The sequence below is a fragment of the Cornus florida genome, unplaced genomic scaffold (assembly GCF_030987335.1).
Source record: "Cornus florida cultivar Cherokee Brave unplaced genomic scaffold, ASM3098733v1 CherokeeBrave_3.0.0_Hap2_Chr02, whole genome shotgun sequence".
NCBI classification, from domain to species: Eukaryota; Viridiplantae; Streptophyta; class Magnoliopsida; order Cornales; family Cornaceae; genus Cornus; species Cornus florida.
In genome coordinates, this window is record NW_026775572.1 from 111,649,108 (window position 1) to 111,721,196 (window position 72,089).

General features: G+C 36.8%; 1 protein-coding gene and 1 long non-coding RNA gene across 2 annotated transcripts; one reads left to right on the top strand and one right to left on the bottom strand.

The window, feature by feature from the left end:
• Positions 1-20,712: 20,712 nt before the first annotated feature.
• Positions 20,713-37,507, top strand: LOC132295560 (tobamovirus multiplication protein 3). The gene is made up of 11 exons (XM_059793854.1): positions 20,713-21,196; positions 22,884-22,974; positions 23,078-23,130; positions 23,231-23,323; positions 23,410-23,481; positions 32,609-32,681; positions 32,794-32,839; positions 35,339-35,402; positions 35,492-35,545; positions 35,849-35,926; positions 36,889-37,507. The coding sequence occupies exons 1-11, from the start codon at positions 21,038-21,040 to the stop codon at positions 36,979-36,981; spliced, it is 876 nt and encodes a 291-aa protein (XP_059649837.1). The 5' UTR covers positions 20,713-21,037; the 3' UTR covers positions 36,982-37,507.
• Positions 34,683-38,076, bottom strand: LOC132295561 (uncharacterized). The gene is made up of 2 exons (XR_009478541.1): positions 37,790-38,076; positions 34,683-35,364 (listed from the first exon to the last, which is right to left on the bottom strand). It is a non-coding gene; the product is annotated as an uncharacterized LOC132295561 (long non-coding RNA).
• Positions 38,077-72,089: the final 34,013 nt, after the last annotated feature.

The following is a 72,089-nucleotide window of genomic DNA, read 5'->3' on the forward strand; positions in this document are numbered from 1 at the left end:
AAATTATAGATGCTATAAATACTAATATACCTTGATTGACTCTTGGAGATTTTAATACCATACTTACATCCTTGGACTCACCCGTTGAGCCATCAAAACCCGATGGACTAGGGTTTGGGCGGGCCTAGACTCCTAATTGAAGGTTTGGGCCAGTCCATTGTGCATACTAAGTGAAATTAAGGCTAAAATCCACTCCATTAAAAGAAACAAGGATATTGAATTTCAAATATATATATATTTTTTTCAGAAGGTTATTGAATTTCAAATTTCAACCCCACTACTTATGAAGCTTCCTGTTTACAGAATCACTATACATAGAATGTTGGTGGTTTGTTGTAATGACTCGGTCATTTTACTTTCTTTCTTTTTTTTCGATAATTTCTTTTTTCGTCTTTTTCCCTATTTTGTCTTTTTCTCGATTACCATTTTTCTTTGCATAACCTCACTTTTTGTGCTCGGATTTGATTCTGACTTTGCATACATCCATGATATTTAATTTTCATAATATATACATTTTTACTTTTGTAGAAAAGCATGGTAAGCGTTTACTTTTCTTGTAAATGGTATGGATATATAACTTTTTGGTAATATTCTTAACTTGTGGGGTTTTAGTGTAATTAAATAAAGTAATTATTTTCATCTTAAGTACCATTTTGCAATTTAATTTGGAAGATATTTTGAAAAATGACCTTTTTGTAATTTTTGAAAAGTATGACAAGTGTCACACTCCTATGGAACCACTTGTTGACATTTTGATGGAACCACTTGGAAGCTTAATTTCTTGACACATGGAGGGTAGAGATTCACCCATTTATTGGCCTAGGATTGGAGCACTTGTTGGCTTAGATAGTTAACAAGTGTAGGCTAGGGATTTAGTGTAGGAAGGAGCCTTAAATTAATGACAAGTGTAAGGTTCATTTTAGGTCTTGCACTATAAGTATGTGAAGACTATGGTGTAGACTCACATAGTGAGTAGAGGAATGTTAAATCCTTCACTCACCACATTTTTAATTCATCTTCCTCACCACTTTGTTCTCAAATCCTAACCTAGCCTCCATGGAAGGAAAAGCTTGACTCAAGGCTTTGACTTCATTTTTAGCCTCCTTCCACTCACCTAAGACCAGAATACTTTTGCTTCCTCTCACTCTCCTCTACAAAACCCTAGTTTGGTTTTCCTTTTAAAGCTTAGTTACTTTGGTTTATAGAGATTCAATTCTCTATTGAGGTAGGGGGTGTTCTAAGTTACGTTTTTTATGCTTTATATGCTTTATATCTTAATACAAATGGAATACATGTCTGTAATCTAAATTTTAAGTGAATAGTTAATAGTACCTTGCATAAAATTAAGCTAAGATATGATTTTTGTAAAGGCCATGACTTGATTCATAACATATATTAGTTTGAAGTAATTTAGGGTTATTTTGAGAACTAGAGAAATTAATTAATTGTCATTTATATGTTCCCATGATTTAAATCAAGTTTTGAGGTTATATTTGTAATGATCATGATAAGTTCTTAAACATATATTAAATTGAGCATGTTTAGATGAGAAATGAAAATCTAGAGGAATTAAGTATTGTATTTAATTAGTTTCCATCCTTGTTGTATTAGTGATTTGAGTATGTATTTTGTGGATTGCCTAGTTAAACCATGATTTTAGACTTGTATCACAATTGTGGGATTATGTTCTTAATGTGGACCAACATTGTTCTAGAATGTAACAACTTATATAATAATGATTCAACATTCTTCATGCCATAGTAGTTGTGAACATAGGGCATGTCTTGTGTTTCCAAAATTGGTTTGTGCATGGTAGATGGTTTTACATTGTGTATATATGTTTATGCTAATATATATACGTTGTTACACAAATTGTTGATTTTGGAAACTTGGAATGTCGTTGTTATGACTAAGGCTAGGGCATGGTTCTAGTACAGAAGATTGTCCCTCTACAAGTCTAGTGCGCATATAGGGAGGTTACCCGTGGGCTAGTAACCCTAAAGTAACTATGCTAAAGTAACTATGGTGTCGGTTTGATCCGGCGTGATATCCAAGTATCCACTTTAGTTTGATTTCACATTTAAATTCCAAGTTGATAACTTTGTAAGTTTGCATCTTATGGCGTTGTGTTGGAAGTTCCAATGTCGGATAAGCATTTTGGGTTAAATGGTAATTAATTGTAAAGTTGTAAAAAGTTAGGTTTTGTATGCTCATTCCCTACGAGTAAACTTGTTTACTCACCCCAAAGTTATCGGGTATTTTTCAGGTAAAGAAACGTTCTTGTAGGATGCACAACACCCTTAGGCTTGCTTGACTACTTGGAGCATTTTGTTATACTAGAATATGCACTTGTTAGCATATCATGCTCCACTTTGGTTTAATGTATCAAACTTGTATTTATTGTTTAAACTATGTAACGTGCACTTAAGTGCACATTTTGATACTCTTAGAAGATATATGTAATGAGGCTAAGGGCCAAGAACAATTATGTGATATGTATGCTAATTTTTAACTTCATTGTTGCTTATGGAAGTTGGGAGATTTCATGCGTTGAATGATCATATTTTGCATATGACATGACATGAGGCCGTAGGCCATTGTAGCGCGTCTACTTCGTCATTTTACACATGTGTCCATGTTCATATTTCATAAAACTCTTAAGTTCCAACTTTTAAACAATTTTGGGTGATTTTTATGAATTTTTATGAAAAATTCATGCATTGGGGGAATCCTTTCAATTTAGCATGTTATAGGGGTTTGCATGAGGCTTGAAAACGTTTTTAAACTTGTTTGGATCAAATGGAATGCATATGGAACCTTAGGATTGGACCGAGTACCCTTCCCATGTTTTGCAGCAGCTTTTTCTGCTGCAGCAGGGTGCATCGGCCGGCTGATAATAGACATCAACCGGCTGACACATATCGAGTTTGCATTCCAGTAGCCTTTTTGGGAAAAATAGCGTTTCGGCCAGCTGACGATTGAGGTTCGACTGGCTGGTCCTTGTCGTCGGTCGCTGATCCTCCCTGGAACCCTTCCCTTTTTGTTTTTGTTGGACAACATTCATTTACCAACTTTAGAGGGTCATATCTCACTCGTTTTAAATCCAAATCAAGTCGTTCTTGAGTCTAAATTCAAGAGCTTGAAGTTAGCTTTCTAATGGTACTAACCACATACCAAAACTCCAACTGTAATGAGAGTTATTGCAGTTTTAGTAAGATAGGGCGGGAGTATCTCTTAAACAAAGAAGGCCATTTGTTTTAAATTCATATCTTTTCCGTTCGGACTCCAAATCAGGCAATTCTTGAGTCTAACTTCATTTATTTTTCGTTGTCTTTCTAATGGTATACTTGGCAGCATCCATTTTCCCTGTGAAATAACCATTTTACCCCTAGGCTCATACTTGTTCATTTTCAAATTTTCATTTCCGCATTTGTTTTCTTTGGGTTCTGTGGCCTCATTAAAGGTCACATTGGTGTCTTGGAGATGTGTAGTATCTCTAGAGACCGTTGTTTCACCTTTTATTTTCGCATTCAGGATTCATTGTTGGATCTACGTTCGGTTTATCATAGGACGCACTGGCCTAAAACTAGGGCCGTCACATTTGTAACTACATACCGTATATATACAATAGATACAAATTTAAGTTAGTAATATAAATATATATCTATATCTATATCTATACTATTATTAAATGTGCAAAGTATTTCAGTGTTTCAGATATTTCAGTATTTATTTATTTATATAAAAAAAAATTATTAATTGATATAAAAATAATTTTTGTAAAAATAGTTTCTGTAAAAATCTAAAAATTACCTAATAAAATCAATCACATTCTACATAAGACTCTTATTTTTAGCTCAATATAAAAAGAATAGTTATTTTTTAAGGATAATTATCACAACATAACTGACCCGGCCCAGTTATGATTATGTAATTATCAGAAGAAGACACATATCATCATTCTATTAATCCAAGAAGCGGCATAGAGGAAGGAGGAAGGGGTACATAAATTGAGAATTCTAAAAATTCATAATTCCAGAGTAAAATACAGAAACTCTGCTAAAGAATTTCAGTATTTCACTATTTATTTATATAAAAAAAATATTTATTAATTGATATAAAAAGAGTTTTTATCTATACTATTATTAGATATGCAAAGAGTTTCAGTATTTATTTATTTATATAAAAAAATATTTAAAACACTAAAATCTACATAATAAAATTTAAATTAACCTATTTATCTATTTATTATTATGAACTTTTTAATAAAAGAAAATCTAATTGGACAAGAATTATTAATATAAAAAATATTTATTAATTGATATATAAAACAAAATAATTTTTCTAAAATTCTACCACAAATTAGCTTTTATTATGAGTTTCTTATAAAAAAATATTTATTAATTGATATAAAAAGAGTTTTTATCAATACTATTATTAGATGTGCCAAGAGTTTCATTATTTAAGTATTTATTTATTTATATAAAAAAATATTTAAAACACTAAAATCTACATAATAAAATTTAAATTCACCTATTTATCTATTTATTATTATGAATTTTTTAATAAAAAAAAATCTAATTAAACAAGAATTATTAATATAAAAAATATTTATTAATTGATATATAAAACAAAATAATTTTTCTAAAATTCTTCCACAAATTAGCTTTTATTATGAGTTTCTTAATAAAATTAAATCTAATTAGACAAGGATATATTTAAATAAAATAAAATAATTTTTATAAAACTTTATCACAAATAACCTATTTTATTTTCAATAAAACTCTATCACACTGACAATGATATATTTAAAGATTTTCTATAAAACTCTAACACAAATTACCTATTTATCTATTTATTATGAATTTTTTTAATAAAAGGAATCTAATTAGACAAGTATTATTAATATAAAAAATTATTTACTAATTCACATAAAAAGAGGTTTTAAAAGAGTTTTTATAAAATCTAACACAAATTACCTATTTATCTATTTATTATGAGTTTTTTTAATAAAAGTAAATCTAATTAGACAAGAATTATTAAAATAAAAAATATTTATTAGTTAAAAAATTACCTAATAATATCAATCTCATTCTATATAAAACTCTTATTTTTAGTTCAATATAAAAAGAATAGTTATTTTTTATGGTTAATTATCACAATATAACCGACCCGACCCAGTTATAGTTATGTTATTATCAGAAAAGGACACATGTCATAATTTTATTAGTCTAAAAAGCCTATAAATAGAGACACGGAGGAAGGAGGAAGAGGTACAGAAATTGAGAATTCTAGAAATTCAGCATTCTAGAGTAAAATTCAGAAACTCTACCAAAGAGTTCAGTATTTATTTATTTATATAAAAAAATATTTATTAATTGATATAAAAAGAGTTTTTTATCTATACTATTATTAGATGTCCAAACAGTTTCAGTATTTAAGTATTTATTTATTTATGTAAAAAAAATATTTATTAATTGATATGAAAAGGGTTTTTATAAATAAAAAAAAAAACTATAAAACACTAAAATCTACATAATAAAATTTAAATTAACTTATTTATGTATTTATTATTATGAATTTTTTAATAAAAGAAAATGTAATTAGATAAGAATTATTAATGTAAAAAATATTTATTAATTGATATATAAAGTAATATAATTTTTCTAAAACTTTACCACAAATTAGCTTTTATTATGAGTTTCTTAATAAAATTAAATATAATTAGACAAGGATATTTATTTATTTTTAAATAATTTCTATAAAACTCTATCGCAAATTACCTATTTTATTTCCAATAAAACTCTATCACACTAGACAAAGATATATTTAAAGAGTTTCTAAAAAATCTAACACAATTTACCTATTTATCTATTTATTGTGAGTTTTTTAATAAAAAGAAATCTAATTAGACAAGTATTATTTATATAAAAAATTATTTATCAATTGATATAAGAGGTTCAAAAGAGTTTTATAAAACTATAACACAAATTACCTATTTATCTATTTATTATGAGTTTTATTTTAATAAAAGTAAATCAAATTATACATAAATTATTAAAAATATATATTTATTAATTGATATAGAAAGAATTTTTAAAAGAGTTTATATTAAACTCTAACACAAATTACCTATTTATTTAATTATTATAAATTTTTTAATAAAAGAAAATCTAATTAGACAAGAATTATTAATATAAAAAATAAAATAATTTTTCTAAAACTCTATCACAAATTACCTTTTATTTCGAGTTTTTTTAATAAAAGCTATTTTAATTTGACAAGGATTATTAAAATATAAAAATATTTATTAATTCATATAAAAAGAGTTTTAAAATATTTTCTATAAAACTCTAACACGTATTACTTATTTATCTATTTATTATGAGTTTTTTAATAAAAAAATATAATAAAAAAATAATATATTTAAAGAAAATAAAAATTTTCTATAAAATCTATCATAAATTAGCTAACTCTAAAATCTACCTAATAAAATTCAAATTAACCTATTTATCTACTTATTATTATGAATTTTTTAATAAAAGAAAATCTAATTAGATAAGAATTATTCATATAAAAAATATTTAGTAATTGATATATAAAATAAATTAATTTTTCTAAAACTTTACCACAAATTAGCTTTTATTACTAGTTTTTTTAATAAAATGAAATTGAATTAGACAAGGATATATTTAAAGAAAATAAAATAATTTCTATAAACTCTATCACAAATTACCTATTTTTAAAAAATTCTATCACAAATTAGCTTTTATTATGTGTTTTTCATAAAAAGAAATCTAATTAGACAAATATTATGAATATAGAAAATTATTTATTAATTAATATAAAAAAAGGTTTTCAAAGAGTTTTTATAAAACTCTAACACAAATTACCTATTTATCTATTAATTATGAGTTTTTTTTAATAAAATGAAATTTAATTAGACTAGAATTATTAATATAAAAAATATTTATTAATTGATTTAAAACGAGTTTTTAAAAGAGTTTATATTAAAATCTAACACAAATTACCTATTTATTTATTTATTATAAAATATTTATTAATTGATATAAAGAGAGAAATTCAGAGGTGTATAGACCCAGAATTACGGAAGCTCCGACAAAGAGTTTCAATATTTATTTATTTATATATAAAATACAGAATATATAAGCTCTGCCAAAGAATTCAGTATTTATTTATTTATTTATATAAAAAATATTTATTAAATGTGCAAAGAATTTTAGTATTTATTTATTTATATAAAAATATTTATTAATTGATATGAAAAGAGTTTTTATATATATATATATATATATATATAATTAAAATTAACCTATTTATCTATTTATTATTTTAAATTTTTTAATAAAAGAAAATCTAACGTTTCAGAAATTTATTTATTTAAATAAAAAATATTTATTAAATATGCAAAGAGTTTCAGTATTTTAGTATTTGTTTATTTATATATAAAAAATATTTATTAATTAATATGAAAAGAGTTTTCATAAAAAAGAAAAACTCTATAAAAATCTAAAATCTACCTAATAAAATTAAAATTAACCTATTTATTATTATGAATTGTTTAATAATAGAAAATCTAATTTTCGGAGTAAAATACAGAAGCTCTGTCAAAGTGTTTCAGTATTTATTTATTTATATAAAAAATATTTATTAATTGATATAAAAAGAGTTTTATCTATACTATTATTAAATGTGCAAAGAGTTTCAATATTTAAATATCTATTTATATAAAATAAAAATAAAAAATTTATTAATTGATATGAAAAGAGGTTTATTTTTTTTTTTTTAAATAAATAAAAAAAAACAACTCTATCAAACTCTAAAATCTATCTAATAAAATTTAAATTAATCTATTTATTTATTATTATTATGAATTTTTTAATAAAAGAAAATCTAATTAGATAAGAATTATTAATATAAAAAATATTTATTAGTTGATATATAAAAGAAAATAATTTTTGTAAAACTCTAGCACAAATTAACTTTTATTATGAGTTTTTTAATAAAATTAAATCTAATTAGACAATAATATATTTAAAGAAAATAAAATAATTTCTATAAACCTCTATCACAAATTACACATTTTATTTTTAATAAAACACTATAATAGACAAAGATATAATATTTAAAGAATTTCTATAAAATTGTAACACAAATTACCTATTTATATATTTATTAAGAGTTTTTAATAAAAGGAAATCTAATTAGATGAGTATTATTAATATAAAAAATTATTTATTAATTGATCTAAGAAGAGGTTTTAAAAAAGTTTCTATAAAACTCTAATTCAAATTACATATTTATCTATTTATTATGAGTTTTTTAATAAAATGAAATCTAATTAGACAAGAATTATTAATATAAAAATATTTATTAATTGATATAAAAAAAAGTTTTTAAAAGAGTTTCTATTAAACTCTAACACAAATTACTTATTTATTTATTTATTATAAGTTTTTTAATAAAAGAAAATCTAATTAGACTAGACAAACTCTACCACAATTTACCTATTTTATTTTCTATAAAATTATAATACATTAGAAAAATATATATTTTAAGATTTTCTATAAAAACTCTAACACAAGTTACCTATTTATTTTGAGTTTTTAATAAAAGGAAATCTAATTAGACAAGTATTGTTAGTATAAAAAAAAAATTATTAAATATAAAAAGAGATTTTAAAAGAGTTTCTATAAAACTCTAACACAAATTATCTATTTATTTATTTATTAAAACCTAATTAGACAAGAATTATTAATCTAAAAAAATATTTATTAATTGATATAAAAATTTTAAAAGAGTTTCTATAAAATTTTAACACATATTACCTATTTATTATGAGTTTTTTTAATAAAAGAAAATATAATTAAAGAAGAATATATTTAAAGAAAATAAAATAATTTTTATAAAATCTACCACAAATTGGCTATTTTAATTTTTATAAAACTCTATTACATTATTTACAAAATATTCAACACGTGCATTGCACGTGCCTTTTCCTAGTAGGGCAAATTTCTGAAAACCCCCAATACTTTCAAAAAATGATCATAAAACCCCAACCAGTTTTAAAAACCCCCAACAATATAATAACATTATCATTTTACCCCAACTCTGTCAATTAGGGCTGTTAACCCAGCGCGTAATTAACAATTGCTTTGACAAGTTGACTTTTGTGATGAAAATACCCCTGCTGTCACATGTGCCAAACAAGTGATGTGTATTAAAATATGTTATACCGAAAATACCCCCAAGCTTGTAATAGTAAAAACCCACCAAAGTTACTTCACGTTTTACTCATCTTCTCTCCCTCCTCCATGCGCGTTACAGGAAACCCTAAAAGTTGCCTGAGCTGCCGTGTTTCCTCCATTATAGGAAGCAGTGGAAGTGATTTTGAAGCTTGAAAGTTAATTGTAGAAGGAGAAAAATGATATATTCGGGGATAAATTTGGTGATGACAGTGATTGGATTCGCTGTGAGTGTGATGTGCATTGTAGCAGGCTCATTTGTGCTCGGATTCAATTGAGTGCGTTCAGACATTCCTTTCCTATGGCCTCTAGATCTGATAGCACAGCAAGCTTTTGTTCACTTTTGATTTATTAATAAATTTGAGATTCTTTTCTGAATTATTGAACCATTTTCTCTTTCTTTTATCTGGGTGTGCTTTTTTTGGGTAAATCTTAATCTGGGCATGTTCATTTGGTGCGGATTGAACCAAAGGGAGTGAAGATGCAAGAAATTCATACTCTCTTTCTCTCTCTAGAATTCTTACATTTCAACAAAAAGATCCCCCACTTTCTTTTCATTCCTTCCCTTATTTATAGATATTTACAAGATATTTACAAATATTGACGGATTGCTGGATCTGGGCCTGTTCCTCCATAAGTCCTGGTCACCTTTAATGGGCTTATTCGCGTTCGGCCCATATGGCAGTGTCTTTTTATGGGCCGACCCAGCTGTACGGACCGGATGTCGTGCTTGCAAGTCAGATCCAGCCCATGTCGTCCTGGGCCTCCTCAACTGCCCCCATAATTGCCCCTTATTTAATAAGGGGGTAATTATTGATGGCGTCTCATCATGACGTTGACGGCTCGAGAAAACCACGTGGGGGAACGGACGGTCAGATCCAGAATCAATGTTCCGGGGCTCGATGAATTTCTCGCCTTTCTGACGCTTCGGCCCTCGGACCCCCCTCGCCTTTATAAGGCTCTAGAATACCACTTCACGTCTTTTTACTGTCTCCATCATCAGTCAAATCTCTCTCTTTTTAGAACAGTGCTAAGCTTTTTCTGGTGAAATCCTTCAAGAGTCATTCTTCCAGCGATCTTGCAGTCCTCAGAGGTTAGTTTTGTTCCTTTTTACTTTCGGCAGGCTTCTATTTACCCCCTTTTAGATCCTTCAAGCACTTCCACCATGGTTGTAGATCTGGATGTTCTTCGTATGAGACTTAGACTTCCTGACAACATCGAAGTTAGGGTTTGCCCTCAGGACGTTAACATTATGACCGGTGCCGGCCTCCTGCCCGGCGAAGTCTTATTCACGAACCTTCAATTGAATGTCGTTAGGTTCCCTCTGCACCCTTTCTTTAGTTATGTCTTCAATAGATTGGGGATATCCCCCCTGCAGGTAAACCCCAATTTCTTTAGAATCATATCCGTTATGCTCCTGTTGATGCGTGACAGAAATCTGGACCTTGACCTCATAGACCTTCTTCTGTGTTATAAGGTCAGTAAGATCCGTACTAACGAACCCTTCTACCACCTCTACCCGTTCGAGAAGATGTCCATATGTACGGACACAATAAAATCTGAAAAGGGTTGGAGGGATAGCATCGTGGGCATTAGTGGGGCTTGGTCTTCGCCGGCTGCAGAGGGTTACCCAATCCCGAGCGCCTTTGGTGTCTGTTCTGTTTCCTCCTATAAGAAATTCAAATCTCATAAACATGATTGCCCCTGCGAAACATGCGTTCCCCGTTTTTGTACTTTCTTATGCCGTTCCTTAGGAATACCTTGTGATGACTTGAGCTACAGTGTTTACAGGGATAGGAGTAATTACTTGAAGAAATACGTTCTGAACGATATTCCTTCCTGCTCAGATCTCCTCACTTCAGACAACCTCTTAGCGCTCTCATCACTCGGCTACAACATGAGCAGGCTTCAGATTCCTTCTTTTGGCAGGAAGAAAAATACTCCCCCAGCCACTCCTGCTGCTGGGGCGACCTCCTCTCCAGCATCAGCCTCTTCCTCAGCCACCATCTCTGACACTATCCCGAGCACAGTGGCTATTAACTCCGTTGTCAGCACCCCTGCTGCCAACCCGAGCGCGTCTCCCCAAACTACCATAGCTCTTGCTGCCGCGGGGGGCGTTCGGGACAAAGAACGAGGCAAAAGGCCTCATCCTGACAGTGAAGTCGATCCTGAGGAGGAACCTCTCATAAGAAGGACCCGGGTCTCCGGGCCGGGTGCTCTCTTGCATCGTGCGATCAGAGCTCCTGCTCCCTCCGGGCCTACTACAGCTGGTGCCTCTGCTTCTGCTTCAGGCCCCCCTTCTATCCCCACCTTACCGCCATGGGCCCCTCGGTACACCCGAACGGATGGGACGTTCGTGAAACCGAACGAGACCATGCTGAAGGATGGCCAGACCGCCATGGCGTACTATAAGAGCATGTGGACTCCGAAAGACCTTGAGGCGGCAAAGGGCCTATCCCAGAAGGATGTGTTCAGCCGCTTTCCCCAATCTGCTATGGAGGTGACTTTTATTTTCCAACTCATGAATTCTCTCATATTGTTTGGTCTTGCCTTCGCCCGACCTGACTATTGGCTTAACCGTTCTTAATGTACATCTATGCAGACATTGTTCGGAATGATGGCTATGCAGAAGCAGGTGGAGATGGGGAATGCCAGGGCTCGTAAGTTTTCTGATAGCCTGGAGGTGGCTAATAAAGAAAACGACCTTCTCGCCATCAAGAATACCGAGGTACTGGCTCGGTTTGAAAAAACTGAACAAGAGAGAGATGTCCTGAAGAAGGAGAATGACTCTCTTCAGGATGAGAAGGATGCCCTCCAGCTTGAAAAGAGCGTCTGGCAGACTGAGCGTGACTCAATCAGAGACGAAAAGGCAGAGCTCCAGCGCCTTCTGGCTGATGAATAGTTTGCTCGGATGGCTTTTGAGAAGAGAGCTCTGGACGAGCATACCGCTCTGATCGATGCGATCAGCAGAGTGAGCGGTGGGATGCTGGCTCTTTACGCTCAATTCTCAAGGGTCGGTGCTCTTAGATATGCTCAAGGATTCCGAGAAGGTTTCGCCGACCGAGTTCCGGATGAGGGACAGACCAGTTCCACTCCAGATGAGGTCGACAAGGATTTAGGGATCGAACCTCTGGGGGTCTATGTCGACCCAGAACCCACCGAAGCGGAGCGCATATTCGATGAGTGCCAGGACATTGCTTCCTCAAGGATCATTACAGCTCCTCCTACCGCTCTGCCTCTGACCGCTCCTCAATCGTCAACTGTGGTACCTTCCATAGCCACTGCTGACGCTGAGCCCCAGCCGAACGATTCAGTCATTCATCTTGATTCCCCACCTCGTGAAGGTGAGACGGCTGATGGGGCCGAGGAGGCGGGTCGGCACAACCAGGATGCTGTTGGTACTGAGGCGTCTAGCTAGGGCTCCTCCGGACTCTTCGATTCCATACCTTTTTGTAACGATGGACATCTCACTTTTTGTAAACTCAATGCTTAATATCAATGAAATGACAGAACTCTTTTTCCCTTTGTGTTGTGCTCTGTTCAACCTGTTTTCAATACATATATATCTTTTCTCTCTTTTCTTTTATATTAGCTTTGCCGTGTGTTTGTTTATGGCAAGTGCCTGGCGCTCGGCTAGAATGCCACTTGCCACTTGGCTTAAAATTTTTAGCAAGTGTCTGGCATTCGGCTTATGGTGCCAGCTGCCACTTATCTTGCTTAAGTGCCTGGCGCTCGGCTAGAATGCCACTTGCCACTTGGCTTTAAATTTTTAGCAAGTGTCTGGCGTTCGGCTTATGGTGCCAGCTGCCACTTATCTTGCTTAAGTGCCTGGCGCTCGGCTAGAATGCCACTTGCCACTTGGCTTAAAATTTTTAGCAAGTGTCTGGCGTTCGGTTTATGGTGCCAGCTGCCACTTATCTTGCTTAAGTGTCTGGCGCTCGGCTAGAATGCCACTTGCCACTTGGCTTAAAATTTTTAGCAAGTGTCTGGCGTTCGGCTTATGGTGCCAGCTGCCACTTATCTTGCTTAAGTGCCTGGCGCTCGGCTAGAATGCCACTTGCCACTTGGCTTAAAATTTTTAGCAAGTGTCTGGCGTTCGGCTTATGGTGCCAGCTGCCACTTATCTTGCTTAAGTGCCTGGCGCTCGGCTAGAATGCCACTTGCCACTTGGCTTAAAATTTTTAACAAGTGTCTGGCGTTCAGCTTATGGTGCCAGCTGTCACTTATCTTGCTTAAGTGCCTGGCGCTCGGCTAGAATGCCACTTGCCACTTGGCTTAAAATTTTTAGCAAGTGTCTGGCGTTCGGCTTATGGTGCCAGCTGCCACTTATCTTTCTTAAGTGCCTGGCGCTCGGCTAGAATGCCACTTGCCACTTGGCTTTTCATTTTTTAGTAGGCCGTTGGAAAAGAAAGTTATTTTTTTGTAAACTTCAGTAACTTGCACATTCATACGTATTTGATTGACAACAAACAACATCCAATTAAAGCTGAAACTTAGCTTTTATTGGTAGTACCTCTTCAGAGACGTGGCGTTCCAGGGCTTGCTGACCAACCTTCCCGCCATGGTTTCCAACGTATATGCTCCCTTGCCTATGACTTCTGCAATTCTGTATGGGCCTTCCCAGGGTGGCATCATTTTTTTGACCATCCCCACCTTTCTTTTCAGAACCAGATCGCCAGGGGCAAAATCCCTGTGTTTTACTCTTTTGTTGTGACTATTCGCCAATACTTGCTGATACGACGCTAACCTTATAGCCGCTGTGTCCCTCCTTTCGTCTATCATATCGAAGTTCAATCTTAACATCTTGTCGTTCTGATCTCGACTCCATGCTAAGCTTCTGATAGTGGGGACCAAATGCTCAACCGGTATAACTGCCTCGGTACCATATGCCATTGCAAACGGGCTCTCCCCAGTCGGCCGCCTTGGGGTGGTTCTGTAAGCCCATAGAACGTTCGGGAGCTCATCCAACCACTTCCCTTTATGGTCTTCCAGCTTCTTCTTAATGCAGGCGAAAATGGTTCTGTTTGTGATTTCTGCTTGTCCGTTGGCCTGAGGATGACTTACTGCAGCCAACTTCTGGTTGATTCCATACTCCTCCAGCAGCTCTCTTACTTGCCTGCTGTCGAGGTTTGTGCCATTGTCCATGACTATTGATCTTGGAACACCGAAACGGCAGATAATATTGTTCCAAATAAATCGTCTCACATGAGTCTGAGTCACGCTATGATATGGTTCTGCTTCCACCCATTTAGTGAAGTAATCCGTGGCCAGTAACACATACTTGTTCTAAGCTCTTGCAGTTGGCAGAGGACCGACCACATCCATCCCCCATTGCGCGAAAGGCCATGGCGAGGCCATTACGTGCAATTCCTCAGGTGGTTGGTGGATCAATGGTCCATATCGTTGGCATTTATCGCACCTTCGAGAGAACTCCTCCGCATCTCTTGACATGTTTGGCCAGAAATACCCTTGTGTCATTGCTTTATGCGCTAACGATCGCCCCCCAGAATGATTGCCACACACACCCTCATGAATAGCTCGCAATACCTGCTGCGACTCCGCGGGGGTGACACACTTCAAGTATGGGCCAGAGTAGGACCTTCTGTACAGCTGGTTACGCACGATGGCGTACTTTGCAGCATTCTTTTTGAGTCTCCTAGCTTCATCCCTCTGCATAGGCAAAACGCCATCTCGAATATAGGTAATGATGGGGTCAATCCAACTCGGTTCATACGGTATGACGTTGACTTGCCAAGGGTCAGAGTCCAAGGGTTCTTCAAAAATAGATGGCTGGGTCAGTATTCCTACTGGAATCACCCTCGCCAATGTTTCACCGGAACTCGAAGCACTACATGCTAACCGGTCCGCATCTGCATTCTGTTCCCTCGGTAACTGTATGAATTCAATCTTTGCAAAGTCCTTGGCTTTATGCAGAACGGCAGAACGATATGCCCCCATCGTGTCATCCTTGGTCGCGTACTCACCATTTACCTGCCGAACAATCAACTGCGAGTCACTATACACAGTCAAACTTTTGATCTGTAGCTCTCTGGCCAACTTTAATCCATTTAGCAACGCCTCGTATTCCGCTTCATTATTGGTGGCTCGGAACTCAAGTCTGAGTGCTTGACTCAAGGAAGTACCCTCTGGGGTTTGCAGTTTGATCCCAATTCCAGCCCCCATCTGGTTAGAGGAGCCATCCACAAAAAGTTTCCAAGAGCCGCATCTAAGGTCTTCTTCCGTATCCTCGGCATCACATTCTAGCAGGAAATCGGCCACCGCTTGCCCTTTAACAGCTGTTCTCGGCTCATACGTTATGTCAAATGAACTCAACTCTATGGCCCACTTTGTCATTCTGCCCGAGAGCTCTGGCTTGTGCATAAGCGTTCTGATTGGAAAAGTTGTTAGAACAGCTATGGGGTGGGATTCGAAATAATGCCTCAACTTTCTTTTTGCATTTACAAGTGCAAGTACCACCCGTTCGGCCTTTGAGTATCTTTGTTCTGCCTCTGTCATTGTTTTGCTTACATAAAATATCGGGTATTGCACCCCTTCCTTACAACGAATCAGAACGGCACTTGTCGCGACACCAGATACTCCAAGATATAGAAATAACTTTTCTTCCGGATCTGGGGCTGACAGGACTGGTGGATTCTGCATATATTCCTTCAAATGAGTCAATGCTTGTCGTTACTCATCCCCCCAGACTTGCCTTCCATGGCTCCGAATCATGTCAAAGAACGGCTTGCAGTGATCTGACAATTTTGAAATAAATCGACTTAATGCAGCTATTCGTCCTATGAGGGCTTGCACCTCTCTGATCGTCTTTGGCTCGGCATTCTTAATCAAAGCTTCTGCTTGAGCGGGGCTAACTTCGATGCCTCTGCGGTTGACCACGTGTCCCAGAAACTGTCCGGAACTCACACCGAACGAGCACTTGGTTGGATTGAGCCTCATCCCATATCGCTTCAGTACATCAAATACATCTTGCAGATGCTTCAGATGATCATCCTTCTTCCTACTCTTTACCACCATATCATCAATATAGGCTTCCACAATCTTTCCCATTTGATTCTTAAAAATTTTGCTAACAAGTCTTTGATAAGTTGCTCCCGCATTCTTTAGTCCGAAAGGCATAACTTTGTAGCAGTATGTTCCTCGCTCGGTGACAAAAGAAGTTTTTTCTTCATCTGCGGGGTCCATAGGGATCTGATTATAACCTGAATAAGCGTCCAGAAAGGTTAAACGCTCATACCCGGTGGTGGCATCCACCATTTGATCAATCTTAGGCAGCGGAAAGCTGTCCTTCGGACAGGCTTTGTTCAAATTGGTGAAATCAATGCATGCTCGCCATTTCCCATTCTTCTTCTGCACGACAACGACGTTGGACAACCAATCAGGGTAGTGCACTTCTCTGATAAATCCCGCATCAAGCAGCCTATCGACTTCTTCCGCTATGATTTGATTGCGTTCTGGAGCAAATCTTCGCTGCTTCTATTTCACTGGTTTGAAATTGGGATTGACATTCAGGGAATGACAGGATACGGAGGGACTAATTCCAGGCATGTCTAGGTGACTCCATGCAAATACGTCGGCATTGTGGGACAAGAAATCCACTAGCTCTTGCTGCTCTTCTCTGGTCAGTCTTATACCTACTCTGGTAGTTCGTTCTGGCCTGGACTGATCGATCTGCACATCCAGAAGGGGCTCCTCGGTCAAGTCGACTGACTCCTCCACCCTGTTCTGCTCGGGCGGAGGTTCCTGTAATTGCTATCTGGGGCTTGCCGAACGGACGGGCGCCTTCCCTTTCCCAACATACTTTAGTGTGACGGAATAACACTCTTTGGCTGCAACCTGATCCCCCCGAATGTCTATCACTTTATCTCCATCGGGTCCGAGGCACCTCATGACCTGATGCAGAGTTGAGGGTACACCTTGGACTCTGTGAATCCATCCTCTTCCCATCAGGAGATTATACGAGGGGTGAATTTCTACAACCACAAAAGTTTCCATAAGAGCTCGTTCTGCAGCTTGAACTTCTACTTCCACCATCCCGACGGGCTCCACCCTCTTCCCATCGAACCCTAACAAGGGATTTCCAGTGGGCTTGAGCCTCTCTGGTTTAATCTCGAGCCTATCAAACGTGTCCCTCGGCATGACATTCGCACTGCTCCCAGGATCGATCAGAACTCTGCGCACCAAGCAGTCTGCCACTGTCAAACTGACTACCAACGGGTCTTCATGGGGCAGTTGAACACGCTGCAGGTCTGTCCAGTCGAACTTTATCTGCATCGACGGGCTCTGCTGGTGTAGAGTATTCACACTGCTGACCCTTTTCTTCATCTGCGCCTGCCGCAGGCGCGCCCGGAGTAGCTCATCTGACTCTTCACTAGGCTCGGGTCGACCATGGATAGCATTGATTATACGAACTGGTTGTGAATTGTGGGAGCTTTGTTTATGACTCCTTTTTATTTGTTCCACCGGTCGATTCTGCTCCATCGCCGAGCCTTGAACATAACTCGCGAACTCCCCTCTAGCTATCAACATCTCCACTTGCCTCCTCAGGTTCCTGCATTCGTTAGTCTGATGACCGAAATCGGAATGGAGAGCACAATGTTTAGTTTGATCCCTCTGTTCGAGGGGTTGCCTAATTGGCAGTGGTGGATGAAACTTATCTTTGTTCTCCTGATACAGCCTCGCCAGAGTGACCTTCAGCAGAGTAATCAGCTCTTCCTCCCTGGACCTTTTTTCTGCCTTCCAAGAGGTCTGACGTTGCGGCTGAGCCTGTTTCTGCCTGATCTTTGCCTTGGACTTTTCCTCGGTCGACACGAGCGACGCTGTCCGAGCATTAGCTGCCTCCTCTTCTTCTAGGCGCACAAAGCCATCGGCTCTTTCATTGAGTTCATCCATAGTAGTCGGCGTGTTCACTACCAGACTGGTGTGAAACGGAGTTCCACGTGTCATGGCTAACTTGAAGGCTTAAACTGCTGTAGAAGGGTGGCATTCGATCACCATACTCTTAGTGAGATTAAACCTGGTAAGAAAAGCCTGGAGACGTTCATCTTTGTGCTGCCTCATCGTGAATAGGCTCGAGATGTCCTTCGGCGGGCGCTTGTTCCCATAGTACTGGCTTATGAACCGATCGCACAGGTTTCTGAAGCTACCAATGGAGCTCCTAGGCAAGTTTTTGAACCAGCTGAGCGCCGGTCCGGCTAGGCTTGTAGGGAAATATTTGCACATTAAAGAGTCGTTTTCCGTATTCAGGGCCATTTTCAACTGGATATGGTACACATGATCGATCGGATCGGTTGTTCCGTCAAACAGAATAAAGACTGGCATAGCAAACTTCCTTGGATGCGGGGCATTCAAGATCTCGTCGGTGAATGGTGAATCAACCGTCCGAACTGCGGATCGGAGAGCTTCATTCTCTCTCTGGAGTCCAGCGGTAGCTCTGTGAGTTACGGTTCTGCCCTCCGAACCGCGATGAGTGATAGTAGCCATGGAGGGCCGGTAAGACGGATCGAACGACCGTTCCTCTATGAACTCTCTTTGCCAAGGCGACGCTACTCGACGGCGATCAACCTCTATCACTTCCTCTCGGTCGAACCTTTCCCGATGCGGATCGAAGGTTATGGCTTCATTCCGTCTAATCTGCTCATGTCGCGAATCAACGTGAGTCGATCCTTCGTGATCCTCAACTCGACGAACATTTGGCGGCAAATTGTCCATCACCCTTTCATCACGGTGGTGAGCTGACTGATTGTTCTCGTCCTGCTCGCCTTGACGCGCGATATTAGATTGAACACCTCCTTCACCGACCGGAAGTGGATGCGAAACCGCAGGTATTTGCCGATGTTGCATTCCAGCTTTCAATTCTGCATTCTCTTTTTTGAGAGCTTCAATCAAGTTCATCAACTCCTCAAGCTTTGTTTGCTGGACAGCCTCCATCGGATTGGAGCTTTCACCTATCATTATTCCTGAACGGAGTAAAGGCATTAATCTCAAGTTCGCGAGTAGATCCGAGCTTCGTGAGTGGGAATTTTTCAGATCTGGTTTCGAATTCTCCGAATTATGCTCACCGTTTACGAGATCTGAATTGTCTGAACTCTAAATCCGTCAGATCCTGCCACAATCGAACAACTCGTTGTTGCGTAGATCTGAAGCCACTTCTGCCAAAGCTTCAAGAACTGTAATTCCTCCAGAGTAGGTCACAATCGCTCATATCTGGATCCAAATCCCAAAGATCGAGTCTCGATCAACCGAATTGGTCTGAATCCACTCGATATTCCTCATTGATCAACCAAACTTCCATGCGATTCCCACAGACGGCGCCAATTGAAGATGCAAGAAATTCATACTCTCTTTCTCTCTCTAGAATTCTTACATTTCAACAAAAAGATCCCCCCACTTTCTTTTCATTCCTTCCCTTATTTATAGATATTTACAAGATATTTACAAATATTGACGGATTGCTGGATCTGGGCCTGTTCCTCCATAAGTCCTGGTCACCTTTGATGGGCTTATTCGCGTTCGGCCCATATGACAGTGTCTTTTTATGGGCCGACCCAGCTGTACGGACCGGATGTCGTGCTTGCAAGTCAGATCCGGCCCATGTCGTCCTGGGCCTCCTCAGGGAGGAACAGGTCGCCAGTGATGGTGCGTGAGTGGTTCGGCGGCAGGATTGAACTGAGATTCGACAGAGAGGATAGGTCACTGGCAATTATGGCAGATTCTAGCGAGTTCGACAGCGAGATGATAACAAAAACGGCAGTCTTCAAGGAGCGGTGGTGAAGACGCACCAAGGCCGGTGACCAGGGATTGACCCGACGGTGACGGCAACAACGTCAATGGAAGCGGAGCAGAGAGATAAAGGACCGGTGACAGTAAGAACGATAACAGATTTTATTATTTATTTTATATATATATTTTTTGTTACAACATATTATCAGAAGCAACAGATCCTGAATCTCAACAAGAGAGAGCAAATCTATAGCCGGCGGGGAGAACAGAGATAGGAGAAAATACAGTGCACATAAATCATTTTTTTTTTTTTTTCTGTTATAGGATTTAGGAATCAAAAGGGTGCTAATAGAGAGATGAAACTCCAACAAATAATAATAATAATAATAATAATAATAATAAAAACCGACGGGGTCTTGATGTCTAACTATGTTGCACTAAATGCGGTTGTTTTGTACTAAAGGATAATATTGTAATTTTAAAAATATGATTTTTTTGATTTTTTAAATAAAAAGGAATATAATAAGGGTAATTTAGTTATTTTACATACCCTTAACCATTAATTGACAGTGTTGGAGTAAAATGATAACTTTATTATATTGTTGGGGGGTTTTAAAACTAATTAAATTTTTATCATCATTTCTTAAAAGTACCGGGGATTTTCAGAAATTTGGGCTATTCAGTATATGATTTAGCCAAAAGGACACTACTATGTATATCACGTGAGATTAGAACACGTGGGATTGCTAGGATAGCGCGTGAAACACAATCTCCCTAGAAACGCGTAGACTTGAATTTATAAAATCAAACAGCCTATTGCCGGTCCCTTCCAGACGCGCCCATAAGCTCAGAAAGAAAAGAACGAAAGAACGAAAGAAATCAATCCCACCGTAGTATTTTCTGTTCTATCCATCTCTTCTTGTTGCCGGCCGTTTTGGGTTTCCAATTTTGGGAATAAAAAATAAAAAAGGAAATTTCTCAGCGATTTTCTCGAGAATATTTGCAGGCGCCGCGAATTTCGATCTCCGGCGATGGAGCGGACCGTGGTAGCGCCGTCGTCGGCAGTCATAGCGTACAGGCTCAAGGACGCCTCCGATTGGTGGCATGAACTTAATGATTCACCTGTTTGGCAGGATCGGATATTTCACGTCCTCGCTGGACTCTATGGCATAGTCGCCGTCGTTGCTCTGGTAATTCAGTTTTCCCTAGAAAAATTCGAATTTCTCGAGAAGTCTATTGTTCGCATAATATGTATTTTTGAAATTTTGGTGTGGATTTTGGGTTAGGGTTTTCTAGGTTATTAATTGAATGATTGGGGTTTCCTTGTTTGCCCTGTGTATCGAATCAAAATTTTAATTTGGACTTTCTTTTTTCAAAAGAAAAACAAATGGAAGAGAATGATATAAACGAAATCTTGTTTTCCGCTTGGAACAAACTCGAATCTTTTATTTGGATGTAAATAGGAATTGGAAAGAAAATAACCTAATTTACTAAACGAAACCCCATCTTTTGCAATAATTTAGAAAATATGTAATAGTGATGATGAGATTTTGTGTATGTTCACTGTTTCTTAACAAGTGATTTCTTGGGTATCAAATTGCGGAAAGAGTACCTAACCCATAAAATCACCTCACACCTGACATTCCTAGGTTCCGGAGGAAGTTCTATCCACTTCATTGGGGGAGGGTGATCACCCTTTTAGGTGGCAGAGTTAGTTAGGGCTTGACTTTATGATAAATGTATTATTTAATGTTCAAGGGATCATGAAAGTTAATTAATAACAACAGTTATATTGACCTTATTCACTTGAAGGACAAATTGAGAGACACCCATATTAGATCATTAACAAACCTTGAGCAATATTTGACCATTATGCTTTCTTAACCAAAATAGAAACCCATATTCCGTTTTTATCATTGGAACACTCAAAGTATAAGAAGTTAACTTATATTTTGTCAGCTTAAGTTCTAGTATTGCACCAACCAATTAGTGGCTTTTGAAATGATGATAATATATTTCTGTTGCCTTACAAGTGAGAAGAGTGATATCAAGGTTAATGGTAGACGTGAACAAGGACAAAGACGTTAGGATTGAGGAGACTAGAAGAAGGGGGGAGTTGGTCAAGCTCTAAGATCAGTTGAGTAATTTCGGAATCCAATAAAATCCAGCAATCTTTCATTGAATTAAAAAACAATATATATTTTTCCTTGAATTCTGTCAATTCCAAACAAGAGAAATCTCATTTAAAATTTAAATTCCATAAAATTTTGTGTTATTCCAGGCACAATGTTTTGATTTGTTTATGAGGAAATGAAGGAAAGAAAAGCTGACCAACCAATCAAACACACATGCACACACAGATACATACATACATACATACATATGTATATGTATGTATGTATGTATGTATGTATTTCTATATGTATATGTATTTGAGTATCTTGTCTCTTTTTTTTTTAGTTTGTTTCGAAAAATATACTCCATAATGACTAATAAAATAGATAATTTAATTGTGATTTTGTCTGCATTTTCTGTGCAACAAAATAGAGGTTTTAGCAACAAGGCTTGAAGAATCAAACTGATTTTGATTTCGAGTTGAGTGAAGATGATAGTAGAATCTGTTTGGGGGCTGAGACAATGAAGAATACATAAGTTTTGTGTCTTATCTTTTGTGCTATTTTTGTTTCTTAAGAATGAAAGCCTCAAACTTAGTGAAGCAAATCATGTATTATGCTCAATCAAATTATCTTGGATATCGAGAAATTGAAATCTCAAATTTCCTACATTTGCTTGGCAACCAAGTATAGGCTATAAAATATTGATGAATCTTCTGACATCATAAATAGCTATTAATTATCTGGAATTTGATTACTTTAGGTACAATTGGTTCGAATACAATTGAGAGTGCCTGAGTATGGTTGGACCACTCAGAAGGTCTTCCATTTTTTAAATTTCTTGGTGAATGGAGGTTTGCGTCTTCTTATTCCTTCATCAATTATTGTGACATCATCACTATTATTTTCTTTAGTTTCTACCTTTGTGCTCAGTATTGAGTTGGTTCTTATTGGCAGTTCGAGCTTTTGTTTTCGTATTCCGTCGAGATGTTCAGAAATTGCAACCAAAGGTTAGGACCATTTTTTTTTTCTTTTTTCGTGTCTATCTGCTTATAACTTTACATGCTATATTTTATTGTAACTTATAGCTTTACATGCTATATTTGTCAGATTCTCCAACATGTGTTGCTCGATATGCCTAGTCTTGCATTCTTCACAACTTACGCCCTCTTGGTTCTGTTCTGGGCAGAGATATACTATCAGGTCAGATTTGGTTGTGGCTTTACTTGCTATTTGTATTAGTTTATGATCGTTTATCTGATTTTGTTTCTGAAATAAATATTTGACAGGCACGTGCTATATCTACTGATGGGCTCAGGCCGAGTTTCTTCATAATTAATGCTGTGGTGTATGCCATTCAGGTGAAAATTCCTGTCCATATTTTTACTGTGTACCAGCAAGGAGAGGTCTCAAATTAGATTTCTATTAGGTGAAAAGCATAGCCATGTTTTTCCAACATAGCATCACCTCTCTTTGTTTTAACTAATTTTTTCTTTTTACTTACTTTTGTAATTTTTGTTTTTTTTCCTGTGATGATTTTTATTTATATTTGTAAATTTAAGTTCATTATGTTTGGTTAAAAGTGTAGAGATGACTGTGTGAAAGGAAGACAATTGTTTTACCTTGTAAATAGTGCAATTGAGATGGTGTAAATGGACATATTATACTACCTTATAAATATATGTGTTGTCTCTCTCTTTCTCTCTCTTAAGAAATGAGGTAGTTTTAAGAATAATCAAATAATTGATGGGTTCCTTTCAACTGACTGAATTGGGTGATACTCACATGACAAATGAAAAAGTAAGAAAAAAGGAATTATGTGGTACCTTGATGTTTTCTTCCCATGTCACCAATCCTCTCATGGGAAGCAAATCGTATCCCTTTTGTTCCACATTCTTTTGCATGGTCTTCAATATTTTAAATGACCATGAAATGGAAGCAACATGAATAATTCTCTGTTCAATGAAATTCTTAGTGGATGTCGACACCAAAAAGAACGTAACAACCACACTTTATGAGAGATTAAAATCTGAACTAGGTGAGATAGTGTAAACATTACATCTGCTATCTTTATTCATGGCACAAAGTCTTCTTGAGCAAGGTCTCAGTAGGTGTCAAGATCATTTGATGGAAAGGAAAATCATACTGGGTCGCTGAAATTCTCTATTCTTAGCACCATTTTTTGTTGGGTTCTAGGAAGAAATTGTAAATCCTTGGATGAGCTTGTAGAGTTTTTGGATCTGATGAGGGTTTAGAGGCCCTATTTGGCCTCCTTTTATTTTTGAGGGATGCATTCCCCTTTTGAACGCCTTTTTATAAATTCTTACTTATCAAAAAAAAAAAAAAAAAGGTACCAAGATGACTATATTGGTGTCTTGTTGTGGTTTTGGTTGCAACACAAAGGTATGCTACAAACTGGGCTTAAAAAGTAAAAAAAATAAAAAACGCTTTAACACCACAAAAGAATAAAAGCACTATAAAACCATTCATTGTGGATAAGGGAAACATTGCTTAGTGCAATGGTAAAAGTTTCGATTGGCAAGAGTATTCACTTTGTGTAAAAATTATAGCAAATGTTAGGTGTGCCTTCCATCTTCCCCTCAACACCCCTTGTAGGTTGGATAAACACTATTAATGCACTTTTGACCACATGGTAGATAAAGTGGATTATAAACACTTACATGATAGCACATGGTTTCAATAGTCGAACTTGGGTTTTATCATGATATTATACTACAATATTAGATACCACTCACAGAAAATATCCAATGTAATCCACTCCCATATGTGTGTATTCTCAATTAAGCAAAATAGAGACAAACTATATCATAAATTTTTCGTCTTCTTTGGCATTCTCTTTTTGAGAACCTTTGGACAGGTGCTTCTCAATGATCAATGGCTAAATTTATGAGTGAATTGTATTTGTATCATATTTGTATTGGATACCAGTACTTTCTTGGTACTCGTGGATACATGTTCAGTATTTTCTAAATGTATCCATGCCACATTTTGAACATGAAAACTACACATTTCTAGTACCAATGAGCCATTAGCCCATAAAAATAAAAAATAATCACATTTCTATTGTAATATCATTATATAATTGTTACGAAAAGTGTAAACAACAGTTTTAAATATTTGAACTTTCTTAGAAAAGAGTGGAGATATAATGAGAAGTGTAGAGGGATAGATTGCTAGTGAGTTCTTATCTGAGATTCTTTCAGATTGCAACAGACAGGTAGGTTTGGGTTGCCGACCATTTTTTATTTTTATTTTTATAAGTAAAAATTTATTAGAAAACGTTCAAAAGGGGAACGTGTCCCAAGAGCTGTACAAACCGAAAAAAGAGAAAGGGGGAGTCCTATGGACCTAAAGAACCCAAAAGGTCCACGATTTCATCTAAAGATATACAATTTCTCTCCATAACCCAACTAAAAAGAGAACAAATAATAGAAAACTTCAACGCCCCAATGGAGAATTCCTCCCCATCAAAAGATCTTCTATTCTGCTCTTTCCAAAGGCTCCACCAAACACAAAGTGGGGTCACCCTCCAATAATTGCGAGCATGAGCCCCAACCCTTTGGTCCCTCCAAATGTTAATCAAATCCCTTGAGGTCCGGGGCATAGTCCACTGGACGCCAAAAAGACCCAAAATAAGACTCCAGAAGGCATGAGCCACGAGACAATGCAAAAGAAGGTGATCTACAGACTCTCCATCATTATTGCACAGACAACACCGGTTGACTATGATTTGTTTTCTCTTTCTCGAATTGTCCAAAGTCAAGATCCTACCCCAAGCTGCAGTCCAAACAAAAAAGGACACCCTAAGAGGAGCCTTCGAATGCCAAATTGTTTTCCACGGGAAATTGGTACCGTGAAACTCGGAGAGGCAGAGAAAGAAGGACCGGACCTGAAAAGTCCCTTGCGAAGAAGGCACCCAAGTCAAAGAATCTGAACTAGTACCATCCACCTTGGGTCTATACAAAAGTTCCAGCAAGCCATTGACGTCATCCAACTCCCAATCCTAAAAGGATTGCCGGAACCGCACATTCCAAGACAACCTACCATTATCGAGTCGATAGTAGTCAACAACCAAAGCATGTCTATCAACAGCAATCCTGAACAAATAAGACAATGGGCGATCCTCGCACCATGTATCCTCCCAAAACCGGACATCCCTTCCTTCCCGAACTTTGAATCTAATATGCTTAGAGAACTCATCCCAACCCTTCCTAATGGATTTTGACACCCCCACGCCGACAGTAGATTTGACTGGCCTAGATGACCACCCCCCTCTCTCCTTCCCAAAACGACATGAAACATCCTTCCTCCATAACCTATATCTTTCACTGCCGAATCTCCATAACCACTTGCCTAGAAGCGTTCTGTTGAAAAGGGCTAATCTCCTAATCCCCAGACCTCCCAACTTAAAGGGCCTACAAACCTGCTCCCACCGGATAAGATGAAATTTAAACTCCTCCCCCTGTTCGCCCCATAGGAAGTTCTGTTGAAGCATCTCAAGTCTTCCAACAATAGAGTAGGGGATCTGGAAAAGCGAAAGAAAGTAAGTTGGAAGACTAGACAATGTACTCTTCACCAAAATAACTTTTCCTCCCTTCGAAAGATATTGCTTTTTCCACCCAGCCAACCTTTTCTCGAAACGCTCAATCACCGGGTTCCACTTGCCTAGGAGCGCTCTGTTTGAGTTGCCGACTATTATCGGCTTGATAGCAGGAGGCCATCTTGGGATGTGCGCTTTGTGAGGTTTTTCAAGATAGGGAGTGGGAGGATATCTCTGAGCTTCTGGTCGGCAAAAGGTGGATGGAGTGGGGGCTGATGAGTGGGTTTGGGTGTCTTCCTTGGGGGAGGTTTGAGGTGTGCTATTTTAATAGGAGGCTGTAGGGGGCTAAGAGATTTCCTTTCTGTGGAAAGGTTGTGTGGTGCACCAAAGCTCCTCTGAAGGTGTTTTTCTTTGGTTGGGCGATAGCTCTGGGGTATATTGTGACGATTGACAACCTGTACAGGAGGAGGTAGATTGTTGTGAACTGGTGTTGCATGTGCAAAAGGGATGAGGAGTTTGTGAATCATCTCTTTTTGCATTGTCTAGTGGCTTGGGATTGTTGAGCTATGCTTTTGATTTGTTCGGTGTTTAGCGGATTATGCCTTTTTCCATGATGTCGATGCTTGAGGCGTGCCGAGGATATATAGTGGGGGCTTCAAGCTCGAGATGCTTGGAGGGCGGCGCCCTTGTGTCTGTTCTGGGGCTTGTGGAAGGCTGGTGAGTGGGTTTGGGTGACTTCCTCTCAAGGGAGGTTTGAGGTGCACTCTTTTGACAGGGGAGTCAGTTGAGTGCTAAGGGGATTTCCTTCTCGCGGAAGGAAGTGTGGCACACCAAAGCTCCTTTGATGGTGACTATGGATAAAAAAAAAAAGGCTCCTTTCAAGGTGACTTTCTTTGGCTGAATGGCTGTTATGGGGCGTACTTTGATGATTAACCACCTACAAAGGAGGAGGCAGGTTATTGTGAACTAGTGTTGTACTGCTGTGTGTGTCGAAAGGGATGAGGAGTTCGTGAATCATCTCCTTTTGTACTAGTCAGTGGCTCGAGATTGTTGGGCTATGCTTTTAGTTTGTTCAGTGTGTCATGCCTTTTTCCCCAATGCCCATCAAGGCTTGATGAGGATGTATAGTGGTGATTCAAGCTCGAGATGCTTGGAGGTTAACGCTCCTGTAGCTGTGGTGGGGCTTATGGAGGGAGAGAACTAGGAGGTCCTTGATGGTGAGAAGACTCCTATTGGAGTGCTTAAGTTCTCTATTATTAGCTATCTATCTTCTTTTTTCTTTGGATTTTGGGGAAGAATTGTAAATCTCTAGGTAATGTTTGTGGATATACTTAGAGATTAGGGGTCTCATTTAGCCCTTGTGTAGTTTTTCTTTTGGGTTGCGCTCCCCGGTTGAGTGTGTTTCAATGATATTTTACTTATCAAAAATAAAGAAATAAATATAATGTTTAATTTAATCCAAACAAAATTCAAAATTGTGTAACATAATTCTCAAATTTTATGTTATTTATAATTTTTAAGGTAGAAATGCAAAAGATTTGATAGATTCCTTAAAAAACAAGGTTGTCATAAATAGTGTTCTTCTTTTTTCTTTGGATTTTGGGGAGGAATTGTAAATCTCTAGGTAATGTTTGTGGATATGCTTAGAGATTAGGGGTCCCATTTAGCCCTTGTGTAGTTTTTCTTTTGTGTTGCGCTCCCTGGTTGAGTATGTTTTAATAATATTTTACTTATCAAAATTAAAGAAATAAATATAATGTTTAATTTAATCCAAACGAAGTTCAAAATTGTGTAACATAATTCTCAAATTTTATGTTATTTATAATTTTTAAGGTAGAAATGCAAAAGATTGGATAGATTCTTGAAAAAACAAGGTTGTCATAAGCAGTTTTGTTAAAGGCGTGCCTAGGCTCGAGGCGTAGGTCTAGCGCCTATTGTCATCCCAGGTTCACTAAGGTTTGCTAGGCGCGCGCCTCGGTTACGCCTCGTCCTATTTGTCAAGCTGCGCCTAGGCGCGCCTCATTGTTTTTTTTTTATTTTTAATTTTTATAAATAATTATTCTATTTCTAAGCCAAAAACGGTACTTTTGGAAACTTAATAAACTAATAAGAAAGCCTAAGCTTATGAGAGATGGAACTTTTGTTCAAAAGAATAAACAAATAAGAAAGCCCAAGAGTCAAAGTGTTAACCAAACATAGAAAGAGTGAGACTGTGAGACTAACGACAAAGCGCTACTTGCAGAGAGCAACGATGAAAGCCATGTCAGTTCTGTCTTCTCTCTCTTCTTCCCTACTTCTCTCTCCTCTCATCTTTGCTTGCTTCTTTCTCTTCATCTGGTTCTCTTCTTTCTCTGTCTTTTTCTTTTTTTTGGGCTCTGTTTTTTCTACATTTTTCTTCACACTTTCTCTCTCTTCTTATCTACTTCTCTCACTTCATCTACTTCTTTTGTCTCTATGTAATTTTTTTTTTTTTTTCCTCCTCTCGTTTTAGTTTTTTTTTTTTTTGGTTTTGTTAATAGATTTATTTCTTTTTGTGCTCTGTTTTTCCATTCAAAAAAAAAAAATTCTGTTTTGCCTTTCAAGAAAATAAATTTGTTTTATGGTTCTTGAATGCTTATATGGTTGACGGATTTACTTTTTTATATTTGATATTAATTTTTCGAATATTGATACGACTTATGAGATATGAATGTTTTTATGGTAGTTTTAAATTTCAATTGTGCGCCTCACTTCACTCAGGCGTGCCTCTCGCCGTGCGCCTCACGCCTAGGCTCCAAAGGACCTCTAGCGCCTTGAGCCTTTAATAACACTGGTCATAAAATTTTGTTATAAGTGAATATTAGCCATGCATATATATATATATATATATATATATATATATATGTCAAGTAATTATTGTTCCAAATTTAGATGTAGATACATATATTTTATAATTTTTGTATGTATATGCATATTTACATACAAACAAGATACATATGTTGTATCATCCTGCTTATTATGCATCTTATCAATATCCATAATCCGTGAATTATTCTCTCACTTGAACTTGATTTTGTTAATTATAATGAAGAATGTTATGAAGCTCTTTTAGTTAGTGTGGTGCAATATATGTCAAAATGAGCTTATCTTCCCTGTTGAAGGGGTTTAGTGGCATTTACCAATCTCGCGATTACATCACATTTGAGTGAGATAGCTATCTCAAATGACTCATTGAAGTTTTTCTTTTCTTGTAGAATGTCAAAGTATGTTCTTTGCTTGACTGTGACAGATGCATATTGGGCGACTAATCTCATTCTTGACCAAGATTAAAAACTATGATCTTCGTAGTTAAGTATATTTAAGCAATTTACTTATCAACAAAAAAAAAAGAAGAAGCTATATTTAAGCAATCACTTGGAGTTTAAAAATTGTTGATAGATCAAGAAGATGTAAATTGAATTAGTTTATCATTCCTTAAGAGTTTGTCACCTGATATCTTTTTAGTTCTCTTATCTAAGGAGGTGAGGTTTTCAGCAAGGTTTTTAGTTTGGAAATTCACTGGGATAGGTTGGAATGGATTTTCAAAGAATAATCAGTTCAAGGTAAGGAGTGGAAGGCATATTCATTCTTGGGAGGACCTTTGGTGTGGGGATAGACCATTTGTTTGCACCATTCCAATGCTATTTAGGATTGCAGCTACGGGTTCACACGGTTTGGTTTGGTATGGTTCCGTGCTAAATCGGAACCGAACTGATCCCGAGGGTTCCAAAAAAATTGAACTTGAACCGGAACAGGAACTGTTTGACGTTGTAACTGAACCATAAAAGATTGGTTTGGTTCACTTATGAACCACAGTTTTGGAACTTCAAGAACCTCCTAAAAAATAATGTAATCAGACACTGTTAAAGGTCTCCCTAAGCCACATAGTACCTTACTGCTAATACTAGAATATGACATTGAATGCAAAATGAGAGTAAAAATATTAGAATATATAAACATTAAATGAAAGCTCTTAGGTTTTACCTTACTAATAAGTACTGGCTATATTAGATATAACATTAAATGCATACATTTTTTCATAATGAGGGTACTAAAAAGGTCTCCCGAAGCACGAAGACGCGTAGACTGTGTCTTATCTTATTATGTTTTAATTTATTAATATTTTAATATATATATTTAGTTAATGGTTCAGTTCGGTCTTAATGGACCTAGAACCAGAACCGAACGATAAACTAACGGTTCCCTATTTTTTTTGAATTGGAATCATATTAATTATTTATATTTCAAACGGCTATGATGCACTCTTTAACAAAAATTCTTCTCTAGTATCATTAGCACTTGATGAATGGAACTAAAAGTAAAAAATTTGATGGCTTAGAAGAGGAGGGAGGAGATAATGTGACAACGGTCACTAAAAAAGTAATTTTTGTTGGTATAACTACTTAAAATAGACCCTTTTGTGGTATTCCTCCTCAAGTTGTTTTTGAGTATCACAAATTCACAGTATGCTCAATACTATGGAAGTTTGTGCTTGCGGCTCTTTTAGTGATGTTAGAGAATGCAAATAATTAAGTTACACCCTCTTTAGCATGTTAAGCTTTTAGAGTAGTTAAAATAGGTTTTCAGTTCAAATTGCACTGTCACCTGATGATTGCATTGATACATGTGTCGGACTGAAATCTGATTACATGTTAAGGGGTGTTTAAGACGTCCTTTTTAATAGTTTAAACTTTTAAAGTAGATGGTGATTAACAATTGAATGCATTTTAAAGGCATGTTATTCTTTGATTTTTCAGAAGGGTTTACAAATCAATCCGGTACTATTTCCTTTTTTTTCATTTTAATAAAGACATTTCATTAAAGAAGCTCCCAAGAGGGCAGTGCGCCGAAGAAACAAAGGGTACGAAAACGAATAGCTATACTTTCTAGCTATCTCTACAAGCTCCAAAAGATTCCCCATAGATTTACAATTTAGTATATTTAAGAGACTAAGTAGGACTTTCGTCTCCATCAAAAGAAAGGGGAGTGGCTCTCCAAGCATCATAGGCTTGGCTATCCAGTATGTAACCTTTCCAAATCTCTTAACGTGTCCATTGCTTATTTTCTCCTTCATAAAGTCCTACTAATTTTGTTATATTAAATTTAGGCAATGTTAGCAGCCGCCTTGTTGTCATAGGTCAATTAACTAGGTTGAGTCAAAACCAAGCTCATGTAGGGTTAGTTTGAGGAAATCAGAGTAGGTAGTTTCTTGAATACGATGGTTTCTGTTGTTAGGATTTAGACACCCTGAATGACAATACTAGTTAGAAGTAATTAGGATGGATAATGAAAAGCTTATAATTGAGATAAAATCAGAATGATGGTAGCGGGTTGAACATTCTATTGAGGGTCTTTGGGAAGAGAAGAATTTCTCTGTAAAACTTGAGAGAAGTTCAATGATTCGATCATTTTTGACGTTCGATCATTTTTGAAGAATGGTCTCATGCACCAGTAGCTTAAGAAAATTTATACTCTTAGTATTTCTAATTATAGATCATATTCATTTTTCGCTATACAATAAAAAATATTATGCTATGTCAAAGGTGTAGGTGAAACTTAAAAAAACTGAGCCTTCAGCTTAGTGCTACTTTCTAGGCTAACCACATGGCAATGGGTACATGAATTGATGCGAATTTTTTTTCTTTCCTGTTTCAGATTTTCAGGCATTATGTCTACTAATTGTTTTTCTTTAATCCAAATCATGTGTTCATTATCACCCACAAGTTATGCATTTTTTATGTACTATGCAGTTTATTTTCATGATTCTACTTTCATGCAAGTGCAGATCATAAAAAGTAGTAGCATACTACATATCGTATACATATATGTCTTTCTTTATCTACAGAACTAATCTTTTCTTACAATGATCGACATAAATTGCTAAACTCTCTGTTTCCAATTGCTCACAGATTGTTATGTGGTTGATTTTATGGTGGAAGCCTATCCCAATTTTGATCATCCTGTCCAAGATTTTCTTTGCAGGTTTTTCTTTTTTCAGAAATAGTTAAATTTTACTGTTTGTTTGCAGTATAATTTAGTGAACTTGAACAAATGATCTTCTAACACAGTAACACACTAACACATACATTGGCAGGTGTATCTTTGTTTGCAGCCCTGGGCTTTCTTCTCTATGGAGGAAGGTAAATATCCAATTTTTGTTATCCACCAAAGGATTTCTAGTTGTCACTTTGAACAACACGGTGCACTCATGGATGAAGCGTTCAATTTTATGGGGATGGCACTCAGTACCCATGAGAGACTGTATTTGTGAAAAGACATAGGAGAAGTTACTTACCTTCATCCAAAGTTTCTGAATGGTTCACTGAATTCTTCAACACCGAGAAGCAAATGCTCTCCTTCTGTTTATTAGACATGCATACACAGACACTGGTCAGAAGCCTATAGGTTTGTGATTAACTGTGTATTTACTACACACAAGGTCCATCGAGTTAGCAGGTGAGAAGTTTACTTGGGTGTTGCACTGTAACCCCTCAAGTGATTCACTCAGGATGAATACTCCATTACCACTTAGCTTGTACTGTGGTACCTTTGTTAGGCCACAATGGTGACGGATGCTGAATGCCATACAGTGTCCGACCCAATTTGTGACAACGGTCACATTTTTCTCATGATTCCTGTGCATTACTTTGTAAGTGGAGTTTCAATAGATTAGCGTATAGCTGGCCAAGAGTTTTTTGGGGGATAGCCGTAAATATTCTTTGTTTTTCTATCAGGAAGATTGAATATTCTTCCCCCACCCCAGGAGGGAAAAAAAAGGGAAAATTGAAAACTTGAAAGTGTAACCCTTCAACAACGCCTACTTTTGGGCCCTATTTTTTTGGAGTACCCTTAAAACAAGAAACCATTCCTCTCCCCAGCCATTTCGAGTTAAGATGTGAAAGCACTTCTCTTTCTGTAAGAACGGTGCATTCCAAGGTGTGAAGTGGGGGAGAAGGGATGTCATAATTGGGGGTTTTTGAATAAGATGACCTTTTTCATTTTTCATTTTTTTCTTTTCATATTGAAAATGTAATAAGGTGGAACGCCGACTTCTGTTGCAGTTCTCTGACCAGATTGGGCTTTACCTTTTTTGGTTGGTGGAGCTGTGACATCTTCCCAGTTTTTGTTAGAGCTTCCAGGCCAGTCTTTTTTTGCAGCTTGCTGTTTCTGACATTCTTCGGGCTGGCTGTAAGTCTTCAAAACAGAGTCACTTGACCAAAGATCCACAACCAACTCTCAACAACTTGCTTCTCTCGTATCTAATTCAAGCTTTTTTATTTTGTAAATGATTGGGAAGTATTGGATCGGTGGATCCTCTGTCTCTCTTTCCCCAGTGCAGTTTCCTGTAACCTGTTGTTTATCCACCCAAAAAATCAACTAGCCAAGGTGTAATGTCTGCCATTGTCCGATGATGAGTCATCATCTCTCTTATTTACGCTATTCACTTAGTAGTTTTGCCTATTTTTTGTGGCTTGAGGTTGCGCTTAAAACTTCAATATGGAGCTTGTGTCTCTTTGTTTTTTGCGGTGCTTCATGTGGGTTTTACACGACTTCACTTTCTCAAAGAAACTTTAATGTGTCCAATTAGCTGAGATTGATCACTTGGTGCCATTAGATAATTCTCCTTACGTCCAATTGGATTTATTGAGATTCTAATCTTGGTTCCAATAAAGCAAATAACTTTAGGGCGCAATTCGGTTTAGGTTACTCTTAACCTAGAGTGGACCAACCAAGTATGATTCTGGAAAAGATGACCCTGAACCACAATTTGAGTCATTTGACTACAACTGAACAAAATATACCCATAAAAGGATTGGGTTGAGCAAAAAACTAGAACATACGTGTTCTACTGAAACAGCCTTTTCAGATTACGCAAGGGTGGATTTGGTTCTTGGGTTCAGAAAAAAGAACAGAGCATGATTAGCTTAAAAGAATATACATAGCACAAGAGGGCAAGGTGGCTGTTTATGGTGATTGGTGAGAGAACAAAAATAGCATTGTGCTTTTCAGTTCATTATTGGTTCAAACTCCATTTCTCACTCCAATGTAAGGAGTCAAAAGAGAAAAAAAACAAAGGACATAATTAATTGTATGGTGGAGGAAGTGGCAATAAAAATAGACAGATGAACTCAGAGATTAGGATGAGGAAGAAGTGTTTCTACCATTTGGGGCAATGGATAATCATAAATCATATGTTAGATCCTAAGTGTTGCCTTCAACAAATGATGGAAAATACTTAGTTAGGGTTTGTAAGATCTCTTAGTGTTGGCTGTGTTGTGGACATAATGATCTACATCATAATGATAGTCCAACAAATTAATGATCTACATCATAATGATAGTCCAACAAATTAAAGAGGACAACCTATAGAAGTAAGGAAATATAATAACAGAGAACCATGATTAGGGGCTGGTTTGGGGATTGGATGATGTAACCCTGACGGTGCAAAGTTGAAATACCAAACATACCTGACCAGTTTAACCCATTGTGGCTGGGTAAGGTTGATTCTTGTGGTTATCCGTCCTAACTTGTGATCCTGAATGGTGTTTGAGGGCCTTTTCATTTTCTTTTCCTTCATGAGCCAACTTATTGTGTGATTTCCTTTGTCCTTATCTCTTTCAATTGTCATCTTCATGCAGGCTCTTCTTAATGTTGCAGCGGTTCCCTGTAGAATCAAAAGGGAGACGTAAGAAGCTACAAGAGGTATGGTTTCGTAATTTTTTTTTTGCTTGTGGTCTGTTATGTATTAATCTTTGTAATCTTAATCATTGTCAGTGTTTTGGCTTGTGCAGGTTGGCTATGTGACAACGATATGTTTTTCATGTTTCCTTGTTAGATGCATCATGGTGAGTCCAGGACTGAGTTTTTTGCAATTATTCTCTACTACTTGGCTTTAGTGAAGGCCTGATCTTGTGTATGCTCCATATGCGAAATATACTGGTGAAAATGATGGCTAGTTAGATGATGGAATTGCAAGTATGTTGAAGAATTATGCTATCTATGTTATACCTGCGTGAGTACGCAGGCATAGCATAGATATGAAATACACATCCTGTTTATGATTCATGGGATTTAGGCTTTGCTGCCAAATGATGTCTAGTTGTTTAGTATAGCTAACTTTTACCTCAATTATATGTTGTTTGCTACAGATGTGCCTTAATGCATTTGATAAAGCTGCAAACCTTGATGTGTTGGATCATCCGGTTCTAAACTTCATATATTACCTGGTAAGTTTTTCTTTGTAACTCAATATTGATGCTTATGTATGTCAAAAAATGTTACTGCTTATACATGTAATTAAATGAAATTATTGGTGGGGCGTCTTCTACTTTTAATGCCCCTGTGGACCCAACTCTATCAGATATTTGACTGAACAATAAATACGTAGGTGCCGACATGTGAACTGGTTTTTTGTCGCATCAAATTTCCAATCCTAAAGCTTCTTGCTTTTATTAAGAAGAGGAATATTTCTTACATGTGCCATCATGTTTAGGTGGCTGTTTTTCCAAAGTACAATTTGTAGATATATTTTGCCTCCTAGCTAGTGTTTTTGGTGAGTATGACGTTTGTTTTGTTGAGTGCTTGATCGCCATGCATTGAATAATTTCTCATCAATGGCAACCGTTCATTGATTTTATGTTTTTTTATAATTCAAACATATTAAATGGGATTGTTAGGTTAATTGATTGTATATCATGCGGTCAATTTTGTGGCACTTTACGGTATTTATTTTTTATTTTTTTATCATAAGTCGTAAAATGAAAATATAAAAGTTGATGGCAGATTTGTAAGCCACATTTGTGGTAGAAATGTCTTGTGCTGGAAATGATATCCCATGCTCTCAAGCATACTTCAACATTTGAAGAATGGACCATGTTATTCCATTCTTTTTAATTTGGTTGATGGCATGTCAAAAGGAAATTTGATGGTTACCAATGTAACGTTGTGATTTCATGTTCTATTTTATGGCTATTTTTTAATTCAACTTTGTAGTTTGAGTCTCAATGAACCGAAGAGGTCTGATTTTAATGTTGTTGCTGGTGAGGGAAATGCTACTAGGATGTTCATCTCTGGTTCTTTGTCTGCACCTTGGATTGTTACCTTGCTTTTATATAGTTTTTTACTTGTGTTATAGGTTTCTGAGGATGACTATTTTAGTTTGCATTTGCTTTTTCACCCTTTTTGCCAGTTGGTGGAGATACTACCTTCATCTCTCGTCCTATTCATTCTGAGGAAGTTGCCTCCGAAGCGTGGGGTTACACAGTATCATCCTATTCGCTGACATGATTGGAGATGTTATCCAATGGAGAGGAAACCTCTGAGAGTGGATGATTTTGCTTTTGTGATGCTTCTTGTCTACTACCCCTAAAGAGAATGGAAGGGAAGAAGTATGGAGTCATGCGATAATCTCAGGGACTGAGAAATGTAAGTTTGTTCTCACTAATAGATCGTAGATTTGTTAGGAAAAAAGGGTCTTTCAGGCGTTGTGAAATATGTTGCTTAGTGTATGTAATGGAACTTTATTCGTATGTCTTGGATCTTAATATACTGGTGCTTTCTTTTGGTGTAAGTCTTGTCACAGAAACATGAGAGACATTATTCTACTGAATGAAAGGAGTGTGGTAAGACACAATTCTTTTAACTAATTTCTCTTGTAATGTGGTAATTTGTGCCACCATCAAACTGCGGTACATAGCTCCCCACATTATAATAGAAAAACAATTGATTCTCCACAATCATTGGTATGAATATATATATTTAATAGGGTATAATTTGTGGTTTATTTATGCAATTTGTTGGATTTTTTATTTTGCCCTTCAGAGTGTGAGCTAGAAATTCTGGTCTTCAGAATTGTCTGCTATTTTGGTAATGATTTTTCTGTAGACACTGAAGAGGACCCTCAATTCTTTGTAGGATAATTCTCTGGAATATATATATATATTCTCTTTTGAGATCTGAAGGTGATGGTATATATTTAGATAAATTTTATATGTATATGTGAAACCTACACTCGAGCAGCGAAACAATATCGGATTGATATGAGTATATGAAAAAGTATATGGTACAAAGAGAATTCAGGAGAAACATACCTGGTGCACGAAAAGGATTTTGAATGTTAATGTCTTGCATGTTTCGATTTCTGAAAAGGATTTTGCAGAATCAATGAGAGAGTTGGAATTTGATGAAATTAGAATGAAATGAAGAAGAAGAGAGAAGGAAATGGTTTTAAAACTGTGGTTGACTGGCTGGTGAATCCTCCAGTCCTGGTGACTTTTTTCTTTACCTTTACTTCTCTCATTTGTTTGAATGTTAGTTTTCAGTATCTCACAGTATGTTTGAACGTTAGGAATCTACTCTCTATAAATATAATGATAAGAGAATAAGACGACTACTTTATATAACAGGTAAAAGAGTAACTTGGATTTGCATATTACATAATTTGGCCACACCCATACTCGTAAGATCCATTTACATGAAAAATCTCTTCTATTAATTTTTTTTTTTATTATTTTTTTCATGTTTGATTTCTCACTTTTATTTATTTTTTGTATACGTAGGGTAATTGTGGATCTTTTCATGTCATATAATATTAACCCCACGGCACAATTCACTAAATGCTTGCTTATGGTTATGGGTAACTAAAACATTTCTTTTGAATAGTAAGGAGTTCTTAAATTGAGACTAATGTTGGGTACCAAAACATTTCATTTGAATGGTAAGATGTTCTTAAACTGAGACTAATGTTGTGCTATATTTGGAAGCAACAAATTGGCACGTTTTAATTGTAATTAAAATTGGAATTATAAAATAAAAAAAATAAAAATAAAAAGTTTGAAGTTCAAGATATTGACTTCAACCTACAATGTTGAAACACAAAATGGAATAATTAATTTTACAAGTAGAAATCATCACATGCCCTATGTTTTGCTTCAGTTACTACTTTCTTAACCTCTCCATTACTTTTTATATTTATCAAAGGTTTCACTATTTTTTGTTTTTGCCGAAGTTTATGACATTTTGTTTCGTTTTTAGGACTTTTCAAGCTAAAGCACACGAAATAAGCAAGCGAGACGAGCCCGAGCAGACTCAAGCTCGGGCAGAAACGGAGGCAGTTAAGGCCCCCCCTATGAAAGCCTCACTATTTTCTTACAATACCATTAAAGTCTCTTCCTATATACATTTTTTTTTCTCCTTTGAGTATCCCTTGCATAAGGACAGATTCAAAAATTGTCAACAGGGTGAATTAATACTAGTAATTTTTTTTTGACTGGACTAAAATTGGTTATAGTAATAATTTTTTTTTTTATTTTTTTAATGGGCTTGAACCCACCAAAACAAAACCTATGTCTAAATCCGCCCTTACCCTTGCATCAATTCGTCTATATGCTGCCCTAACTATATTAACTTTATTTATCCTAAAACAAGTTTTACTAATATTATTATATCTTTCTTTTCGAATCATATCCTCGCTCCATTTTTCAACATAATATACTTTATATTCTTTAATTTCTCTGGCTTTTGCACCTATCCACTTATTTTAGACATAAAATAAAAATATTCTATCAGTTCCTATTCTAAGCCTATTATTGTGGCTTAGCTGCTTGATCGGCTCCCGTCTAGAAAAACGTCAATTATTTAACACACACACGGCCCCTTGCCCATTTTCTTGAACCATCCCGAGGCTAATGCAACGCATGGATTAAGGGGAACACGTTAGCATTTACTCATGTTTACCGAATTCATATTCGTATTAATTATGACAAAATTTTGTGATGACTGTCAAGTTACTTAATGCAACCTTCTTCCTTTATTCGAAATTCGAATTCTTTAGTCAGAGTTTCAATCATGTCATAATAATTTCAACTTTTAACAACCTAAGTTGATTGTTCAATTGGGCTTTTTCGTGGGCTGTTTGGTTTATCACTTTTTTGTTTGACTTGGTTTGGTTCGGTTTAATTTGTTTTGTTATATTTAATCTTTTTTCATGTTGAAAAAAAAAAAAAAAAAAAAAAAAAATTATTCATGTAGCCTGGTTGGGTTTGATGGCTGGTTATGCATGGGCCTTGGTATGTCCAAGTACATTTTTGTAACTCCTTGGTAAGTTAACAGGTAAAAAGAGAAGACTAAAGAAAAATCATTCTTAATTAGAAAACTAATTTTCTTTCATCTATTGTTTCGTTTCATTTTATTTTATTTTTATTGTTTCACTTTAGAAAATTCAAATTTTGGGATTTATATATATATATATATATATATATATATATATTGTGTATTTTACATTGACTTCTTCCTATAATAATTGCTACTATCAGCCTCTTTCTTAAGATAAAATTTTAAGATCAAAGCTATTTGATAAGCTGACTTAATCGTACACTGAAAGAAAACTTCAGAATCATTCATGTTCCAACCTTTCTCAACAAGGCACTGTCTAACTAAATCATCATTCCATGCTTGCTCATTAACATCATCTAATACATTTTCCATTAACAATTTTTTGAAATGTCACTTCCATTTACATACTACTTTTTCCCAAGACAAAAATGATACTCATAGTAAAATTATTTTTATAATACATATGTAGTATTACAAAAAAATAGATATATATAATTTAGTTACACCACATAAATTTCTGCGGTGCAGAAGACTGAACAAGAAAAAAATAAAATAAAAATATGAGGACATAATTGATATTTCACATTCATGAATTTTATATTTTTTATAATAAATTAATAACTAAAGGTAAATTAGTAATTGTATCACTTTGCCGGTCGGAAAGTTGTTTCCAATGGCCTTAAAGGAGACACTTTGCTTGCTTTTAATAGTTGAGTGGGACAACTTACTCTCAAAAATAGTTTAAAGGAGCATTATGCAACAGTTGTATAATTTAGGAAAGTTTTTCACACTTGCCAAAAAATTAATTTAGTTGCACCACATAAATTTCTTCTTATCAAATGAATTGAAATATACATATCGAATTTGGATCCAAACTTGGTGCACTTAAATTAGCTCAGTTTAGATGATTAAATGAAAAGATAATTATTCCTTATAAAATATATTTGGAATAATTATTTTTTAAGGATAATTATCATAATAGAACCGGCCCGACCCATTTATGATTTTATCCTTATCAGGAGAGTACACGTGTCATCATCCTGTTAATAAAAAAAGCCAATAAATAGAGGCCTAGAGGAAGGAGGAAGGGGTTCAGAAATTGAGAGACTCATAAACCCAAAGAGGTCCAGAAATTAAGAGACCCAGAAATCCAGAGGGCCAGAAATCTAGAGGGTACACAAAATTTAGAATTCAGAAATCCAGAGGGTATACACAAATTCAAAATTAAGAAATCCAGAAGATTCAGAAATTCAGAGGCTTAGAAATCTAGAGGGTCCAAAAATCCAGAGACTCAGAAATCCAGAAGGGACACAAATTCAGGATTCAAAAATCCAGAATTCCAGAGAGAAATACAGAAATTCTGCCAATATTCATCCCTAACATCCAAACCCAAAAGCGAAGAACACTAAGCATATCAAATCGTGTCGTTCCTCATCAAATTTCATGGTGATCAACAACAAACACATTCAAAGTCGTGCCGTTCTTCATCCAAATTCCACAATGATCAACAACAAGCACATCAAATCGTGCCGTTCTTCATTCAAATTCCATAGTGATTCAAGAGTAAGCTCGTGCAGCCCTTGGATCCAACCAACCAAAAAGGAGATCGAATCAGATGACCTTATTCTTTGTAAAGAATATTGCAGAGGATTGTACTCCAATTTTTCCAATTTAATAAAATATTATTTTTGCTCTATATTTTGTTTTTATTTGCAGACTACAAAATTTGTGTGTATAAATTTCTAACACGCCCGGTGGGACATCCTTTGCCTCTCATCTCTTTTTCCTACCATCAAGTTTCTTCTCTGTTAGATTCTATGGCTCCCCCTAAGACTCAGACAGACAAGAAAGCCCAAAAGAACATCGCTACTGCAAAGGTCAATGCCAAAGCCACCATGAAAAGTGGCACGAAGGCCAAATCAAGTGATGGAAGTACCTTGGCAGGCCCTGTGACACGTAGCAAGTCCTAGGCAATCGCGTCATCCAAACATCAGCAAGACTTAGTGAAAACCAATCTTGCAAAACCGGCGAACGTAAAAACTCAACATGTCAAGAACCCTGACGTTGTTCCAGAGGAGATTCTGCCACCAGATTCACCTCATTCCATTTATGATGCCCACTCTAGTGTCGGTTCACACCCAAAGTCACCATGTTAGACTTCGGAGCAATCAATCAGTTCAAGGAACGTTGACTCTCAAGGCCTATTATACTCAGATATGGTCGCTGCTATGATGACAGGAGCTGCCACGGTGGAGGAACAACTAGCAACTATGGCTCGTTCAATTGAGAACCTCACAAAGACTGTTGAAGAAAAGGATTTGCACATCACTACACTGATGAACAAATTGGAAGTTCAGACCTTCGGTGAATCACCAGTGCCGTATGGGAATCCTATATCTTCCACAGTAGTGCCATTTGGGAATCTTGCAACTTCCACACCACCACTGTCTGGGAAACCTACATCTTCCATAGCAGTGCCATCTGGGAATCCTAACTCTATGGCACAAGGTGCTCACATGGAAGACCATAGACAGACGCCCGTGACAGAACAGGCGGCTAGTCAAACCAATCATGCTTCTTCAGTCTCTTCATTATCTATCGAACAATTGCAAGATATGATAATGAATACAATCCGAGCCCGATACAGAGGCGTTTCACAGAGCACTCTCATGTACTCAAAGCCCTATACGAAGAGAATTGACAGTATGAGGATGCATGTAGGATACTAACCTTCAAAGATTTAGCAATTTGACCGAAAAGTTAACCCCAAGCAACATATTGCCCATTTTGTCGAGACTTATAATAGTGCCAGAACTGATGGGGATTTACTAGTTAAACAGTTTATCCGCTACCTTAAAGGAAACGCGTTCAAGTGGTACACCGACCTAAAGTCAGAATCAATTGATAGTTGGACCAAATGGAACGAGAATTCTTGACCAGGTTCTATAGCACTCGTCGTACTCTTAGTATGATAGAATTGACTAACACGAAGCAATGGAAAGACGAGCCTGTAATTGACTACATTAATCGGTGGCGAGCACTCAGTCTTGACTGCAAGGACCAATTATCTGAAATCTCTGCTGTAGAGATGTGTATGCAGGGAATGCATTGGGACCTTCTTTACATTCTCCAAGGCATAAAACGTCGCACATTCGAAGAATTGGCTACGTGTGCCTATGACATGGAGATCAGTATAAAATCCCATGATGACAAAGGTCCGGTGGCCATCGAACCACGTAAGGATAATAAGGACTGGAAGAAGAACGACAAGTCGTTAAAGAACACTGCTAAATAATCTATGACTATCTCAACTACCCCAGTCAAGATATTTGCTAAAGATAATAAGAAAGATGATAAAAAGTCTCACCAGTTTCAAGAAGGGGAAAGACAACGTCCTACGCTAAAGGAATTAGAGAAGAAGGAATACCCATTCCCCGATTCCGATGTTCCTGGCATATTGGAATGCTTACTCGAAAGTAAAATTATTGAACTCCCTGAATGCAAATGTCCTCAAGAGATGGGACGTGTTAACGACCCAAAATATTGCAAATATCATCGTATTATTAGTCATCCAATTGAGAAGTGTTTTATCTTAAAGGAGGTGGTGATGAATTTGGCAAAACAAGGAAAAATGTTGTTGGACACAGACGAAGTTGTAACTTCAAATCATACTAATGCTACTTTAACAAGCTCTGTTGTGGGGAGTGCTCGTTCTCAACCTTCAAATTTTGAGGTATATTACAGAACCATCCAGTTTGGGTCATTGGAACCAATCCCGATCTATGTTGGCCAAGGAAGTATACTTGACGTTTCATCATTTGGAAGAGTCTTTCCTCAGGATGATGAAGAAGGATGGACTCTGGTGACAAGAAAGAAACCACGGAAGGAATGATCTGACATTTTTCAGACTAGTTATTCTGACAGGGGGCAAAGGAAAAAGAAACATCAATACCGCCATAGACAGTATGGCCATAATAGAAAATGGGTCAAGAAGACACAGTCATCTAAATACGCCTCTATGAGCAAAGGGATCCAGAAGCCCATTACTTTGCTAGAGTTCTTTCCAAAAGGATATCTAGATGACGAAGTGGTGATAGCTTACATAGTTTCAACTAGGAAAACGAGCCCTGATGATGAGAATAGCAAGGATCAAGATGAAGCCCAACCTATGGAGGACCATGCAAAAGAGACAGCCATAATTGAAAAGTCCAATGACGAGGAAGTAGTTGGAGGTACGCTTGATTCATGTTGTGCACCAATTGCTTTCACAAACGAGGATCTTTAGTAGGGTTCAAGTCGCATAATTGTCCTCTCTTTGTTTCCTGTTACATAAGAGAAATTGATGGTGGATCCGCAGTGAATCTCATGCCAAAATTTATGATGAAAAATCTTGGTATCACAGTCGACGAGTTATCTCATAGCTATCTTATTATTCAAGGTTTTAACCAAGGAGGACAGAGAGCTATTGGCATGATTCGGGCGAAGCTAACTATTGGCGAGTTCCAAGTTGAAACCTTATTCCACGTTATTGATGCAAAAACGTCATACAATTTGTTGTTGGAAAGACCTTGGATACATAGTAATGGCGTCATTCCATCGACTCTTCATCATTGTTTCAAATTCTACAAGAATGGCGTACAAACGGTTGTGGCGGACCATGTGACACTCCTCTATTCTAGAGTCACGGGTGATTAAGTCCGAGCACAGATCCAAGGGATATCAAACAATTAAATATGTAAATGAACACAGAATACAAAAGGAAGAACTAAGAATATAAAAATAGCAAAAAAGAAAAACTAAATATTAAATTGTTAACTTAATATCCAAATGAAATATCCAAAACCTTAAATCATTATAACTCGGGAATCCATCTAGTGGACCCCTAATGCTCATCCAGCTGAATCAATCTAAAAATAACCATAATCAGAAACTAAAACATAAATAGAGTCCTACGTAGAACCAGAAGAATGATGTGAACTGTCTCTGCTCAGCACGAACAAACTCTATGTCTGGAACTGATGAGCACCTGAAAAATGTAATAGTGAGTCAGGCCCACGAACAAGTTCTTTCTACGACAACCCAAACAGAGACCAAAAAACTATACTTCTATAGCTAACCCATGCAATAACTATATAATCCATAAATATATATATATATATATATATATCCACACTAAAGAACTCTCATTGGACTACAGGCCGGTCTCAACCTGAATAGAGGCAACATGCAAAATGCACCCGAAGTGGGAATGTGTACCTAAACCTAACAGGGCACACCTCCAACCATCATAGCCAGCTATGCATCCTAATGCATATACGCTCCCTAACCATCGATCTTGAGACTCAAGCTCATATCGAGGTACCATAATTATATATATATATATATATATATATATATATATATATATATATATATATATAATTATGGTACCTCGATATGAGCTTGAGTCTCAGGATCGATGGATAATCCATCCTAATACAGAACATAAAAAAACAAACATCCGGTATGTCATTCAACTGTTTTAGTTGACCTGACATGAATATACGTATGATTTAACTTTTTTAGTTAATCCATTCCGTTATGTATGAATAGGTAGGAATTAGCGTTTTGATCTAATCCCTCCCTAATATGCCACCGTCCCATACCGGTGCAAAGAATCCACAAAATCCATAAATGATGCAACATTCAAAGTAATACATCAAATAATTCCACAAACCAGTCCAATAATTGATAATACAATTTCAGGAGTATATCAAATAATCCAAAGTTAAACTTAATAATATCATATCATGATAACACAAGATAGGATAACTTATCATTTATTTAAGTTTCCTATGTCACATGTCCTACACATACTGAATCTTAAATAGATTGATATATTTTGCTATACCATCACTTAAACATTCTCCATACTTTGTTTAAAATTTGTTTAAATCATTCCTAATCCTTATTTAATGTTTAGGACTCCACAAATCTAATCTAAAAATAAAACAACGCTATTTCCGAGACTTCACCAGGTAAGGCTCGAGCTTCTGTCTCAATTGCTGGAGCACCCTGTCCAAGGCTCGAGCATCTTACTTCAGGCTCGAGCTCTTTATCCCAATTGCTCGAGCTTTCCTTATCAAGCTTGAGCTTTACATCCCAAATGCTCGAGCTTTATTGCCAGTTTCTCGAGCTTCCCAACCAATTGCTCGAGCTTTTCATCCCAAGGCTCGAGCTTTGCCCCCCAAGGCTCGAGCACTATAATAGCGGTCCGAACACTGTTGCGCGAATCAACCCAGAATTTCAACTGTGCATTAAATCTTTATTTGTTTTAGGAATCCTAGGCATGTTTCTACATTCCATCCATATACAGATAAAACAAAACATCATATGAAGCATGCAACAAATTCACAAAATAATTAAATCAAATCATGAATTTAACAGTTTACACAAGAACAACCATGAACAAATAAAATTTATAAAAACTAGTTCTAGATCAATTAAAACATGGATTCCAATTTTAATTAATCTTTTGAACATCCCTAGAATTATACTAGAGACATATAGGTTACAGATCTAAGGAGAAGCGTAGAACAAAGAACTTGCCTTTAGGATTTGATAAAACCCTAACCTCCTTCTTCTTCTTCCCCTTCCTCCTTTCTTTCTCTCTCTATAAAATAATATACGTGACATATTTTCTAGCCCCCTTTTCAACCCTATAGAGACATAGATATAGGCTACATATAAACCCTATTTCTTTTTCCCAATCCACATCCAACTAATAAAGAAAAAACTAAAAAGGTAACTAAAAATATAAGTTACGTGTAATCTATGTATATTATTCTTATCTAAATAAAATAAATACACTAGATTATCTCCAAAGGACTTTTCCTAAATATATATTACTTATATATATATATATATATATATATATATATATATATATATACATGTCCACTATCCATGGGTAATTATCTATACCCATTAAACCCCTTAGCCAAGTAGTCCATAGACCCAATTAGTTGGCCCATGACTACTATCCATAACCTTAAAATAAAATGAATTAAAAATAAAATAAAATAAAATAAAATAAGCAACCATTTAAAACATTTAAATTCCTAACTATTTATTACAAGAAAACCCAACACATAATAAATTAAATCATATAAACAATTAACAAATAACCAAGAAAATCAATTAAAGAATCAAGAACACCATTTAAAACAATTAATAAAAATACCAAGACTATCATTTAAAATTAGGGGTATTACATTCTTCCCCCCTAAAAAAAAGAAATCCGTCCTCGAAATTCACCCTTACCTTCATCCATTATGTCTGGAAAGGTGGAACGAATAACATCCTCCCATTCCCAAGTAGATTCAGCCTCATTGTGATGACTCTACTGGACACGTACCAAAGGAATGACCTTATTATGAAGAATCTAATCTCGACGGCCGACAATATGATACGGTGGTCCCACATAGGTTGCATCTGGCTGCAACTCAATCTCACTAACATCAATATGCTGATTACGATCTTCATCGCGAAGAAATTTCATCAACATGGAAACATGTAACACATTGTGAACACAGTTTAAATGATTCGGAAGTGCTAAACGATAAGCTACCGCTCCAATTCGATCCGTAATCATTAAAGGACCGACAAAACATGGTGACAACTTCCCTTTCTTCCCAAAGCGCATTACTCATTTCATAGGAGACACTTTGAGTAGAACCTGATCTCCCACTTGAAATTCTAAAGTACGAGTACGGCAGTCTGCATAACTCTTCTGCCTACTCTGGGCAGTGCGCATACGATCCTTAATAAGAGCAATCTTTTCAGAGGTATCCTTAATGAACTTAGGACCCAAAAATTTGCTTTCACCAACCTCCATCCAATAAACAGGAGATCGACAAGGTCGGCCATATAAAGCCTCAAATGGTGCCATACCAATAGTCTTCTGAAAGCTATTGTTATATGTAAACTCCACAAGTTGCAAATAGTCCTCGCAATAACCCTTAAAGTCAAGGACACAAGAACGAAGCATATCTCCATGATCTGATTAACCCTCTCGGTCTGTCCATCAGTTTGAGGATGGTAAGCAGTACTAAGATGCAACTTTGTACCCAAAGCCTACTGAAAACTCTTCCAAAATCCTGATACAAAGCTCGAATCCCTGTCCGATATAATAGATAATTGAATGCCATGTAGCTTCACAATATCTGTAATGTAAAGTCTCGCCAACTGCTTCGAAGTGAAGTGTAATGACCCGGTCATTTTCATTCCTTTCATTTTCTCAGATTTTCACGGATATATATATTTTTTTTCCGTTGATCTTTTCCTTTCTGAGTTCGGTTTCTCGTCACTTAGGGTCAGTTTGGTAGAGTGGAAAAGGGAGGAAAGGGAAGGGAAGGTGATGGAGGGGGATTAAAAATTTGTGTTTGGCAAAAATTTTTGGAAGGAAAGGGAGGGGAAGGGTAGGGTTTGGAGGGTTAACTTGTGCCTTCAATAGTAAATTTCTTAACCTCCCAAAAATGGGAGGAAATGAAGGGAAAGGGAAGGAGAGGTTTGTGAATGATTTTAGTTGCCAATTTTGCCCTTGAGCGTTGAGAACGGCGAAGCTTGAGAGTTGAGAACGGCGAACGGCGAACCCGAATTGGAACAGTAGTGGGTGATGGAAACTGATATGGGTTTTGATTTTTTGAACAATCTGAAATGATACCGATATGGGTTTTGAAGTTTTGATTCTTGTAAATAGAGATAAACTAGAAATATATGGGTTTTGAATTTGAACAATCTGATAGTGCAGAGAGAGAGAGAGAGTTCAGTGTTGAGAAGGAGAATAGAGATGGAGCGAGATTGGGGAGGCTGAAATGATTTGCCCTATTTTTTTTTTTTTTCTTTTATTGTGGTCTCAAGTTAAGACTATATATATATACACACACACACACACACATATATAAAATAGAGATGGAGGCGAGATTGGGGAGGCTGAAATGATTTGCCCTATTTTTTTTTTCTTTTCTTTTCTTGTGGCTAGTACATGATACTATATATATATATATATATATATATATATATATAGTATCATGTATATATATATATATATATATATATATATATATTTTATATATATTTTAAAATATATCAATCAAGAAGTGACATGGCTAGGACTTGGTTCTAGTACGAGAGATAGAGAGCTCCGTACACTATCGTGCGCATTAGGGGAAAGTACCCTTAGGTTAGTAGCCCTAAAGTGATCCCAAGACTAGGGGAAGGTACCCTTGGGTTGGTAGCCCTAAAGTGATCCCAAGAGAATGATTTTCTATCATGCGCACTAGGGGAAAGTACCTATGGGTTAGTAGCCCTAAAGTAATCCCAAGAGTACAGTTTTAATCCAGGCGATATCCAAGTTTCCACATTGTTTGATTTCACTCTTTAAATTTCAAGTGTTGCATTCCTTGAATATTTAAAACTCTTTCGTGTTATAGGAAATGTTTCATCCTTGTTTAATTGCATAAATATTATGCCTTGTTCTTGATTTCATGTATAACTCTTGTCGTGTTAATTGGTATGTCCCAATCATGTAAATTGCATTGATAATGTGATCCTTGTATTCTAGTATCCTCTTGTCATGTTGTATGGATTATCCCAACCTTGCTTAATTGTATTGATAATGCAATTCATGTTAATCTTTATTCAAGTGTCCTTCTTGTCATGTTCTTTGGATTATCCCAACCTTATTCAGTTTCATAGACATCGTAATTCATGTTGCTTCATGTTGATATGATTTAGGAATGATCCTATATAAGCTTCTTGACTTAGATTCTAGGTGGCATGGACCATATGTAATGATCTATATCAATATGCAAAATCTCTAAACTCTTAGATTTGAAGTGTTAGCTCTTAAAGATCTAAGAACCTTGTCGTGTTATATGGAGTACTTCTCACCCTGTTTAATTGCATAGACATTATGCTTACTTCGTGTATTTAGACCTCATTCAGTATACTTGAAACTGTGCATCTGCTTCTTGTATCTAAATTCCATTTAGTATACTCATGTCTTGTATACTTGCTTTGTGTGTTTCCGATATCGTTTAGTATACCTGTGTTTTGTATACTTACCTCGCATGCTTTCATCTTTGTTTAGTACACTTGTAACATGTATGCTTGTATGTCGTGTATTTCACTTCAATTACATGAGTAGCTTAGGATGATCCCTAAGTCTCACTTTGACATTGACGTTAAGTGGCATGTCCTTTTTCAATTGTTTCAAGTTAATGTAAAAATCTCTAAAGAAATCGAGTCTATGCATGCTCATTCTCTACGAGTAAATTTGTTTACTCACCCTGAAGTTACAGGGGGTTTTATTCAGGTACGAAGACTTGGTTCGTGATGCTCATCATTCCGTGGATGACTTGTAACTTTTAAGTTTCCATTTCATGCAAATGTTAGCATGAGATGCCTTTTGTAGCTTTTTATGTCAAAACTTGTATATTTGATTCCATTTATGTAATGTGTACATAAGTACACCTTTTGTATTGTACTTAACATGTATAAGATGAGGCCAGAGGCTAATGACATGTATTTTGTATCCAATGTAAATTTTGACTTCATGAAATATTATAAAAACATTAAAAAATGTTAAGTTATTGTTTCACCATGGGTGCATCGGGTGTGGGAATTCCATTTTCATTCTTTCATAGGGTCTCATTAATCATGTATGAAGTGTGGCCAAGGGCCAAATGGTCATTTGACTCTATTTTATAATTTTGGTTTTCACATTTTCCATTTCAAGTTCATTTTTGCCTTTTTGGCCGTCGGGGGGTTGGATTTTGACTCGGCCATTTCCGGGAGTCGTGGACCATTCCCACATGCTCAAAATCACTATTTATGTCTGCATGCATGATTGTTTTCATGAAAAATTCCATCCTTGGTGAAATGAGCCTCCTATGGACTCATTTCATATTTTTCTCGCATATTTTGGTTCAAGGGCATTTTGGGGATTTCCTTTGGGAAATATATTTCATTCTCAACTCCGTCACATAGAAGATGTGGTTTTAAGGGGAGTTTCTTCATGACATTTTTTCAAAAATGTCATCTTGATCTCGAAAATCGCGTTCCAAACTCATTTTCTGCATTTTCTACTGTTTCTGCAATTTTTACTGTTTCTGCCCAGGTTGAACCGGTTCAAGGATGTTAAAATGGTTCAAGAGTCAGTTTTTGGTCCAGCATGGATGTTCTGTCCATGTTGAACTGGTTCAAGAATGTTGAACCGGTTCAAGTCCTCCAGAACTTTTTTCCAGGATTAGCTTTGGTCTTCTAACTTTGAACTAATGTAACTTCTTCGTTTCAACTCCAATTTGGTCCATTCTTCAGTCTAAACTGACCGCGTCAAAATAAGATTTCCAATGGTACCAATTATATTTTTAGATTCTTCTCGTATATCAAGATATCCTTATCTTAGTGAGAGGGTGTTAGATTTGGTTCGAACTGGGATAGGGTTCTTCTGGGATTTCACTTCTTTTGGCCTTGGGAATTCATGTGAAGTTAACAAAGGATGTTTTTGGATGTTTTTGTTTTCCTTTGACTTGTTGAAAGTCAAATTCCTTCCTCTTAGGGTAAAATGACCATTTTACCCTTGGTCCTTTTTTCGGTAGGGTTTTGATACCCTTGTCTTCGTTTTGTTTCCGTTGAGTCTCGAAACTCTTTGAAAGTCCATTCTTGTGTCCTAGGGATAACGCACATCTCTATGGATGTGTTTTCATTTTGCTTCCGCACTTTATTTCTTTGGGTTGCGTGACCTCGTGGAAGGTCATCTTAGGGTCTTAAAAGTGTGTTGTGCCTTGGGAGGCCGTTGTCTTATTTCTTACTTCCGCATTCTGGATCCGCTTCAAGTCATCACAGGACACACTAGGTTAAAAAATCCAGGGTTGTCACATATTCCAGAATAGGTAAGAGTTAGCGTTGTGATCTAATCCATACCTAATATGCCACCGTCCTATACCGGTGCATATAATCCACACATCCAATGATTGATGCAATAAATGATAAATTTAGAGATTAATTAAAATCCAAAGCATGATATAATGATAATCAGAAATATAAACTGAGCACATTATACTGAAACAACCAAAAGTAAATTTCATAATAATCCATTTAATTTGCTAGAATATTAACAAGCTATTAAACTTTCCTTCATTATCCTTGACAGCATGCAAATCAGTATTAAAACTACACGATGTCAAATATCTTAGCATAATAGTATAGACTAATACCTTTCTGGGATTTTAACATGCTTAAACAAATTATTTAAAACTCCTAATTAAAGCTCAGAAACTCATTACTGCCCTTGGACATCCAAAAATGCGTCACGCATACACCTGTTGGTCTATTACAGCCTGGGAGCCGCCTCCCCACATGAGGGAGCCAGCTCTCCCTTGATGAAGCCGGCTCTCCCTCTCCCAGAGAGCCCTTCACAGAAAAATAAAGGAGCCGGCTCCATCCCTCTGAGAGCCGGCTCTACCCCAGCTTCCTATCATCGTCTTTATCTCCGACGATGTTAAAATCCCTCTGTTAGTCTTAGTTAAAGTCCCTAGTTGTCTGACTATGTCCCAAATCATCCAGACAAATCATATAAACCCAGTACGCATCGTTAACAAGAATTAAAACATAATATGAAACAATTTATACAAAAAATAAATGTCAATTAATCAACACATAATATAGTTTACAGTCTGAATTAACATGCATACAATAACAGTTTTAAAGTCTGATTAAACCCTGGAGACTATCTAGGCATGCACAGAACACAAGTCTAGGGGAGAGAATAAGAATAAAACTTGCCTTTGAGATTTCGGGTTCAAAACCTCAAAATCTTTCTTTGCTAATTAATCCAACGAACTTGGTTGCTTTCATAGATTCGTTGCTCTCAGTTCAACCCACGAGCAAGCTTCAATACCCTTCCTTTAATCACCCCTTGTTCCTAGCCAAACCCTAATTCTCCCTCTCTCTTTTTTCTCTCGAACCTCTCTGTACGTGAATGGAGTCTCAACCCTAACCAGACATATAATGCTATATTTATAGGCTTCTACTAAGAATCTAATTCTAATTACCTTAGGAAAAGGAAAAAGAAAAATAAAAGAAAATATAATATAACTAGTCGGGCCACCACGTGATTTCATAAAAGAATATAAAACCCTAAACTATAAACTACATTTTTACCGAAAATTGATCCTAATTAGACAATTAATGAAAACAAATAATTAAATTTCCACATAAGCATACATTAATTAAAATAAATAATGCAATTAAATAATTAAACAATTACACAAATAGGCAAATAATTAAATAAGTAAATAAAAATGCAATAAATCAATTAATTAAAAATACTGAGACTATCCTTTTAAAATTAGGGGTATTACATTCTTCCCCCCTAATAAAAGGAATTCCGTCCTCGGAATTCGCTCTTACCTTCTTCCAATATTTCAGGAAACTGCGAGCGAATGACATCCTCCCGTTCCCAAGTAGACTCGGCCTTATTATGGTGACTCCACTGAATGCGCACTAAAGGGATAACCTTATTACAAAGAATTTGATCTCGACGGTCGACAACACGACACAGTAGCTCCATATATGTTGCATTCGGCTGCAACTCAATCTCCCCAACATCGATATGCTGATACCGATCTGCATCTCGTAGAAATTTTCGCAACATAGAACATATTGTGCACAGGATCCAAATGGTCCGGAAGTGCTAACCGATAAGCTACAGCTCCAACTCGATCCATAATCATGAATGATCCGAAAAATCGCGATGCAACTTCCTTTTCTTCCCAAAGGGCATTACTCCCTTCACAGGAGACACGTTGAGGATAACTTGATCCCCAACCTAAAATTCCAAGGCACGAGTACGACGATCTGAATAGCTCTTCTACCTACTCTGAGTAGTACGCATGCGATCCCGAATAAGAGCGATCTTCTCAGAAGTATCCTTAATGAACTCAGGACCCAAAAATCTACTCTCGCCAACCTCCATCCAACAAACAAGAGATAGACATGGACGACCACACAATGCCTCAAATAATGCCATATCAATAGTATTCTAGAAACCATTATTAAACGTAAAGTCCACAAGTGGCAAATAATTCTCCCAGTGCCCCTTGAAGTCAAGAACACAGGAACGAAGCATATCCTCCAAGATCTGATTAACCCTCTCGGTCTGTCTATCAGTCTGAGGATGATAAGCAGTGCTAAGATGTAACTCTATACCCAAAGCCTGCTGAAAACTCTTCCAAAATCCTAATACAAAGCTTAAATCCCTGTCCGATATAATAAATAACGGAATGCCATGTAACTTCACAATCTCTGTAATGTAAAGTCTCGCCAACTATTCCAAAGTGAAATCAGTGTGAATAGGCAAGAAATGAGCTGATTTAGTCAACCTATCAATGATGACCCAAATGGAATTGTGATCCTTAAATGAATTAGGCAATTCCTCCACAAAATCCATAGAAATGCTCTCACATTTCCACTCCGGTATAGGTAGTAGCTGTAGAGCTTTTGGCGGCCTCTAATGATCAATCTTGACCATTTGACAAGTCCTACACCGAGAGACAAAAATAGCAATGTCTTTTTTCGTACCTGCCCACCAAAACTGCCGCTTCATATCCTAATACATTTTGTCTCCTCCTAGATAAACAGAAAACTCAGAATGATGAGTCTCAGTCATCACATCCTTCTTCAAATCGTCAACAGAAGATACCACTAAACGTCCCTTGTACCTCAAGCCTCCATCAGTCCCAACATAGTAAAATGGAACCTCCCCAGAAGCTATTTCTGCAACCTTGTCAATGCACTGTTGATCCGTGAGCTGTGCCTTCAAGACCTTGTGAATGATAGAAGGTGTAATTACCATGCAAGCCATAAAAGCATCAGATAACTCGTCAACGGTCTTCAAAGCATTTCACTTAATGGTGAATAAAGCAGAAAGACTTGTATAGGGTCGGCAACTGAGTGCATCTACCACCATGTTCGCTTTCCCTGGATGGTACTGTATAGAGAAATGATAATCTTTCATAAACTCTAACCATCAGTGCTATCTCATATTTAACTTCCGCTAAGTGAACAAATACTACAGACTCTTGTGATCACTAAATAATCTGAAGGACTCTCCCAATAGATAATGCCTCCAAATGCATAAGGCAAAGACCATAGTTGCCAATTCCAAATCATATGTTGGATAATTAAGCTCATAAGGCTTAAGCTTACGAAATCCATATGAAATTAGTCATTCATCCTGCATCAAAACACACCCAAGACCTTGTAAAGAAGCATCTATGTAAACAAGATACTCTATCCTACTCGGTGGAGTAGACAAAATCAGTGTAGAAGTCAACTTACTTTTTAGCTTATCAAAAGCTTTTTGATAATGTTCATCCCATATGAACCGTACACCCTTCTTAGTCAAATAAGTGAATGGTCTCGCTATCTTCAAGAACCTCTGAATGAACCTACGATAATATCCTGCTAATCCGAGAAAACTCCGAATCTTGGTGGGTGAAGTAAGTTGTCCCCACTCTACCACTGCTGAAACATTGGCTGGATCTACCATTATTCCCCTTTCTGATACTACGTGACCCAGAAACTTCATTTCCAGCTGCCAAAATTCACATTTCTCGAACTTGGCATATAACTGGTGTTCACGAAATGTTTGCAACACTGTGCGAAGATGTCTAGCATGATCATCCTTCGACTTAGAATAAATCAAGATATCATCATTGAAGACAATGACAAATTGATCTAAGTAAGCCCTGAAGACTCTGTTCATTAAATCCATGACGACTGCTAGTGCGTTAGTCAATCTGAACGGCATGACACGAAACTCATAAGAACTATATCTAGTGAGAAACGCTGTCCTAAGAACATCTTGCTCCCTAACCAGAAGTTTATGATATCCAGAACGAAGATCAATCTTAGAGAAGTATGTAGCTCTCTTCAACTGATCAAAAAGATCATTAATCCTTGGCAAAGGATACTTGTTATGAATAATAACCTTATTCAATTCCCTATAATCTATACATACGCAAAGTGAACCATCTTTCTTCTTCACAAACAAAATTGGTGCTCCCCAAGGTGAAGTACTCCTACGAATAAAACCCTAACTGAGCAATTGCTGAATCTGATCCCTCAACTCTCGCATCTTTACTGGTGCCATCCTGTATGGTGCTCTGGCAATAGGTGTAGTGCCTGGAGCTAAGTTAATCACAAAGTCTATCTCTCGACTAGGTGGCAACACTGGAATCTCTTGAAAAACATCCAGAAATTCCTGTATAATTGGTATGCTATCCAATGACACCGTAATCTCTTCCTCCGTTTCTTCCTCGACATAGAACAAATAAGTGCTAGCAACCCCATTAGAACATGGCATAGCGACGACATACATATCGTGACCAGGTATGGTAAAAAGAACAGACCTAGCATAACAATTAACTTGGGCATGGTAGTGAGATAACCAATCCATCCCAAGTATCACATCATAAGTGTACATATCCAGGACCAATAGATTGGCAAGAAATCTGAGTCCTCCAATATCTAGTGTCATAGGCCCATCACTCTCATGTAAAATGGCAATATTGCCTAAAGGTGTAGAAATACCATGAGGCCTATCGTATACCCGCGTCGTCATCCCTGATAATGCAACAAAAGATTTAGACACAAATAAATGTGAAGCACCCGTATCAAATAAAACACGACCATTTATAGCATGAATACGAAATATACCCTTAATAGCCTGAGGTGCCTGAACATCCTGTGGCATGGGGTTAAACATCCTGCCATAATACAACTGCTGCAGTGCTCATTCCTGAATCCATGGAATCTGTAGAGCGGGTAAAGATATTAGTGCCCTCTTACCTGCACATGTTATCCCTGTCCCTATCCTGCTTTAGGACACTGCCTGGAAGTATGTCCAAGCTGTCCATAAGTATAGCAACTATTCTTGAAGGTGCTAAACTGTCTTCTCTGCAAACAACTTATAGAATTGATTCCCACAAGTTTCTTTTATAAACTCATTGGTAATCGTCCCGTTTCAACGCAACATACCTATAAGCTAATATTTGTTTGCTTGTCTAAATACCAACCACTCTACTGTGATATTCTTTTATCATCGCAACAATCACATTCTAATAAAATCATTTATTGAAATCTCAAAAATATTCTTATGAAACACAATTGAGGTGCCAAAACCACCAATTCACTTTTATTAAGAACTTCTTTAAACCATAAACTTCTAAAAGAATAATCATCATATATTCTTTAACATAATACTAGTGTACGTGATTTAAACAGTACTATACTTCTAATAATACTTCCACTACTACTAGTAATTAAAATCACTCTTAAACGAGCATTCATCCTTGAGCTCCGATATCCTCCTTCTTGGATGCTCTGGTATCTCCTCCATCATGATCTTCTTCGGGGTTCTCCTCTCCACTTGACTCGGCTTCGAGCACTACCGAAGTTGTGTTGGGTCCACAGTATGGTGGCCAATCTCACACACAAGAAATCTTCCTTGGCTTATACTACGAAATAATACCCATTGGAAATAATTCTTTGGTCTTCAATTCTGCCTTCTTGGTCTGCCTTTGCAGGGGAATCGTCGGAGTAATCTTTTTTTTCTTTGGGTCCTTCTTTGCTTTCATCGCAGTCAACATCCTTTTCCTAATGCCAAACATTCTGAAATTACAAAATAAAATTGACATCAGTATGTTCTAAGTGAACCGTAAAATAATACAACAAATCCTAAACTTAAGCTCTAAACAAGAGATACGCTACGCGAAAGTCTTAATACGAAATAACCCTAGAGACACTTGAACCTGGAGTGCTCAAATACCAACTGTGATACCCCTCAATTCTAGAGCCACAGGTGATCAAGTCCGAGCACAAATCCGAGGGATACCAAACAATTAATATTTAAATACGCAGGATTACAAAAAGAATCAAGAAATAAATAATAAAGGTTGAAAGAATTCTAAATAATAATTCTTAAAAGTTATAAAATCCAATACTGGCAAAACCTCCAAATATTATTACAACTTGGGAATCTACCTAGTGGACCCCAATAATATCCCAGCTGGAAAGTAAATAAATGAACTAAAAAGGAAACCAAAACTAAATATACACAGCAAGCCTATGTAGTCGGAAGAATGAGTGACCGTCTTTGCTCAGCACGAACAAGTTCTAAGACTGGAACCATTCGATACCTAAAAAATAATAGTAAGCCAAGCCCACGAACAAGTTCTACTCTAACTAGAATCCAAACAGAGACCCGATACACAGATACATCCTAGATAACTCAATAATAACTATCAAGTCCATAAATATATATATCCACACTAAAGGACTCTCGCTGGACTAAAAAGAGGGTCTCAACCTGAATAGAAGGCAACATGCAAAACGTACCTGAGGTGGGCATGAGTACCTAGACCCAACAGGGTACACCGCTACCTATCATAGCCAGTTATGCATCCCAATGCATATACGCTCCCTAACCATCGATCCTGAGACTCAAGCTCATATCATGGTACCATAATCATATATATGTAAATTCTATCCTATCCATCCATAAGTAATCCAGTTAGTCATTCAACTTGTTCAGTTGATCTAACTTAAATATAAGTAGGATTTAATTTTATAATCCATTCCCTTATTCCAGAATAGGTAGGAGTTAGCATTGTGATCTAATCCACACCTAATATGCCACCGTTCCATATTGGTGCATATAATCCACACATCCAATGATTGATACAATAAATGATAAATTTAGACATCAATTAAAATCCAAAGCATGATATAATGATAATCCGAAATATAAACTGAGCACATTATAATGAAACAACCAAAAGTAAATTTCATAATAATCCATTTAATTTGCTAGAATATTAACTAGCAATTGAACTTTCCTCCATTATCCTTGACACATGCAAATCAATATTAAAACCATATGATGTCAAATATCTTAGCATAATAGTATAGACTAATACCTTTTTGGGATTTTAACATGCTTAAACAAATCATTTAAAACTCCCAATTAAAGCTCAAAAACTCATTACCGCCCCTGGACATCCAAAAATGTGTCACGCATACACCTGTTGGTGTATTACAGCCTGGGAGCTGCCTCCCCACATGAGGGAGCCAGCTCTCCCTTGATGGAGCTGGCTTTCCCTCATGGGGAGCTGGCTCTCTCTTCCTTAGAGCCAGCTCCACCCTTTTAGAGAGCCGACTCTCCCTCTCCTAGAGAGCCCTTCGCAGAAAAATAAAGGAGTCGACTCCATCCCTTTGAGAGCCGGCTCTACCCCAGCTTCCTATCATCACCTTCATATCCGACGATGTTAAAATCTCTCTGTAAGTCTTAGTTAAAGTCCCTAGATGTCCAACTCTGTCCCAAATCATCCAGACAAATCATATAAACCCAGTACACATCGTTAACAAGAATTAAAACATAATATGAAACAATTTATACAAAAAATCAATGCCAATTAATCAACACATAATATAGTTTACAGTTTGAATTAGCATGCATACAATAACAGTTTTAAAGTCCGATTAAACCCTGGAGACTATCTAGGCATGCATAGAACACAAGTCTAGGGGAGAAAGTAAGAATAAAACTTGCCTTTAAGATTTCTAGTTCAAAACCTCAAACTCCTTCTTAGCTAATTAATCTGACGAACTTGATTGTTTTCTTAGACCCTCCATTTCTCCTGGTTCAACCCACAAGCAAGCTTTAATGCCCCTCCTTTAATCACCCCTTGTTCCTAGCCAAACCCTAATTCTCCCTCTTTCTCTTTTCTCTCGAACCTCTCTGTACGTGAATGGAGTCTCAACCCTAAGCAGACATATAATGCTATATTTATTGGCTTCTACTAAAAACCTAATTCTAATTACCTCAGGAAAAGGAAAAAGAAAAATAAAAGAAAATATAATATAACTAGTCGGGCCACCACGTGATTTCATAAAAGAATATAAAACCCTAAACTATAAACCACATTTTTACCAAAAACTGATACTAATTAAATAATTAATGAAAGCAAGTAATTAAATTTCCACATAAGCATACATTAATTAAAAATAATAATGCAATTAAATAATTAAACAATTACACAAATAGGCAAATAATCAAATAAGTAAATAAAGATGCAATAAATTAATTAATTAAAAATACCGAGACTATCCTTTTAAAATTAGGGGTATTACATAAATCCTCCACAATATCTAGCCCCAGCCTCCATGAAATACCCAAGAATTGAAAAATGGAAGAGAAAAGAACTTACCTCAATTTGGAATTCCTAACCTTTCCCTTTGTAATGGAATGATGATGATGGAAGGTGAAGAAAAGGGAAATAATATAGATGGAAAGGGTGAAAGAAAAGATTGAGAAGGTAGGGTTACGAGGTGGGAGGCGTAGAGAGAAAAGATGGAAGGAAGGAAGTGAAGAATATGGAGATGGGGGCAACTTATAATGCATTAAAGCATAGGCTCGGGTTCCTTACTGGGCCGTGGCGTCCAGACGCGAAGGCTGGCATCCGGACGCGGGATGTCATGGTGCTCGTGCGGCTTTGCTCATACGCGTAGTTGTGGGGCAATGTGAACATGGCATCCGGAAGCATGAATTGGTGTCCGAACGCGGCAACGCCCAGGGATTGGCGTTCGAATGTTGGTGGAGTCAGGAATGGGCGTCCGGATGTGGAATTGCTCAGAGATTAGCGTCCAGACACGAAGGATGGTGTCGGGAAGCATTTGTGCCCAGGTCTTGTTCTGTAGATGAGCCCGAAAATGTTACCGAAACTGTAATATGACTATAGAAGCCCACGATGACCACTGGAATGGAAATCTAGATGATTCTTGAATAATGCAAAGTAAAGTTTCTACTTAGTCATTTTTAAAGATTTTTTGTTTACAGTAACAAAGAAATAAGGAAGCTTGGAGTAAAAAGAATTGCTTCCTTTGAGTGCTAAATTTAACGTCGATAGCTAGACGATATGGGAATCTAACTAGTCCTCATAAATTAGATCCGTCAAGATGATGGAATCCACATATCCGACTGGGACTAGGTTGTCAATGTAAGGCTTAAGCCACTAGCCATTGACCTTAAAAAGATTCCCATTCTTCGGATCTTGCAACTTAACTACACCATAAGGGAAGACATAAATGATAAGGAAATGACCTTCCCACCGTGAACGGAGTTTCCCAGGAAAGAGTTACAACCGGAGTTGAAAAGCCAAACTTTATGACCCGAAGCGAACGACTTTTTGACGATATACTTATCATGCAATGCTTTAGTCTTTGCTTTGTAAATTTTGGCACTTTCATAAGCATCATTCCGGATTTCCTCTAGCTCATTGAGCTGTAATTTCAGGTTAGAGCTAGCCTGATCAAGATTAAAATTGAACCTTTTTATGGCCCAAAAGGCACGATGCTCTAATTCAACCGGGAGGTGACATGCTTTACCGTAGGCGAGCTGGTATGGAGACATGCCAATTGGCGTCTTAAACGCAGTTCGGTAAGCCCAAAGCGCATCGTTTAGTCGTAATAACCAATCTTTGCGGTCTGATCTAACCGTCTTTTCAATGATATTTTTGATTTCCCGATTTGAGACTTCCACTTGACCACTCGATTGAGGATAGTAAGGCGTGGCAACCTTGTGAGTGACAAAGTACTTAAGGAGGATGGATCGAAGATAATGATTACAGAAATCAGATCCTCTGTCACTTAAGAGTGCTCTAGGTATACCAAACCAACTAAATATATTCGTTTGAATGAATTTGACCACTGCATCATGGTCATTGGTTATGATTGCCTCAACCTCTATCCATTTAGATACATAATCCACTGCCAAGAGAATGTAAAAATAGCCATAGGAAGATGGAAATGGTCCCATAAAATCTATTCCCCATACATCAAAGATTTCAACAATTAAAATTGAGTTTAATGGCATCATGTCTCTTTTAGACATGGCCCCAAGCTTTTGACATCACTCACAAGACTTGGAAAAATTGTAAGCGTCCCTGAATAATGAAGGTCAATAAAATCCACTTTAAAGGACTTTAGATGAAGTCTTTTTAGCACTAAAGTGTCCTCCACATTCGAGAGTGTGGCAGAATTTTAAAATATTTTGGACATCATTTTCAAGAATGCATCTCCCGATTATTTGATTCGGGCAAATAATTGAATAATTCTGGGTCTTCCTAAAAGAAATTTTTGATTTGGGCGAAGATCCGATCTTTTTCTTGCTTAGACCATTGGGATGGAATTTTTCCAACTGCCAGATAGTTCACAATGTCAGCAAACTAAGGGGGCAACACATGAGAAATCTGAAACAGTTGCTCATTCAAAAAGGAATCATGAACTGGAGAAAAATCAAAAGTGCTCTCAATGAGAAGCCGAGAGATGGGGTCTGCTACAACATTGTTCGTGCCTTTCTTATCCTTAGTCTCAAGGTTAAACTCTTGGAGTAAAAGTATCCAACGAATGAGTCGAGGTTTGGTCTCTTTCTTTGCAAGCAGATGCCTTAACGCGGCATGATCCATGAAGACAATGAACTTGGATCCAAGAAGATATGAACAAAATTTGTCTAAGGCATAGATAACAGCTAGCAACTTTTTCTCAGTTGTTGTATAATTCAATTGAGCATCTGAGAGGGTTTTGCTAGTATAGTAAATGGCATCAGGAGCTTTATCCACACGCTGACCCAAAATAGCAACTAATGCATAGTCGAATGAATCACACATGATCTCAAAGGGAAGTGACTAATTATGTGGTTTCATGATTGGGGCGGAAAAGAGTAATGAACGGAGCTTCTTAAAAGCTTCTAAACGTACTTCATCAAAGTTGAAAGTAGTATCCTTGGCAAGAAGATGGCACAAAGGCCGAGATATCTTGCTAAAGTCTTTGATGAAGGGGCAATAAAAGCCAGCATGGCCAAGAAAAGATCGAATTTGTCTCACCGAAGGAGGAGGAAGGCTATAAATTAATTTAACTTTTGCCTTATCGACCTCAATCCCTCTTTTAGAGATAATGTGTCCCAAGACAATCCCTTCTTGTACCAAGAAGTGACTCTTTTCCCAACTTAAGATCAGATTGGTCTCCTTACATCTTTGAAGGATAAGGGACAGATTATGAAGACAAAAGCCAAAGGAAGATCCAAAGACGGAAAAATCGTCTATGAAAACTTCAAGAAATTTTTTGACCATATAAAAAAATATGGACATCATGCATCTCTGAAAAGTGGCCAGTGCATTACATAAACCGAAGGGCATGTGACAATAAGCAAAAGTTCCAAAAGGACAAATGAAGGTGGTCTTCTCTTGATCTTGAGGATCTAAAGCCAATATCAAGAAAACAATAGTAACTTTAGCTGGCTAACCTTTCTAGGATTTGATCAATGAATGGAAATGGAAAATGATCTTTCCTAGTTGTAGAATTAAGTTTTCGGTAATCTATGCACACACGCCAACCAATGGTGGTGCGTTGTGGCACAAGTTCCCCCGCTGAATTTTTAACAACGATGATGCTGAATTTCTTTGGAACAACTTGAGTGGGGCTTACCCATATCCAAGATGGGGTAGATGATCCCCGCATCTAATAGCTTGATTACCTCTTTCGTGACAACCTCCTTCATGTTAGGATTAAACTGGCGCTTGGTGGGTCGTCTTACCATAAGCTTAGAAAGTGTGCATTAAGGCGAGGGCTAAGTTTTACATTTATAAAAGCCACTACTAGCTTCACTAAAAATATAGTTAGGGTGAGTAGGGATCATCCCAAGGAATTGGAGTCGAATTTGGTTATGGAATCACTATTAGGGTTAGTAGGTTGAGTGATCAAACAAATAGTTGGTTGGTTGATTAAACTAGAGAGCAAATTAAACTAAATAATTGAATGCAATAAAGATCATAGGCATCTTTCCCTTCTCTCTTGCATTAAGAGTGCTTGTTATTTGCCCTACTTGGGTTTCTAGCTTCGTAATAGATTGAGAGTGGGAATGAAGCAATTGTGTGTTTGCCTCAAAAGTGCCCAAAGCATTCAAAACTTTTTCTTCAAAGGCGGGACTTCTAGCATTTCCTTGGGAATAAGATTGGTTGGGAAAATGAGAGTTAGCAAATTGATTCCCTTATGATTGATAGGATCCTTGGCCTTGAAGTGGATGTGGAATGTACTTCCCTTGAAAACCGCCTTGGGAAGGGTTTGAGCCATCTCCTTGGTTTTTCCAAGAGAAGTTCGGATGATTTCTCCAACTTGGATTATAATGAGTACCATAAGGATTGTTCCCTTGGTTCACAAAAGTTGCATTGACTTGTTCATTAGGTTCATTTTGCACTTGTCCGTGAGGACAATGAGAAGTAGAATGAAGAACACTAGAACAAGTCATACATGATTCATTCGATGCACGATGAGAATGGTTAGGGAAGGAAGTTACTTGGTTCGCTGAGTTTTGGTTAATCAAAAATTGATCAAACCTTTGAGATAAAGACTTCATTTCGGCGGCTATTTCATTTGAATGGTCGACTTAATGTAAGCCAACACTCTTCCTACCTTATGAATTTCTACCATTCTTGGATGATAATGTTCTATGCAAAGAATTTTCACTCATGCTCTCATAAAGACGCCACACGTCATTCTCATGCCTATCAATGTATGAGCCACCCATGGAAGCATCAACCATGCCTTTGTAATTGTCCAATAAGCTCTCAAAGAAATATTGAACTAATTTTCATTTGTTCATGTCATGATGTGGACTCTTCCTAAGCAATTCATTAAAGCGTTCCCATGCCTCATGAAACGTTTCTCCATCCCTATATGTGAATTCTCTAATGAAAGTTCTCATGGCATTGGTCTTAGAAACCGGATAGTACTTCTTCAAGAACTCTTGTTGCATTTCTGTCCAAAAAGTTATTGAAAAAGGCCTAAGATTGTTAAACCAATACTTTGCCTTGTCCTTTAAGGTGAATGGAAAAAGTTTGAGTCTTAAGACCTCTTCCGGCATGTCCGTATATTTTACGGTGGAGCATACTTCTAAAAACTCATCTAAATGCTTGTAAGGTTCTTCACTTGGAAGTCCATGATAGTTAGGAAGCATTTGAATGGTTTGTGGCTTAATTTCATAGTGATGTGCTCTAAATGGTGGCAATTGAATGCATGTGGGTGCATTATATTTATTAGGCACATAGTGATCTCTTAAAGCAAGTGGAGGATTAGCAATTTGAGGTGCAACATGGGCACTTTGATTTTGATTTCCTTGAATGATGGGAGGTTGTGGAGCATACATTGGCCTTGGTATTCCAAATGGAACTTGGTCTTGTTGTTGTTGTGGTTGGTGAATGAATGGCCTAGGCATATCTAGTGGTACTTGAATGTTCTCATGATGCACATTTGGATGGAGGATGCCTTGTTGGTCTATGTGACCAAGGTCCTCTACATGCTCTTCATTATGGCCTTCCATTGATGTAATGGATTGGGTGGAACTAGAACTTCCTCTTCCTCTAGGATTTCTAACTACGGATTCAAGATGCAAATCAAGAGGGACAAGAGTTCGTCTTAGTGATCTACGACCATGCATACACAATGTAAAAACATACAAACACAATGAATGAACAAACACTTCGACTTCACAACAATTCAATAAAACTTCCTCCACAAACACTTAACCCATACTCCTATGCTTTAACAACAATGATGCAAAGAACAATTAAGAATGCCTCCACGCGGGCTCACGATTTATCTAAGAATTTAAAAATAAGCCTCCACGCGGGTCGACGATTTAACTAAGGGATTGAGTAAAGAAAGTCTCATAAAGGTCCTTTAGCACTTCAACTCCAAATTTATAGCTTAGCTTATCAATTTTTTTTTTTTAATTTTTAGCTTTTTTCTTTTCTTGCTTAGCTCCTTTGCTTGAATCCTCCTTTGCGTGCCTCCTAACTCAATGCTCCTTGTCAAAGATGAACAAACACAATGAGTAATCAAAAAGAAAAATAAAAATAAAGTAAAGACACGATCAAAAGAGTACTAATTCCTAATGAATTCCACAAATATGACGTTGCCTAATCCTCGGCAACGGCGCCAAAAACTATGGTGGGTCGTCGTCCTACACTATAAGCTTAGAAAGTGTGCATTAAGGTGAGGGCCAAGTTTTACATTTATAAGCCACTATTACCTTCACTAAAAACATAGTTAGGGTGAGTAGGGATCATCCCAAGGGATTGGAGGAGTCGAATTTGGTTGTGGAATCACTATTAGGGTTAGTAGGTCGAGTGATCAAACAAATAGTTGGTTGGTTGATTAAACTAGAGAGCAAATTAAACTAAATAATTGAATGCAATAAAGAGTAAGTAAGAGAGAGAGATCTTGGGGTTTAGAGGTCACCACCAAACAATACTTTTCTACACCCTTAACAAGTGACTAATGAGGGAAATGTGTGTTGCAATATTGATGTGTGTGTGTGTTTGGTTGATTCAATTAGCAAGGGTGACCAATTAAGTATATACTGTCTAAGCAACATGTGAAAAGCACAATATATCTAACAATTAAGTATATATTGTCTAAATAGCATGTGAAAAACACAATATATCTAGCAAGTCATTAATTCTTTCATTAAGCTCACAAGCCAAATACACCACAAGGTTAGAGACATATGCTACTTGCATTCAAAAGTATGGAACATCAAACAACAAGCATGGATTGTCCTCCCATCTAACAACTATGCTACCACTACACTACAATTAAGCTAATGACATGAAATTAAACTAATTAAGCTAAGGGAGAGGCACAATCCATCAAGAAATAAGCATGAACCATCAAGAAAATTACAAGAGCATTCCATTAAGCACTATGTTTTGACAATCTCTAGATCTATGGTATTAATATACCTAGACATGCATCAATAACACAAGAAATAGAGACAAACACATGAACATCTATTCTAGTATACATAGACATATGGATAGAATGAAATGATCAATTGGAAGCATTAAACCACATAAATCATTAAATAATCAAGATCTATATATATATAAAAGTGCCAAAACATGTATTACAACACTAATCCTTCAATAATACACAAAATCAAGATGTAGAAAGCATACTTGGGGCTAACTCTAGCCCCAAAAGGATGTCTAGCCACTCATGGTAATGCTTCTCCAACCCTCAAGGGCAAACTCCATGGAAGAAATTTACTCCTTGGTCGATGAAGAGCTCCCAAGCTTGTGTCTCTAGCCTCCTCCTCCTTTCTTCCTCCCTAAGAATAGCCTCTATTGTGATAGATCAATCTAAGTGTCTCCCCCTTAAAAAGTGTATCATATTCTATAAATAGGTAGGTCAAGTGACACACAAAATGAGCTGGGGTCGTGCACAAAATATTCCCCAATGATTGGATAAGGACAACTTTCAATGAGCTGGAAATTTAACTTTTTCACACTGGAGGAAGTTCGATCGATCGAACCTTGGACTTGGATCGATCGAACATAGCTGAGATCTATCGATCTGAAGTTGGATCGATCCTCAATGGCGGTGCTTTTTGGATAAAAATAAATCTGAGATATTTCGAAGATATTTTTGGGAAAAGGACAAAAGTGGTTGGTAGGATGGTACAACTAAATAAGATCAATCATTTGGATAAGGACAAGGTAGTTCGATCGATCGAAGAATGATGTTGGATCGATCAAACTTTTGAGATCTCTGAAAATGTCATCATAGCTCTGATCCATCTTGAAGTGCTGAGATCGATCATGTTGGATCGATCGAACTTTGATCTGAGATCGATCGAATATGTTGATTTCCACCTTTTTCTTCCTTTTGCTTCCACTTGGCTCCTTTCTTTGATTCATCCCAGAATTGCTTCATTTCTGCTCTTATTTGGCTGAGTTAGCTTATTTTCAGGATAAGTGCCTGAAAATGGAAATAACACGAAATCAATCTAAGACGGTAAAGTAAGATAAATAAAGGTACTAGAATGCCTAAGCTTAAGGGGTTTAAATACGCACTTTTCAGCGCTCATCAGCGCTGCACCTCTCAGGAAGGTGTCGCGTCTTCCTCCAAATAGGTCAATTCCTTTTAAATCAGCCACCAACCAACCAATAGCTTCTTTGAGCTCTTGGAGCACCGCTAAAAGGCTGTTTTCTTGGTCTTTGGAAAGATCCGATGCAATAATGACTGGAAGAGTTTTGTTTATACCAAGAAATACATACTTGATATTAGCCGGGAGTGGCTTTAACTCAAGTTGAGGTGGAGATTTCAGCGAAGGAACGGGAGTAGTGCTTGAAATTTATAGAAGAAGTTCCTTTGCACTTTCCAAGAAGGAAAGTCTGAGATTGCATTGGCCTCAAGTAAAGAGTTAACTTCACAAATGGATTAATCAATATCGTAATCTTCAAAGCCAAAATGAGCCAAGCAAGTTTCAAGAGGATCTTGACCTAGAATGAATGGGAGAGATTCTTCGACCATTTCATCTATGATGTCAAAAGAGAAACACTCATATTCTTCCAGAAGATGATGAGAAGCACTAAAGATGTTGAGCTTCACTTTCATATTTCCAAAATAAATATCCATCACCCTGGTTCGGCAATTAATTGAAGCATTAGCCTTGGCTAAGAAGGCCGACCAAGGATCATGGGAATGTGTCTTTTGGGATCGTGAACTAGTTCAGTATCTAGAACCAAGAAGTCTACTAGAAAGTAGAACTTGTCCACCATGATGAGTACATCCTCAATGATTCCACTAGGTTGTTTGACAGATCTATCTGCAAGTTGTAAGACAACTGTGGTTGGTTTGAGTTCTCCTAAGCCAAGTTGCAAGTATACTGAGTAAGGGATCAGATTTACACTTGATCCTAAGTCAAAGAGGGCCTTTTCTATCTCATTGTCTCCAATGACACACGAGATTGTCGGGGCACTCGGATCCTTAAAATTTGGAGGTGTATTATGCTGAATGATAGCACTTGCTTGCTCAGTTAACCTCACCTTCTTGGGAGTATTACTCTTATAAATGCGTTTTTGAGTACACAAATCTTTGAGAAATTTAGCATAAGGTAGAATTTTCTTAATGGCATCAAGGAGAGGAATGTTGATCTTTACTTGCTTAAAGACTTCAAACATTTCTTGAATTTTATCGCCTTTTTTCCCAAAGTGTGTGGACTCTTTGAGGCGTTGAGGAAAAAGAGCCTTGGGCTCATAAGATGTCTCAATATTTAGAATTGGTGGATTTTGAATTTTTGGACTAACTTTCAGATTTTTAGGTGAAAAACTTGAATTCTTGGGAGCAAGATTTTCAGTTTTTTCATCAACCTTATTGTCCACAATTCTTCCACTCCGAAGTATGGTGATTGCTTAGACTTGCTCAAGATTTGATCCATTCGGAGGAGTGATTTCATCAATCATATATTGCTCTTTCAGGTTGACCACAGGTTGAGCTGGAAGTTTTCTCGTGTCTCTCTTATGAAACTGGTTCACAGAAGTAGCTAATTGTCCCAGTTAGGTTTCAATGTTAGCTATTGATTGGGAATGAGTATTAACCAATAACACAGTTGATTGCATACCACTAATGGTAGCCATTATCTACTTATTGGAGTTCAATATCTTATTCAATTGGGACGGGGGAGGAGGAACAGGATTTTTATTAGAAGAGTTCGCATTATAGGAAGGAGGACGGTAGCTTGAAGAAGCTTGGAATGGCCGGTTCATGGACTGAGAATTAGACTGAGTTGATTGCCCATGACCTTGAAATAATGAATTTTGTGGGGCTTGTTGCCTCTACAAGAAATTTGGATGATCTTTTCAACCCGGATTGTAAGTATTAGAATAAAGATTATTTCCAGGGCGAGAGAACATAGCATTGGCTTGTTCTGGCATACTTTCAGAAAATTGCTTCGGTATGGGGTAATCTTTTGCATTATGAAAAGTGCTTGTGCAATGTGCGCACATAGCACTGGATGGAGAATTCTGAGAAAATGAGAGATGTGGTGCCGCAAGCTGAAAAATTTTGTAGGATATTGCATCCACTTGATAGCCTTCTTCCCTAAGAGTCTGTGGTTGGCACGAATTTGAGGGTTTCCCAACATTTGAAGTAGAAGCTCTATGAGAACTATGTTGCATAGAATTTTCGCTTATATTCTCAAGTAGAGTCCACGCATCATCTGGATTTTTGGACATGAATATGCCCCCACACGAAGAATCAATTAATTGTTTATGTGGTTCTGTTAAAGCATCATAGAAGGCTTGCACCAATTGCCACTTTGGAATTTGGTGGTGCGGACACTTCTTTTGAAAATCTTGAAGTCTTTCCCACATCTCATAAAATTGTTCCCCATCAATTTGGAAAAACCTAAGAATGGATCGATGCATTTGGCTGGTCTTACTCATAGGATAGTACTTTTTAAGGATTTTTTGTTGCAATTGGAACCACGAAGTGATGGAATTTGCAATAAGAGAGTTTAACCAATACTTTGCTCTTTCTTTTAGAGAAAATGGGAAGAGAAACATATGAAGTGCATCTTGGGGGAGTCCCTCATCTTGATGGTGGAGCAGATTTCCAAGAACTCATCAAGATATTTATAAGGGTCTTCATTATCAAACCAATGAAAAATTGGAAGCATTTGGATTGTGGTATATTTGATCTTATAATGATGAGCCTCGACATTGGGCATGATAATACATGATGGAGATGTCTATGTGGAGGGTACAAAGTGATCCTTTAGAGTTATTGGGGCTAAATTTTCATTCTCAGCTCTAGGATTTTCAACACGAGGATTTTCGAGATTAGCATTTTCAAGATTAGTTTGTTCATCAGCCATATTGTCTACTTCGATTTCAACTTCTCTTATAGTTTCGGGATCCCTAAGGTTCCTTCTTTGTTGCCTAAGAGTCCTTTCGAGTAAAGCAATATCAATTGGTTCTTCAAGATGTGTTAGAAACGATGACCTATGACTTACCATCAACTAACAAACACAACAATCACAACAACCCTTCACCAATACATCCATAAACATTGATCCCTTTCTCCTCAATTCAACAATAATGAAAAACATATTTAAATGGCCACGACAAGGACTTATGCTCTGAACAAAATAGAAAAATTTATAATAGCCTTGACAAGGGCCAAATAACTAATAAACTAGAAACTTCAAAAACTTACCCAAAGTCCTTAAGGCTTCAAATTTTGCAATCAGATTACCTGGAAAGTCTTTAGTTCCTAGTAACACAAAAACACACTAAAAACATAAAACACACCAAAATAATATATATATATATATATATATATATATATATATACATACAATCAAACACAAAGCAATTTTTAAACTTTGATTACAAATCCGTATGAAATCCTTGGCAACGGTGCCAAAAGTTGATGGGTATAATTTGTTACCATTTAAAAATACCACTTGGAATAGCACATATATCAATGTAGAATAGGGCTATTATAAAGGTTTGTCGAACCACAAGAATTGCTAGTTTATGGCAACCAAAGTTGTAAAATTACTTTTTAGTTTAATAAAAGAGATGATAGTTTGATTGGTTTGTCACTTAAACTATGACTTGAAATTGCATAAAAACAGTTAATAAAATGAATTCAAATGGATTAAACTTATAGAAAAAAAGGTTAGAGAATTGACTTCACCAAAACTTCATAAACATGCTAACTTGCATTCAACTTGGGGATAAATAACCATGTATATAAAATGATGTGTAGAAGTATAAAACAACCACAACATCTTCCAGAAATTCATGCATTTCAGAACTAAGCATAACCCATCTTTGATTGGAATGGTTCATCCACCTAAACTAAGTTGTGATATAAACCATCTTTCCTAGGCATGGCTTGTCAAGGTCCTTCAATTGTATGTTGAAGTACATGAAATTCAATTATCTATCATAAATTATCTTCAGTTAGTATGGACCATCTACCTAACATAAATTAACCTAAAGGTGTAGCTTAGTCCATCTTCCGTAAGTATAATCTATACAAATTCTCAATTAACATGCCAATATAACCATTTCATAAATTCATTCCCATTGTCACTATAGGAAAATCAAGTGCATAATTATGTCAATATGATTTCTAAGACAAGATAAACATATCAACATAATTATATATTCAAATGAAAATCACATACATTAATTCAATGTAAAAACACATCAATTCAATGTAAACAACTTCTAATTTATGAAATCAAATATATACAATATAAATCCCATTACAGCATATTTACTTGGTCTAGGTTACATCAACTCCCTAGGAAGGGAGTTA

Bases quoted from the DNA above. Each gene is read 5' to 3' on its own strand.
- LOC132295560 (XM_059793854.1), top strand. From the start codon at position 21,038: ATGGAGCGGACCGTGGTAGCGCCGTCGTCGGCAGTCATAGCGTACAGG. The intron at 23,131-23,230 runs GTTAGGACCATT...TATATTTGTCAG, and splicing joins TTCAGAAATTGCAACCAAAG to ATTCTCCAACATGTGTTGCT. The intron at 32,682-32,793 runs GTTTTTCTTTTT...ATACATTGGCAG, and splicing joins GTCCAAGATTTTCTTTGCAG to GTGTATCTTTGTTTGCAGCC.